The sequence below is a fragment of the Pecten maximus genome, chromosome 3 (genome assembly GCF_902652985.1).
Source record: "Pecten maximus chromosome 3, xPecMax1.1, whole genome shotgun sequence".
Taxonomy (NCBI): Eukaryota; Metazoa; Mollusca; class Bivalvia; order Pectinida; family Pectinidae; genus Pecten; species Pecten maximus.
This window is the reverse complement of record NC_047017.1, coordinates 34,356,375-34,428,463: the sequence shown is the minus strand read 5'-3', so window position 1 is coordinate 34,428,463 and position 72,089 is coordinate 34,356,375. Positions and strand designations below refer to the sequence as shown.

General features: G+C 35.7%; 4 protein-coding genes across 4 annotated transcripts; 3 read left to right on the top strand and 1 right to left on the bottom strand.

The window, feature by feature from the left end:
• Window positions 1-14,665: 14,665 nt before the first annotated feature.
• Window positions 14,666-16,006, bottom strand: LOC117322733 (endochitinase 2-like). Its single transcript, XM_033877672.1, has one exon. The coding sequence runs from the start codon at window positions 16,004-16,006 to the stop codon at window positions 14,666-14,668; it is 1,341 nt and encodes a 446-aa protein (XP_033733563.1).
• A 4,792-nt stretch (window positions 16,007-20,798) lies between these two features.
• On the top strand, window positions 20,799-27,464 carry LOC117323980 (homeobox protein Nkx-2.1-like). Its single transcript, XM_033879554.1, has 2 exons — window positions 20,799-21,449; window positions 25,857-27,464. Exons 1-2 carry the CDS (start codon window positions 21,128-21,130, stop codon window positions 26,654-26,656), a joined length of 1,122 nt encoding a protein of 373 aa, XP_033735445.1. The 5' UTR covers window positions 20,799-21,127; the 3' UTR covers window positions 26,657-27,464.
• Window positions 27,465-35,509: 8,045 nt separating this feature from the next.
• LOC117322732 lies at window positions 35,510-64,807 on the top strand. Its single transcript, XM_033877670.1, has 4 exons — window positions 35,510-35,519; window positions 37,347-37,419; window positions 61,159-61,276; window positions 64,645-64,807. The coding sequence occupies exons 1-4, from the start codon at window positions 35,510-35,512 to the stop codon at window positions 64,759-64,761; spliced, it is 318 nt and encodes a 105-aa protein (XP_033733561.1). The 3' UTR covers window positions 64,762-64,807.
• Window positions 64,808-68,549: 3,742 nt separating this feature from the next.
• Window positions 68,550-69,152, top strand: LOC117322731 (clumping factor B-like). Its single transcript, XM_033877669.1, has one exon. It carries the CDS (start codon window positions 68,550-68,552, stop codon window positions 69,150-69,152), a length of 603 nt encoding a protein of 200 aa, XP_033733560.1.
• Window positions 69,153-72,089: the final 2,937 nt, after the last annotated feature.

Sequence of the window (72,089 nt, the reverse complement as noted above, 5' to 3'; positions counted from 1 at the left end):
GATTACTGGCTGTTTTAATCGTATTTGGCAGAGAGTTTAAAATGAGCGTACAGAAAGCAAAGACACGCGAAAAAGGTAGTAAATGGTAATATTGACATGTCGCGAGTGGCGACATTGGTAAGGCAACATGTTATAGGAGACGGATTAACATCAGTATACATATACTTTTTTCTGAATACTGTTAATATTCCTGTATATAATGTAAAGAAATGTAAAGAAATGTAATAAAATATGGTTTAAACTGAAATGTTATACCGATTTTGGTAAACGTTGATACAAACAAAGAGCAATGATTTTGTTACTTACCACTCAATAAGCATGCTACTTTGCAACATTCATGCTATAATAAAAGTATTTATAGTAGAAATACATCGTACATTGTAATTTCATTTTGTCTGTGGATTTCTAACCATTTCAGACAGAATTAGCCATTGTCTGAGCGATTGATAATAGGACCAAATTACGTGCAGCGTTGTTATAATACTACAAATACGTTATTATATCCTAATTGATTCATAGAAGCTTCTTGGAATGGAGGACTCTTCATTCTTGTGCGTTTGTCATTACAACACTTCGCGAAGACTTAAAACCATGTCAAGTCTTTCTGGAGCTCTCGCAATAACACTTGGGAATGGAGGATAGGGTCAAGGGTCGAGTTATGTCAGACCACGCGCGAGCCTATACGTGGTGGGACGTTCCGCTTTTATTTCCCCACAGAAGAAGTTGGACATTTCTATAAATCAGCTTAGACTTACTTTTGATTTGTCAACAACAGATCGTATATAGGAAAGAGATAGTGTACCTGTAAGTATCGCTGTAGTTCCCTGTGCTTACGTAGCCGATGCTACTTACTCAGGAACTTTTCCTAAAACTACGTTTAGACTTATCATAGGACAGACGGTTATATCTAAAGGAGGGGTACCCACAAAGGTCCACAGACTTAAGCCGACCCGTTGAGACGAAACCTAGCAATAGGCGGTGTCATGTAGGCGGTAAACCAGTAACTATCTAACTTTAAAATGTTTCTTATTGATGTGGAATCACACAATTTTAGTAAAAAACTGATGTCTCGTTTGACATTTTTGTTCTATAAAAACATGGAATTTCAATCAACATGTCCATGTCAAATACTGAAATGGAATCTGGTGTGTGAATGTTTATTAAGTTTATTTTAACAGACGCTTTATAATAAAAAATATAACAAGAGAAGAAAGAAGAAAAAAACACACTTTACATTTACCGTAGAATAGCATCAAGCATCACCGGAAGTAAACAGAAGTCTCTAATAATTATTGAATTATATGAAAATTTATATCCGGAATGAATAAAAGTATGAAGAATGAGAGCCCTCTTGTATGAGGACATTTTTGTATCTGTTTGTGTTCCTCAAAAATAAAATTTATTGGAAACTAAAAAAAAAAATCCAGGAATCTGTTTTACACCAACTGAAGAGGTATGGACGTAAGAGAACCTTTAAGCAATATTACACGTGTTTTTGTAACTGTTGGTATAAAATATTAATGTAAATCACCGGCCCATACCGGCTCAATACCTTAATACTGTGGGTCACTTGTGTTCAATATGAAATATAGAAATACATATCATTGGGCCCTATAATATGTGTCACGTAAGTGACCAACATATCACAACATATCACTCACAACATATCACAAAATATCACTCACAACATATCACAAAATATCACTCACAAAATATCACAACATAACACTTCACAACATATCACTCACAACATATCACAAAATATCACAACATAACACTTCACAACATATCACTCACAAAATATCACAACATAACACTTCACAACATATCACTCACAAAATATCACAACATATCACTCACAACATATCACTCACAACATATCACAACATATCACAACATATCACTCACAACATATCACTCACAACATATCACAACATATCACAACACATCATCTGATGTTAATACTGTATAGGAGAAATAGCTAAAGGAAGTCGATAATTATAAATATCAATGTCTCATGGAACTTGAGAGACAAAACTGGTCTTGGACATTCATTTATTCGTATGATATTATATCAAGTCCATTAGTCAGTAATTCTATGTTTAGTGTTCTGGCTGACTTAGGTTATACCGGCTCATATTACCTTATAACCGGCAAAAAGTTCCAAGAAAAAAGTCGCTACTTAAAGAGCAGGTGTACTACCCCGATAGTGACAGAGCACTACCACCTAGTATTTACAGGTGTACTACCCCGATAGTGACAGAGTACCACCACCTAGTATTTACAGGTGTACTACCCCGATAGTGACAGAGTACTACCACCTAGTATTTTCAGGTGTACTACCCCGATAGTGACAGAGTACCACCACCTAGTATTTACAGGTGTACTATCCCGATAGTGACAGAGTACCACCACCTAGTATTTACAGGTGTACTATCCCGATAGTGACACAGTACCACCACCTAGTATTTACAGGTGTACTATCCCGATAGTGACAGAGTACCACCACCTAGTATTTACAGGTGTACTACCCCGATAGTGACAGAGCACCACCACCTAGTATTTACAGGTGTACTACCCCGATAGTGACAGAGCACCACCACCTAGTATTTACAGGTGTACTACCCCGATAGTGACAGAGTACCACCACCTAGTATTTACAGGTGTACTATCCCGATAGTGACAGAGTACCACCACCTAGTATTTACAGGTGTACTATCCCGATAGTGACAGAGTACCACCACCTAGTATTTACAGGTGTACTACCCCGATAGTGACAGAGTACCACCACCTAGTATTTACAGGTGTACTACCCCGACAGTGACAGAGTACCACCACCTAGTATTTACAGGTGTACTACCCCGATAGTGACAGAGTACCACCACCTAGTATTTACGGGTGTTCTACCCCGATAGTGACAGAGTACTACCACCTAGTATTTACGGGTGTACTACCCCGATAGTGACAGAGTACCACCACCTAGTATTTACGGGTGTACTACCCCGATAGTGACAGAGCACTACCACCTAGTATTTACAGGTGTACTACCCCGATAGTGACAGAGTACCACCACCTAGTATTTACAGGTGTACTACCCCGATAGTGACAGAGTACCACTACCTAGTATTTACGGGTGTACTACCCCGATAGTGACAGAGCACTACCACCTAGTATTTACAGGTGTACTACCCCGATAGTGACAGAGTACCACCACCTAGTATTTACAGGTGTACTACCCCGATAGTGACAGAGTACCACCACCTAGTATTTACAGGTGTACTACCCCGATAGTGACAGAGTACTACCACCTAGTATTTACAGGTTAGTGATGCTTATTTGTATTTCCGACAGATTTATGCTGCCCAGATGTCGACGAAGATACGACAGAAAGTATTAAAACTTGAAATAATAAAGATACAGTCTTCCTGTCAGTTGTTTTCCGGAAGTATTGTCACCATCCGGTAGGAACTCGTCCGGTCTAATCGGTAGTGTTTATAACATGTTATTTTTAAGACAGTAACCTTTATAATCGATCGTATATATCGGCATCCTCTCATCCGCGCATGTTTACTTAAAAAGTCAAGAGAAACACACAAGGACTTAAATGGTATTCACAGATAATAGATTTAATTATATATCAATGACGCTCCTCCTAGGCTAAATCAAAAATAACTGGCAGATTAAAGAGATATTTCACTTTAGAGGAGACAAGTGCACGCTGAACACTGTATGCATGGTCAACTTGAAATATTTATTTTCCTATCATTCAATTAGTTTATACTTTAATATAAACCAATAAATGGAGCAAATACCAATGTAGAGTTTAGATCAGTATTTAGGATAAACACTGTATTCGGAAAATCTGTTTTCTTTCCCTTTTCAGATTTTACGTATCGATGTCAAGCTGATGTAGTAAAGATTATAACGGTTCACCTGCGGTAGATATTTATTTAAGTAATTTAAGACTGTCCGAGGGCTTTTCGTAGCTATTGTTACACCATGACCTTCGTCTTCTCAGGATGGCTTTGAAGAGTATATAATATACTTTTAACAGGAGAAAAAAGAGTGGGAGGGGGTGAAAGTCTTGGGGAGGCACACGATTGGGCATGTAAGGAAGGGTCCTTGAAAAGTATATTCTACCCAACCATAGAAGCCAAAATCCTCAGAAATACATCTATCAAAAGATTGAATTGAATTTTAGGTTTTGAAGTCGTTATATCTGAGTTGAATGCTATTGTGATAACTGTGTGTATTGTGTGTTCCAATCGTCCTACCCTGCCAGGGTGGCGCTCTACCTGATGTCGGGCCCACCAATGACGACGTATTCACTCACCAAACTTGCTCTGATGCCTAATTAGTGTATAAGACGAAGAAACTAATCCCATACGTTTGATTTTTAATTGAAAACAAGAAAGAAAAAAAAAGAAAAACGAAAAGAAACGCTTAAACGATAAAGACAACCAGTCCTCTAGTCATTAAATTCTGATATCCTTTCAGTATCGGGAAAGGTACATAAAAACTTAATGAAGTATTATGTTGATGTTTTATTGAATGATTTCTATGATATGATAGAGTATGTGATAAGGAGTGAGTGGTTAGTTAGTGTACCTTTCCGATCCCTAGGTTCAACCCTGGAGTTCACACATAGAATACAGTATACACTTACTATCCAGTCCCGTCCATTTCCGATCGGAAGTGGATGAAGACAGGATCGGATGTTTTAACTTCACGAGGTCCTAATCGTCGTACCGGAGGGTGCTTTTTCTTGATCAGCCAAGCCCTTTTTTCCCTCAAGAAATTCCTGTTATTTTCCATGAACACACGGTGGTTATCTATACAAACATTAGTTTTTCGTTGAATACATCGTAATTTTCTTTGAATAGTCCTTTCTCTCTCTCTCAGAACCAAACTTTTTCGGTGAATACATGTACGCTCTCTTATCGTGATACTGAACATATCACACTATACATTAAAGGCATAAGGTCTACGATATTCACGTGAAAACATATCCAATTTATAGACGGTTGTTTCCTCCAAACTCATTCATTCCATCTAATATCGTAGCGATAATAATTACCTATTGATTTTCAAAAATCACATTCCTCGCCTGGTATTCAAGGTATTAGAAAGTTTTGTTTGGTTTTTCATTACATTTTTATAGTTATATCAATTAAATGGATGATAATACAACCTTGTTTTTTCTCTGAACAAAACACTTTTTTTCTATAACATCCCTTAATTAACCATGTTAAAACTCGATTAACATCGGTGAAATTTTCTCCCCAAGCTCTGAAGTTTGTTCCGAATGTACTAGCTTTAATAAAAAAAATGATACTGAAAAAAAGTATTCCAGTTCCGGTTTGGTTAGTGTTAGTTGACGGGTCGTCTCGTCCAACCAGTTCCAGTTAGTCTATCGGCCCGTCACGTCCAACCAGTTTCAGTTAGTCTATCGGCCTGTCACGTTCAACAAGTTCTGGTTAGTCTATCGGTCCGTCACGTCAAATAAGTTCTGGTAAGTCTATCGGCCCGTCACGTCCAATAAGTTTTGGTTAGTCTATCGGCAAGTCACGTCCAACCAGTTCTGGTTAGTCTATCGGCCCGTCCCGTCCAACAAGTTCTGGTTAGTCTATCGGCCCATCACGTCCAACAAGTTCTGGTTAGTCTATCGACCCGTCACGTCCAACCAGTTCTGGTTAGTCTATCGGTCCATCACGTCCAACCAGTTCTGGTTAATCTATCGGCCTGTCACGTCCAACCAGTTCTGGTTAGTCTGTCGGCCCGTCACGTGAAACAAGCTCTGGTTAGTCTATCGGCTCGTCACGTCCAACCAGTTCCAGTTAGTCTATTGGCCCGTCACGTCCAACAAGTTCTGGTTAGTCTATCGACCCGTCCTGTCCAACCAGTTCTGGTTAGTCTACCGGCCGGTCACGTCCAACAAGTTCTGGTTAGTCTTTCGGTCCGTCACGTTCAACAAGTTCTGGTTAGTCTATCGGCCCGTCACGTCCAACACGTTCTAGTTAGTCTATCGGCCCGTCACGTCCAACCAGTTCTGGTTAGTCTATCGGTCCGTCACGTCCAACAAGTTCTGGTTAGTCTATCGGTCCGTCACGTCCAACAAGTTCTGGTTAGTCTATCGGCCCGTCACGTCCAACAAGTTCTGGTTAGTCTATCGGCCCGTCCTGTCCAACCAGTTCCAGTCAGTCTATCGGCCCGTCACGTCCAACCAGTACTGGTTAGTCTATCGGTCCGTCACGTTTAACAAGTTCTGGTTAGTCTATTGGCCCGTCACGTCCAAACAGTTCCAGTCAGTCTATCGGCCCGTTACGTCCAACCAGTACTGGTTAGTCTATCGGCCCGTCCTGTCCAACCAGTTCCAGTCAGTCTATCGGCCCGTCACGTCCAACCAGTACTGGTTAGTCTATCGGTCCGTCACGTCCAACAAGTTCTGGTTAGTCTATCGGTCCGTCACGTTTAACAAGTTCTGGTTAGTCTATTGGCCCGTCACGTCCAAACAGTTCCAGTCAGTCTATCGGCCCGTCACGTCCAACCAGTACTGGTTAGTCTATCGGTCCGTCACGTTCAACAAGTTCTGATTAGTCTATTGGCCCGTCCTGTCCAACCAGTTCTGGTTAGTCTATCGGTCCGTCACGTCCAACAAGTTCTGGTAAGTCTATCGGCCCGTCACGTCCAACAAGTTCTAGTTAGTCTATTGGCCCGTCACGTCCAACAAGTACTGGTTAGTCTATCGGCCCGTTACGTCCAACCAGTACTTGTTAGTCTATCGGCCCGTCACGTCCAACAAGTTCTGGTTAGTCTATCGGCCCGTCCTGTCCAACCAGTTCCAGTCAGTCTATTGGCCCGTCACGTCCAACAAGTTCTGGTTAGTCTATCGGCCCGTCCTGTCCAACCAGTACTGGTTAGTCTATCGGCCCGTCACGTTCAACAAGTTCTGGTTAGTCTATCGGCCCGTCACGTCCAACAAGTTCTGGTTAGTCTATCGGCCCGTCACGTCCAACCAGTACTGGTTAGTCTATCGGCCCGTCACGTCCAACCAGTACTGGTTAGTCTATCGGTCCGTCACGTTCAACAAGTTCTGATTAGTCTATTGGCCCGTCCTGTCCAACCAGTTCTGGTTAGTCTATCGGTCCGTCACGTCCAACAAGTTCTGATTAGTCTATCGGCCCGTCACGTCCACTACTCTGTAATCGAGATCACGTGTGTTTCTGTCGCTTACATCTGAGCAGGGACGTATTTGGCAAAATGTAATCGTAAAATTTTGCATCCGATTGATGTCATATTGGGTTATTTGAACATTTTATTTTCTACATTAGTCTATCAGTGGTATTGTATGATAATTAAGTATGAATGTCGTAAACATAGTTCACGTACACCAGACAACATTTCAGCGATAAACTAATGCGCCTTCATTTCAACTTTGACAGTGTATGTGGATTGTAAAAAGAAATTATATATAAAACAGGTAAGTAAAGACACTATTTTTTTGGTATCGGTACCAGATACCAATGTCGTCATGGTGACCAGTACAGGGCGGGTAGGGGTTCTGTAGGACGGGACAAAGTCCGTCTTTACCTAGTAGGAAGGCGAGGTACTCGAGCACAGCAGGGACGTAACGTATACCAGGGGTGTTGATGAATGAGTATTTGATCCAGTTGTGTGTACACCTGTGTTTTCTATACCTAACACCTGTAATGACACTTCTTTCATGATCTTGAGTATGCCTCACATTAAACAGGCTCATAGTGTCGCACAATTGTCGTGGGGAGTTTGTACGGATGTCCTCCCTACCACCAGAAACTCCTCTCCTACCCTTCTATACAGACAGCTCACTGTACTCTCCTACCCTTCTATACAGACAGCTCACTGTACACTCCTACCCTCCTATACAGACAGCTCACTACTCTCCTACACAGACAGCTCACTGTACTATCCTACCCTCCTATACAGACAGCTCATTATCCTCTCCTACCGTTCTGTACAGACAGCTCACTGTACTCTCCTACCCTCCTATACAGACAGCTCACTGTACTATCCTACCCTCCTGTACAGACAGCTCACTGTACTATCCTACCCTCCTATACAGAGAGCTCAATATCCTCTCCTACCCTTCTATACAGACAGCTCACTGTACTCTCCTACCCTCCTATACAGACAGCTCACTGTACTATCCTACCCTCCTGTACAGACAGCTCACTGTACTATCCTACCCTCCTATACAGAGAGCTCAATATCCTCTCCTACCCTTCTATACAGACAGCTCACTGTACTCTCCTACCCTCCTAAACAGACAGCTCACTGTACGCTCCTACCCTCCTATACAGAGAGCTCAATATCCTCTCCTACCCTTCTATACAGACAGATCACTGTACACTCCTACTCTCCTATACAGACAGCTCACTGTACTCTCCTACCCTCCTATACAGACAGCTCACTGTACTCTCCTACCCTTCTATACAGACCGTTCACTGTACTCTCCTACCCTCCTATACAGACCGTTCACTGTACTCTCCTACCCTCCTATACAAACAGCTCACTGTACTCTCCTACCCTCCTATACAAACAGCTCACTGTACTCTCCTACCCTCCTATACAAACAGCTCACTGTACACTCCTACCCTCCTATACAGACCGTTCACTGTACTCTCCTACCCTCCTATACAAACAGCTCACTGTACTCTCCTACCCTCCTATACAAACAGCTCACTGTACACTCCTACCCTCCTATACAGACCGTTCACTGTACTCTCCTACCCTCCTATACAAACAGCTCACTGTACACTCCTACCCTCCTATACAGACCGTTCACTGTACTCTCCTACCCTCCTATACAAACAGCTCACTGTACACTCCTACCCTCCTATACAGACAGCTCACTGTACACTCCTACCCTTCTATACAGACAGCTCACTGTACACTCCTACTCTCCTATACGGACAGCTCACTGTACACTCCTACTCTCCTATACGGACAGCTCAGTATCCTCTCCTACCCTCCTATACAGACAGCTCACTGTCCTCTCCTACCCTCCTATACAGACAGCTCACTGTACTCTCCTATCCTCCTAAACAGACAGCTCACTGTACTCTCCTACCCTCCTGTACAGACAGTTCAGTATCCTCTCCTACCCTCCTATACAGACAGCTCACTGTACACGCCTACCCTCCTATACAGACAGTTCAGTATCCTCTCCTACCCTCTTATACAGACAGCTCACTGTACTCGCCTTCCCTCCTATACAGACAGTTCACTGTACTCTCCTACCCTTCTATACAGACAGCTCACTGTACACTCCTACCCTCCTATACGGACAGCTCACTGTACACTCCTACTCTCCTATACGGACAGCTCAGTATCCTCTCCTACCCTCCTATACAGACAGCTCACTGTCCTCTCCTACCCTCCTATACAGACAGCTCACTGTACTCTCCTATCCTCCTAAACAGACAGCTCACTGTACTCTCCTACCCTCCTGTACAGACAGTTCAGTATCCTCTCCTACCCTCCTATACAGACAGCTCACTGTACACGCCTACCCTCCTATACAGACAGTTCAGTATCCTCTCCTACCCTCTTATACAGACAGCTCACTGTACTCGCCTTCCCTCCTATACAGACAGTTCACTGTACTCTCCTACCCTTCTATACAGACAGCTCACTGTATTCTCCTACCCTCCTATACAGACAGCTCACTGTACTCTCCTACCCTCCTATACAGACAGCTCACTGTACACTCCTACCCTCCTATACAGACAGCTCACTGTACTCTCCTACCCTTCTATACAGACAGCTCGCTGTACTCTCCTACCCTCCTATACAGACAGCTCACTGTACTCTCCTACCCTTCTATACAGACAGCTCACTGTACACTCCTACCCTCCTATACAGACAGCTCACTGTACTATCCTACCCTCCTATACAGACAGCTCACTGTACACTCCTACCCTCCTATACATACCATACAGCTCACTACCCTTTCCTATCCTCCTACACAGACAGCTCATTGTACTCTCCTACCCTCCTATACATACAGTTCAGTATCCTCTCCTACCCTCCTATACAGACAGCTCACTGTACACTCCTACCCTCCTATACAGACAGTTCAGTATCCTCTCCTACCCTTCTATACTGACAGCTCACTGTACTCTCCTACCCTTCTATACAGACAGCTCACTGTACTCTCCTACCCTCCTATACAGACAGCACACTGTACACTCCTACCCTCCTATACAGACAGCTCACTGTACACTCCTACCCTCCTATACAGACAGCTAACTGTACACTCCTACCCTTCTATACAGACAGCTCACTGTACTCTCCTACCCTCCTATACAGACAGCTCACTGTACACTCCTACTCTCCTATACGGACAGCTCACTGTACACTCCTACCCTCCTATACAGACAGCACACTGTACACTCCTACCCTCCTATACAGACAGCTCACTGTACACTCCTACCCTCCTATACAGACAGCTCACTGTACACTCCTACCCTTCTATACAGACAGCTCACTGTACACTCCTACTCTCCTATACGGACAGCTCACTGTACTCTCCTACCCTCCTATACAGACAGCACACTGTACACTCCTACCCTCCTATACAGACAGCTCACTGTACACTCCTACCCTCCTATACAGACAGCACACTGTACACTCCTACCCTCCTATACAGACAGCTCACTGTACACTCCTACCCTCCTATACAGACAGCTCAATGTACTCTCCTACCCTTCTATACAGACAGCTCACTGTACACTCCTACCCTTCTATACAGACAGCACACTGTACACTCTTACCCTCCTATACAGAGAGCTCACTACTCTCCTACCCTCCTATACAGACAGCACACTGTACACTCCTACCCTTCTATACAGACAGCTCACTGTACACTCCTACCCTCCTATACAGACAGCTCACTGTACACTCCTACCCTCCTCTACAGACAGCTCACTCTCACAGGATTACATACACACACATGCAGTCCTTTGCTGTTTGTACTGTTGGGATAATGATATGAAGTGGCATCAACTCGTATACGATTAATAGACGCAACTGTAATTTTCAAATAATACTTTACTGAACATATTAAATTACAGATGAATCCGTAGATTTCAGAATCGTATTTAGTAATCTTATTTGGGAAAGGGAATGGGATTTAAATGAAACGGTGACGACAAATTGCCCAAAATATAGAGCGAGATTTTCTCGGTTTAAAACGTCATTTTTTCTTGTTTCAAATTATTTACCCTGTATGCATGGCAACCTACTAGCCTATACGTGTCATAAAGATTGGTCAACTTGTGGGCAGTAAATCGGGATGTGTTGTAGAAAGTGACCAATCTCGCTGAATGGAACAGAAAACATCACAAATGTTTCCTAGTGTTATAGGCGTATTTTACCAACACATTCACCACCGTCAATGATCACCGTACAGACCAATGCCCTTTTTCACGATTATCCACAAACTTGTTAATAAATGATCGAGTTATTTAATTTTACCACTGTTGTTTGTCTTCTCTGCTGGGTCTAAATGAAAACTTGACAAAATATTTATATCTAATCCGGGGGTATTCAATCATAGCGAACGGACGAGTGACATGGAGAGCTCCTCAAGGTTCGCTCCTCAGGCACGAGTGAGATCAACTCGAGAGAAAGTCAAGTTGTTCATGGGCACCTCTTGGAATCTTAAACCTAAAACGCGTTACATAAGAAATTAAATAAATGACTTATAAGTAAATAAGTGTTGGTTGTCTTGCTGGTGTGGGGATCACTCACACAGCCTGAGGTTTAAGTGGGGTACCCGGGAGAGCCTATCGACTGACACCCGACGGGTCCTGATTTATATTCCGGGTATTCCTTGCACGTCCGTTCCAGATATTAGAACACCTGTACTTCCGGGCCCTATGCAGACTTGATCGAGGTTTGGAAGACCTACATGTATCTAGTGACTGTGTTTCCAGTACTTTGGTGATTCCGTGATACTTTTTACCATTAAAGTAAAGATATATATTCACCAGTCCCTATGTATATACATATATAGACTATACAAGATATATATCCACAAGTCCCTATGTATATACATATATAGGCCTAACAGGATATTTTTGTTTTGTTTTTTGTTTTTCAAAATACAAAGTGTAAATGAAAATTGATTACTCAGCATTTTTAATTCTCTGTCATTATCTAATGTATTCAATGACTTATAAATTCAAAATGATATATTTAGATACTTTTGATCAGCTGTCTATCAGGCTAGACGAGTTCTAACGAAAATGAAATTTCACTACAACTTTACCTAATTTTTCGTTTCCGATGAAGTGTGCGTAGAATGTTCAGGATGATAAACAAGTATCGCGAAATTTCCTTTCTGTGTAGGAGAAAAGGTTACCATATTTAGGCGGATATAAAATATTTCTTTTCTTAAAACAAACTGATTTCCACTTTTTAAAACAAATCTAAATTAACTATACATGTATCAGGATGCACGTTGTTATCACGAATTAAATTATTTCCGTTGAATTTCTTCGAAAATATAACTCACTTCTTGGTGATGTATACGCATACCATGTATTGTTAAATTTCATTATCTCTTCAATGTTAACAAGTCTTCATAAGATTTTTATTAAAAATCTCCGATAAAATGGCAAACAGTTGCTTTGTGTTGATGTTTTAGTGACATAATGAAGTCGTTCAGGTGCGCTACACCTGTGTACTGCCGAGAGCTAAGTACCTCCAGTAGTAAAATAAACACAACAACCAGCCGATACATGGATCCAGTTTTTGTTTTCTTTCTCATTAAATATACTTTTTCGCACCTGATTTGAGTCGGCATATATCAAACACACAGATATTATTGACAAAATTGTTTAATCTGTCTTTAAGAAAATATACGAAATGAACATGTGTCACGCATAAACACAAAATGTCGCTGTGGAATTTCTACTAATCCGGGCCAGATCACTGGGGTTGTACGAACGGGCGTTAATCCACGGAACAGGTGCGAAGGCTTTGCACGTGACGTGTATTGGATCTATACCCCTATACATTTATGACTCTCAATATTGGGACAGGAGCTTAGGGAAGCCTTGTAAAAGCCTTTTTTTATATTGATAGTGTGTTTGGCTAGGAAGACTTTTGCCACTTTTATGGACTGTCAATATACTTACGTTAATGAGGTAGCGCCACCGTGTCAACTCTGTCACCGTAAACATGGATTGTGTCTCTATATCATCAGCAAGTTTCAACTTTCTGTCGCCTGATTTCGTACACTACTACTCAAAACACTTGACGTGGTGTGTATTTTTGTGTTATGTAAGTGGGTAACAGTAAATCGTGCCCACGTGACTATTCCATAACGTTTATAAAGTAATTATGACATAAAAAAAACCCGAACAACAATAAATGGTGACTCCAAGGTACCCTCCTCGCTCCGTAGTTATTTATCACTGATGACCTCGTCGTTTGTTTAATTTGTTAATTTCCTTAGATAGAGTTGACAATAATGTTTCACCAGGTTTTGCACTTGATGATGTGAACCTTCAAACATAATGAATTATGAATGTGAATATTTTGCCATTTTAAGCGATTTTTTGTTATAGTAAAGGCGTTATGTAAGATAATCATATTTCTTATATTGATAACCTATAAAGCATATGTATAAATACATGTACCTATACATATAATCAATTTTAACCTAACAAATCGCATAGGAAATATAAATAGACACAGTATAACTCCAATTAGAAAAACTCCACCGAATCATATGTTTAATTGTAGTATTCTACATTTCCAATTGGTTAATTCATTATAGGGTAATTAACCATGCGCGTGTTTGTGCTATATTTTCTAGCAAACCGTGCATATATAACATTTCCCCTAAATCCTCTCTCTTTCGCCTAATTGTATGAGGGTACAACATACATGTATATGTCTAGTTTTTCCCCATGTTCATACTAACATCAACCACCACAGGTGCCCATAAACGTTTTTAACACTTTAATAAAGTAGTGTACGATTGACAAACTGCATTCTTTACAATATCTTCTTACAACATGGAATATATATAAAGAGGATGGAGCGATGTATAGTAATATCAATACTAATCCTATGTAACGACACATTTACTACCTAAAACTGATAAATAACGTATGCCGTGCGCGCGAGGAGTTGAGGGATGATCACGTGATTTATTACCTAGGCTCTCACCTATTACACGTCCCTACGTACCTGTAAGATACCCTACCTCTAACGCCCGCTGATTGTCACGGCGGGGCAGGAACCTCTACACGGCACACCTACTGCCGGACCACATACGGATTTATGGGGAAATGAGTAGCCCACATCAAAAGCCCCTATATGGGTTTGACACGGGAAGTCTTTAGGACGAAAACCATAAAATTCATATCATATTCCATAACACTGGAGCGCCGAATCCCAATAAAGACCTGTATTGGAGGATAATGTGTTTATTGGGGCCGATCACAAGGGGTTATATTCCCGTCAGCCTCCTGTCAGCTCTCATCAATACCGCGGTCAATACCAAACAGGATATCACTGTCTTTTTAATTTGTATTTGACGTCTATCGATGTCCCGCCGGGAGGGTGCGCTCTGCCTTGGCGATTTTACGTTTAATAAGTCGACAAGCCGTCAGGGTCTGATTGGGGGCTGACTAAGATCAAAAGTAAGAATAGGATCGATCAGCGACTGTATCTGGATTGCCTCAGTCTTCTCTCGGTCACGTGTTCGTGTTGTCACCGTCACAGTCTTCTCTCGGTCACGTGTCCGTGTCGTCACAGTCTCAGTCTCCTCTCGGTAACGTGTTCGTGTCGTCACCGTCACAGTCTTCTCTCGGTGACGTGTCCATGTCGTCACCGTCACAGTCTCCTCTCGGTGACGTGTCCGTGTCGTCACAGTCTCCTCTCGGTGACGTGTCCGTGTCGTCACAGTCTCAGTCTCCTCTCGGTGACGTGTCCGTGTCGTCACCGTCACAGTCTCCTCACGGTGACGTGTCCGTGTCGTCACCGTCACAGTCTCCTCTCGGTGACGTGTCCGTGTCGTCACAGTCTCCTCTCGGTGACGTGTCCGTGTCGTCACAGTCTCCTCACGGTGACGTGTCCGTGTCGTCACCGTCACAGTCTCCTCTCGGTGACGTGTCCGTGTCGTCACAGTCTCCTCTCGGTGACGTGTCCGTGTCGTCACAGTCTCAGACTCCTCTCGGTGACGTGTCCGTGTCGTCACCGTCACAGTCTCCTCACGGTGACGTGTCCGTGTCGTCACCGTCACAGTCTCCTCTCGGTGACGTGTCCGTGTCATCACAGTCTCAGTCTCTTCTCGGTGACGTGTCCGTGTCGTCACCGTCACAGTCTCCTCTCGGTGACGTGTCCGTGTCGTCACTGTCTCCTCTCGGTGACGTGTCCGTGTCGTCACAGTCTCCTCTCGGTGACGTGTCCGTGTCGTCACAGTCTCCTCTCGGTGACGTGTCCGTGTCGTCACCGCCACAATCTCCTCTCGGTGACGTGTCCGTGTCGTCACCGCCACAATCTCAACTCGGTGACGTGTCCGTGTCGTCACCGTCACAGTGTCCTCTCGGTGACGTGTTCGTGTCGTTACCGTCACAGTGTCCTCTCGGTGACGTGTCCGTTTCGTCACAGTCTCATCTCGGTGACGTGTCCTTGTCGTCACCGCCACAATCTCCTCTCGGTGACGTGTCCGTGTAGTCACCGTCACAGTCTCCTCTCGGTGACGTGTCCGTGTCGTCACTGTCTCATCTCGGTGACGAGTCCGTGTCGTCACCGTCACAGTCTCCTCTCGATGACGCGTCTGTGTCGTCACCGTCACAGTCTCCTCTCGGTGACGTGTCCGTGTCGTCACCGTCACAGTCTCCTCTCGGTGACGTGTCCGTGTCGTCACCGTCACAGTCTCCTCTCGGTGACGAGTTCGTGTCGTCACTGTCTCAGTCTCCTCACAGTGACGTGTTTGTGTCGTCATTAACACAGTCTCCTCTAGATGACGCGTTCGTGTCGTCACTGCCACAGATAAACTACAATGGGGATACGTTTTGTTAAAATTGAAGATTTTCGTTGAGAGAGAAGTTTTGGAACGTAATCTAAGGTTATGTTGCGAATGAAAATTAGTTTCATGTGGGATATACAAACTCACTCGTTACTGAATTATATGGCAGCTTTAGGGTAACTACGTGTCAGTTAAATTATCGTTTGATATTAACCTCACGCGCAGAGAAATATACAATCACGCTGGTGGTGAAATGAAAACCTCCTTTATTTCCGTGTCGTCACAGTCTCCTCTCGGTGACGTGTCCGTGTCGTCACAGTCTCAGACTCCTCTCGGTAACGTGTTCGTGTCGTCACCGTCACAGTCTTCTCTCGGTGACGTGTCCATGTCGTCACCGTCACAGTCTCCTCTCGGTGACGTGTCCGTGTCGTCACAGTCTCCTCTCGGTGACGTGTCCGTGTCGTCACAGTCTCAGTCTCCTCTCGGTGACGTGTCCGTGTCGTCACCGTCACAGTCTCCTCACGGTGACGTGTCCGTGTCGTCACCGTCACAGTCTCCTCTCGGTGACGTGTCCGTGTCGTCACAGTCTCCTCTCGGTGACGTGTCCGTGTCGTCACAGTCTCCTCACGGTGACGTGTCCGTGTCGTCACCGTCACAGTCTCCTCTCGGTGACGTGTCCGTGTCGTCACAGTCTATTAACCTCACGCGCAGAGAAATATACAATCACGCTGGTGGTGAAATGAAAACCTCCTTTTTTTCGGTGACTATTGGTATTTATAACCCTTTATATTATGATATTGTCCTACAATGCGTTGATATTTTGTTTTTCGCCGCAGCCAAAGACACTGTTCATCGTCAGTGGTACAGATTTATCGTTAATAAACGGAGAATATTAACCCCTACGAGAAGCGTTCGGGAGTAGGTTTTTTCTGTCAGTTCTCTGATAAATAAAAACAAATCTTGTGGAGTTATATGTTTTCATCACAACATTCTATGACCCTAAACCCTGCATAAAGATAACAACATTCTTATCTGACGGAAGTGCCTATCTTATTCCTTCTTGACAGTGGGAGCTAGTTTACAAAAAAACAAACAAACGTTTGTTGGGGTCGTGCTGGTCAGGACATTATATTTCTTGGGTTTATACTTGTGATACTTTGGTCAAACAATGCTTTTGATTTCTACTTGGACAGCCCATTCACGGAATTTAGACGGCAAAGAGTCGTTATCGCCAACTTGACCGAACATGAGTGACCACAAGTGGTCATTAGCCAATTTTTTATTGATAATAGATTGTACGTTTGTAGATTTTTTTTAAAGCGAGTTTATGTCCGGAGTAAATGTGGCAATAGTTGACAGTGTATTAGTGTCACTGTTACGCGGACGGTCCGGAGTATAATCGGGAGGGTAAACAGGGGCGGAGTGATATTCGTCAAGATTGCACTTAAAATAAAATCACCAGTGACAGGTTTTACCGTATTTGTATGCTGAACATTTATCTCAATATGTTGACGAATTCAATATTTTCACAGGATTTACTCTCTAGCAATAGGTCTGTATATATTAGTGGCGCTGCCGTGGACCATACCAGGGGAAACTGTGTATATATTGACCCAGCAATATCTATAGCCCCATTGGTTCTGTGTTTGACCACGGTGATGCTGTTGACCCTGGCTAAGCAATGACACACAAGTTAACAATATAACGCTACAAGACCAATTTGTTTGTCCACGACTTAAATTTTGCCACGACTAGGTTAGTTTTGTGCTTGTGTCCCTCCCCACCATTTTCCTAAACGACAAACTTAAACAGGATTTAGGATAATTTTGCGCTGTTTCAATAGACTACCATTTACTCAGGCCGAGAGGGGCCCTTCCGTACATACATGGCCGTGACGAGTCGGACCCGTAACGTATCCACCCCGGGTAAACAGCGCCCGTATTAAATGAATTTAATTAACGCTTATATCCGGTTCGAGTTTCAATCCTTTCCTTGCCACTGGTCGAAGTGTAAACACAACTCGGGTAGAGTTACCGATACAAGAGCTTACTGATATTTTGTCCAAATTCAACCTTTTTAATTGACATGAATACATTCTTTAGAAAAGTGTTTGACCGGGTAAAATTACGGAAAGTATATGCAAAGAATTTAATGTTCAAACAATTAAAATCAGAAATCATCAACACGTGTAAATGTTATGTATGCGGTACAAAGAGAATGATGTTATTTTTGTTGTTGCGTGTTGTTATTGTATTTTATTTGGTTGGCTGAATTATCATATTTTCATTCCATGTTTATTTATCATAATATTATACATAAAATATATGTATACCATAAAAAAAAAGTCTGACTGGAGGTATGAAATTGATCAAGGATTATATAGTATCGTAATCATATAATATGCTCAATTTTCTATAACGCAAACAAATTTAAATGAGATATGTTTGTAGAAGTGAGAATTAATTTAAATAATCCCTAATATACTTGGTATGTGTCATTGAAACGATTATACAGCATTATGGATATACATAAAATCATAAAAAATATGTTATGTGGGTAGATTGCACACCTGCGAGCAAACAAAACAGTTGGACAGTATCCAAAGACAATCGGTTTTTATTTGCTGGACATGTGAATTACAACGAGAAGATGTTTACCTAAATATACTGCCGAGTCTTCATCACAGTCTTCGTGGGGAGTGACGGAACCCGTGGGATCTGTGTTAGCATTTACTGGGTGTAGGGACGGGGCTTTATCAGACCGTCCAGGGGTCTGATAACCGGACAGGGGCGGAACAATACATAGCGAGATTTGTGACAGGTTCGCGATAGCATTACGTAACATGGTTTGTTCTAACCTGTCAAAAACTAATACGAGTACTGTGAGAATCGCACCTATTTTATCTACCAAGGCAGAAAAATAAATAAAGATTTAGGATTAAGACTTTCACAGCCCTTCGTTTGTATTTTAGAGTATATCTCACCTGCACTGCGGCCTGTTACTTTCATATATTCATACATATACTCGGTATTTGACAATAGCGCTAAACGAATCAGAGATAAATAGGTGTTGTATGTCCAGATTATCTCCTGGCTAATCGAATCAGTCATTTCAACATACCCGTGTAGTAATCCGTAATTTAGACTTACCCTTCGGAATTCTAGTAATCAAAACCAATAATTACAGGGGACATAATACCCGGATCTTTCAATATTGTGTACATATGACGTGGAAATTGACAAACAAAATTTAAATAATAATTTTTTTTTTAAATTCCCCGTTGTTTTCGCAGCTTGTCATTCGAGAATAAACATGATTTACGGGTATACTAGCGTACTCTATCAACACACTGTCACGTTCTCGGCAGGTCAGAAACAAAATTGATTGATTACACGATAAAGCAATGCTTCCGCGATAAATTATTTAGTTTAGAATTACAACGCTTGAATAATTTATTTCTAAACGAACACGTGGAATGAAATTCAATGTTACAAATTTTTTTAAAGTTCTTTTTTTTTCAAGGCCGTGAAAGGTTGAAAACATCAACAGTAACGCCTTTTCAGGCATTTTTATTTCATTAATGTAAATAAATCTCTCTATTGCATAAGGAATTTTGGACACATGGACATGTTCAATACACCAGTCTCTATATTATTAACCGAGTATCACACGAGGTGATGTGTTAGTTTTTAAAAATAAAACACGCATTTTAAACTAGAAGAGGTGACTTTATTATCTGTATTATACATGTAAGTGGGGTGGTATTAATGATACCACACACACAACACGCACTTGTCTACAAACAGGAAGCTAGATAAAAAGATACATCGTTTACATGCCGACTTGTGATTTCTCGTGTTTTTGTTGTAATCAGTTGATAGTGACAGAGAAAATTAAATAAATATTCGCTTTAAAAATTGATGCTACATTAAAACAACTTCCTGTAATAGAAATTACAGATATTCTAATATTGAACGCAAAAATATCGACAGTCATAAAAACGTGGCTGTAGTTGATAAGTGATATTTCACATACCAATATAACACAAGTTAACCGCCAAAAAGAAGCAATTTTACATTTGTACTATGCCGTGTAAACTCCGGGAAAACAATCGATAAAATATAAACTCCTTTTTCAATCGACTTATTTATTAAAAAAAATTGCATTTCATCAAGTTATATTTTTTTCTATATATTTTTTGCACCTTAAATAGTGTTTGAAATCTAAATTAATAGATACACTGATTTATTGTACTGTGATGTGGGAGGAATTCCTGTTGCCATATTATTACCCTCTTTTAACCAAAGATATTTGCTAGTAATGGAAAAATGAGTATGAGGTTGTTGTTTTGAATAGATGCAGATGTTATCAACTATGCAAGGTTAAGCGACACAAAATAAAATGTACATAAAAATGATAAAAAATTAAAGTCTGTTAAAACAGTTCGCATAATACCTATTCAGCAAATACTAGCTAGCGAATAGTAGGTAAGTAAGCGGTTAGTTTGTAGTCCATTAAGGTAGCTGTATGGGAGTTCACTATACACCTCTGTAATCCTACTAATGTGTCTATTGTGTTAATGCTCTACTTGGTCTGACTCCGCCCCAGTATGGGATTTAAAATCAGAGGTAGCATTTGACACGGTTTATGATAGGCTGTCGGGCCATAAACGCTGGTAATGAGCGAAGACAGTGTACAGGTGGACAAATTTGATTAACATGTCACATAGGTAAATAGTACCCCGACCAGCGTGTGTTCCACCTTACAGGGCAGTGACGGCTGTCAGAGATCCCCGGGGGTGCGGCAGTTGGGAGGTGATACAGTGACAGTAAGAGACAATATCATCGTATTTATTGACGAAACGCTAGACCCCTCCCACTTTAATCGGAAAGGTGGGACTTAACGATTGTATGTCAATAGTGAGTGCCGCCCTGCGCATGCGCAAGCTATCTTTGAATCATAATTTGTTAAGAATGAAAGGTACACAATCGGTATGATGTGTTTGACCGACGAGATTGGTCCTTCACACAATAAAGTAGCTCTGAAGGGCTTGCAAAAACCCAAAGTGGAAGTCAGAATTACGCGCTGACATACGTTATGTCCCTCAGTCCACGGCCGCACACAACACCGTTTTCAGTGACAGACATTCTAAGTCCTATCGAGGAGACTTACAAGAGGACAACTATTGAGGCAAACATCCCTCCGCTTACCCCTTACAGGAACCACACCCAACACCCAACCCATCAGATGGGCAGCATGAGCGCTACCAACCCCTACCACACGGGATATGTGCCTCCTCTCTCCCATCATACACCCAGCTTCCCACCTCAGTACTGCAATGCCCCGGACTTCGGATACGGGGACCCCCGGACAACTACTGCTTCGTGGTACGGCAACAACAGGGATGCCGGCTTCACACGTAAGTACCAATAATTAAGGGTCATTGTTACCGAGTATAGAACATCCACGGAATATCATCACGTGTAATATCGCAACAGCAATGGTACTTAGGATCGGCTAAGAACGGTTAGCCTCACTCGACTACAACCAAGATGAAACGTTTTAAGAAAGTTGGATAGTTGTCGACAAGCTTAACGGGAGATAAAAGTGCTTTGAATAGGGCAATAATAACGAAAAGTACCGAGATTCAATAACACTTGGAAACTTGCTTCACCCTAAATTGTCTTGTTTGAAAGTATGGCATTCTAGGGACAAGTGCTTTTTCGAGTATGTTTTTTCTCCCCAGCCCTGTCCGAAACCAATATAAATATATATTAAAGTGGTTGAATGCTCTAACCGTTTGACAGTTTCGGTTCTGGAAACTCCTCTAGCTTTTATCAGAGACATATTTTATCAGAGTTGTTCAAACAAGGGCGCGATACGTTATCATCCGATAGGGCCGCCTTGTGATTTTATATTTATTATGATCTTATTTTAAACGGATATGGACTTAAGTTGACCACTTAAAGTCCGCTCTAGATTATAAACTACAGGCTCAAAACATTACAACACAGATTTTAAATAGGTGATAATGTAATTTTTATCAGTATTTAACAGTAAATTTTGACTGCTTACTTATACGTAGAAAAACATATACAAGTACAAACAGTTATTATCTACGGAATCCAAGGCAGATTCTAGTCTGGATATATCGAGACAATTTTTTAAATATCTTCCGTTTATTTTTCGTGTTCGCATTAACATACTTGAAATAGGACAGTAACAGGCTTATGGTATTTTGCCTTACCTGTTGTGGTTTTTACCTGGCTAAGCACAGGTGTCCGGTACTCGCTTGACCAGCTAAATCCTTGCCTGGAGTATCGGAAGTGTCGGAAGGACCATAACTTGTTATTTCAATACATAACAAGCCTTAATTCTCACTTCTGTGTTCATTAAAACCGTCCCAATACTTTATCACGCGACTTTTAGATTAATTCATCTTTAAACAACTTATTGTAATAATATTTAAACGACAGAACAAATAGTATTGCTAGGATATGTTGTAATATTTCACTGACCGGAATAGTTTCCCAGATTTCTAATTTTCTTATCATAATAATTTAACTTAACTATTTATTATATAAAATAATGCAAAGTATTATTTCGGCAAGTAGATACTTTATCTTTTTCTTTAAGTCATCCCATTTAGCAATGATGTACACAAATACATTTTGATATATTATTTATAAAGTATACCATACCGCAAATGTTTAAATGAAAAATCTCGGATTAAGTTAATGATAAAGTGTTATAGGGAACATGAAGTGCTTTTAATTGCCACTCTTAAAATATTGTTAGAATGCCATATTTAAGATTATATACATATATTACGAAAACTTTGACATAAGGGAAGGAATAGCTACAAAGATAATTTCGACAATAGTCGGGAACAGTGTACATCCTACGCAAAACACACATATAAATCAAACATACGGTCATTAATTATATACGTGTATAAGTGTTCCGAAAATAAAACAAAAATTTCAAAGTCCCGTCAGTTAATTAAAACTTGCTTTAGATTTTATAAAACTGTGCGCATTTCTATAATATCGCTTCATTCCTGTCAACCGGACGAATTTATTTTTAAAGAAGATTATGTGTTTAGTTAAGATATATAAAATAAAACGGGCCACGGTAAAGACAAGATACGATTATAGTCGGGACAATTAAAGACAACTTAAAAGTTTTCTAAAGATCAACACGAAATACAATACATTACTGTTTTGGTAACACAACTCAGATTTATTTTTATAAAGCGAACCATCTATTTGTTTTTTTAATCATTTATCCCAATCTAGGGTATTATAGTCAGAACAGTATTAAAATTATATACATTTGCAAAACCAAACACAAACCCAATCCTGATTGCTTAACAGTTTATTTTCTTGTTTGCCGTTGATGTAAATTAACGAAGTTATTTACCGGTGAAAACTTTGTAAGCCTAATATTATATTAGAAATAAATGAAAAATTAGAGAAAATATACCCTGGCAGCCTGAGCTGATACGCAACTAAAAACGTCCTGATACCACCTGATACAGGTATACGGCCGTGCTAGACCTTTTCTGAATTTCTTTCTAATCAATATTTTTGTTTTGTAGTTTGTTTCGACTTCTGTAACTCCTCTTGATAAAGCCCGCCACACGATTGGTTTCAGTATCATAGTCTCGTTTAGGTACAAAATCGTTTATAAGTGAAACTCAATAAAACTCTTTATACTGTATATTGACGTGGTTTTATACCCGACTATAAGAGTGCACCGCCCCAGCCCTCATATTTAAACAGGTAGATGTTAGCGGGATCTGTAGACAGGTATAATGTTACAACTGTTTAGTGTCAATAGTGGTGAGTTTACACCCGAAGTTGTTTGAGACGAGTGTACACAGAACAGACTGTATCGACACTCATGTAGTCGGGTGCTGTATGTTGTCATTAAGATGTATTGCACCTTATACAGATATGCTGAAAACTTCTTTATTAACATTGAGATCGTCGACTCAACAATTTCACACACGTACAAAAAATACACAAATTATCGTATTATTGAAAATATCAAAAAATTATAAATACACATGAAGAAAACAATGCACCCGGAGAGTAAGTTCGTCTTACATTAGCTACTTTAGTATGACATTAATTTGATTTATCAATAAAAACAAGAAAAGCAAAACGAACAAACCAAAACTACAAAACTACAAAAACACGGGAGTTAATATTTTGTTTATATGACTGATCTTGCTCAACAACAATAATCAGTACATGCTGTTGAAATCCAAAATTAATTAATTTATAGATACATATATATATTTCAAAAATAAGAATGTCGTCACATGAAATGAAATTCACAGCATTGTATTATCCTTTAGTACATTAGTGTAGGACTTTAATTTAATTAATTTTCTTTTACACTAGATAAACTGATTATTTTGTAAAACGTATTAGGAAGAAAAATGAAGTTATTTTCTCTACTTAATACTGTATGGAAATATAAAATACACCGCGGGCCATTATATACAAAAAGATACAAATAAAAAAGTAAAAATACACTGGTCAACCTATACAAATTAAATAGGAAATAACATCATTTGATGTACAATCCATATTTTACGGCTAGTTATTTTTTTGTAAATCATATTTTACTACATACAGTGTGAATAAATTACTTTATGTAACTATATATTTACCAGTAATATAAAGGTCATCATTTTAACATAAATACATGTATATACATTTTTTTTGCATTAACAATGTAGTTATGCTTTGTATGACACTGAATATTGATGTTGAATAGACCATATTTTACCAGTAATAACACTGTAACGATAGATACCAAATTTGACTAGAAATTAAGTGTCAATTTCACATATATATTTTTTTCTGAAACAAATCTACATCTAAATAACTGGATATTGAACAGACGGATACAGCCAGTAAACAATGGTATATGTGAAGTTTATTGCCAGTTACTGGTTCATATTTACAAATGTAAAATGGTTTCTATCACCAATCACATGTTAACACACAAACTCGACCCTACCAGGCAATACAAACATGCGATGTGTACCATTCTTTGTGGAAAATATTCATCAAAATGGAAAGTACAATAAGTAAGAGGATAAAAACAAAGAGGTCTACAATATTCATCCCAGATAAAAATGGTTGTAGATAGGAAATAACACGCGTATTCCGTATTTAAAACAAACGATTTTATCTGTTGTTCTTTAACACACGGGGTTTACTTTCATGTACCACATTGATCTAATTTTATTTTTTGTTTAGGTGTAGACATAGTTATGGAATTCATTTTATGTTACATATTTTATTGTATAATGAATTATGTATAAAACCCAAAATAACAAAATGTCATTGTTACATTAAAAATACAAATGTACTCCACACCAGAAATAATTACTTCTGTTTAAAGAAGAAAGGAAGAAAACTAATTCCGTATTTTGCAAATGTAAATATATATTTCTGAAAAAAGGGGAGCAAAATCTAAAAAAAAAAACCAAGCGGCTTTTTAATCACTGGATCTTTGCCTTTGGTTCAGGTGAAGATGGTGGATATTATATTGATAACTATAAGCGGGTCGGTTACTTAATCTTATGTCTGAAACTAAAAGATTTTGCTCATAAATGAAATAACAAAGAACTTTTGTGATTCTTGCTTGTTTTTTTTCAATATAATTTCCCATGAATTTAACATGCATGGTTATAGTATAGAATGAAAGCCGTGGCTGTTTAAGGGTCAACACTGTTACAACTACTTTATTTCGTGTGACAATTCTAATGTACATGTATTACAATTCTTTCTTTTGTTCCTTCCAGTATCCAGACTCATCAACGGCCCCAGCTCGTGCGCCATGTCTCCGATGTCAACTGGAATGAACATGAACCATGTCAATATGTCGGCCCTCAGTGGGTTCGAACACTCCAAACCCCAAGGGATTCAGTTTCCCATCACACAGAGACGCAAGAGGCGCGTGCTCTTCTCTCAAGCTCAGGTATATGAACTAGAGAGGAGATTTAAACAACAGAAATACCTATCTGCACCAGAACGTGAACACCTGGCCAGTATGATAAATCTAACTCCTACACAAGTGAAAATTTGGTTCCAGAACCACCGTTACAAGTGCAAACGTCAAATTAAAGACAAAGACAAGCCTGACTCGCAGTCTCCTGCCAGCTCCCCCTCGGCGTCTTCTCAACAATCCTCCCCCGGGCAACAGACCCAGAACTCTCACCCCACCCAGTCCTCACCTAGGCGGGTGGCAGTGCCCGTTTTAATCAAGGACGGTAAGTCATGTTCCACTTCCGGTGACTCACAAACCACAACGCACGCACAGCAATCCTCACAGCAAAGTTCGATGGGAACATCTCGAGTTAGTGCTTCATCTCAGGGATCAACTTCCGGTGGACATCATTCAACATCACATCATAGTTCAAGCTCCAAATCCATGCAGAACTCTCATTCACTAAACACACCGCCTTTATCGGCCCACTGTGGACCAAATTCTCATCCAACTCTCAATGGAGGGATTCATCAAAACCTACACTATCAACCTTCCGGTATGACCGGAAGTAGTTTGGGTTCATCTCCGTACATTCTTAATGGCAGGACATGGTGATGAAGCTCTTCGTGTCATATTGGAAGAACTTCTACATTTTTAATTTAGGAAACTTGACAACAAATAATGATTATTTGTGCTGTTTTACGATTTTTCCTGGATTTTGATGAAATTTTGTAATCTATTTGGTATCCATGGATTTTTTCAAATTAAAATATATTTGTGAGATATTGGAATTGTGTGTCCATGGCAGCTGATGGTGAACGGGAGCTCGTAAACCTGTGTTGTAAACGTGTAAATCCATCGGACCTAGCACAGTCCCTCTAAATAAATTTGCTTTTAGCCTATAAATTCCTGTCGATCTCAATAAACATTTATGACTGTTATAAATATATATGGATGTTTGTTAGCGAGTGTGTAAAACCTGGCCCATTCTCAGGTCTTGTTGCAGCGGTCCGTGTATTGACGATGTGCACCTGTGGTATGGCAATCTCTGCTGGGACTCGGTTAACGACAACTAGAACATATATTTTAACGACTTCAATTTCGAACAGATTTAAATATGTTTACAAAACGGACATGTTTCCATTTAAAACGAGAATCGAACACGAATATTGCCGATCTCACCGAGTCAGTCGCCATTCCGTGTCAAACACCCTCGTTAAAGACACCAGACTCTTGCATCAATCCAGGTGTTCCAGCAAGGTTCATAGAATGACTTTGAATCCTCAATATGTTTACGTAGTGTATTTTTGTCATGATCTTAACTTATGAAACGCATTTTTCTGTTGATGTCTTTGTGTATAATTGAGCGCCATATTCTGTATGTTTCTACAACATGTCTAATTAAATATTGTAGCTAAACAAGTATCTTTGTCATTGTTTCAGTAGTAAGTCACAATTTATCACGACAGCTTGAACCGCAACTGTTGTATGTTCATGCCAATGTACCCAAATTTCTTTAAACAATTATCATATTGTTTACATTAAGGGGAAAATGGCTTTGTCATTTTGTCGCAGGTTATACTGCAGAAACCGTCACCGTAATCCTAACTAAGGAATATACTTTGATCACACAGAATTCTCACCGACCTCATTACTACAGTAGAGTACGTAGTGTGATAGGTCATCACCGACAGAAAACAAAGAGCACAGTAATGTAATTGACTGAATATATATGCGCCAATAAAATGACATTTTACGGAAAACTGTTTTTTTTGCATTACAGGGCATCCCAATGATACCACGATGTGTGAACAAATATATAGACAAGCGAAAACAAAACATTGTAGCGAATATTTAAGATTGGAAATAATGAATAAATGGATAGACAAAAATATCGAAACATTGTAGCAAATATTTAATATAGTAACAAATGAATAAATATATGGTCAAAAAATTCGAAACAATGTAGCGAATATTTAAATTAATATTGCAACAAATGAACAAATATATGGACAAATGGAATCGAAACAATGTAGCGAATATCTCGTATTAGAAGTGATTATTTGACGATAGTCATATCCTACTTACTACTCTGGTAGTCATGTTTTAGAATATCAGTGTATTGATGACGAAATGTTGATGTTATAACTAACACACAACTAGCAGTACTGATAACAACAGACTATCAAACAGAGAACATATGGTATTTATTTCATTAAAATGTACAAAAGTACATAACATTAAATGAAGCCGATTATAACTAATTTTGGAGACGTCGTGATATTTTTAGTACAGTAGGAATTTTAATAAGATTGAGTAATTATAAGATATACAGTGTAAACTCATAAAAAGTCTTAACATGCAAGGTAAAACATGCTCTAGAAACTAAAGTAAACACATAAATAGAGTAATAACTAATAAAAAAATAATGGAATAAATAAGTAAAAATAAAGATAAATAAATAAATAAACAATAAGATAGATAGATAAATAAATGAATGAAAACATCAAAAATATATAAATAAAAAAATACTACCAATGAAAATATAAATGTTATAAATGTTTTGGTCTCATCAATAGATTTCACAATATGTATTCGTTTTGTGAAAGTCAAAAACGGATATAACCCAATCACGGATACTAATAAATATTTAAGACATGACGGATAAAAAACCAAATTCTTTACGGAATAAAGCAAATATCAACATCAACAATGACATAAAGCATACAATTAAGTGACAAGCATGGTACATTGTTTACGATGTGACAGACATTTCACATTGTGTACGTTGTGACAGACATTTTATATTGTTTACGATGTGACAGACATTTTACATTGTTTACGATGCGACAGACATTTTACATTGTGAACGATGTGAAACGTATTTTAAACAAAAGAATAGTTGACGGCTGAATTGAATAATTCAAATACCACGGAATCGTAAAATATACATGATGTAATCCATATCTCCTATTGAAAGCTTATCATACCTTCTAAACGATTTTTGAGTAGTGAAAGTGTTGGGACGAAGTAGTTCTAATCCAGCTGAAAGATATAAGATAGTAAAGGCATTATATTATATTTTCTTCATTCATACCTTAATTGATTCACATGTCAATATGATTTTAAAAACTATATAATTTTCTTTAAAATATATCTTATATATTAGATACGTATATAACATAGGAGATATACACAGAACCACCTACAATACAGACGTGACATACCAGTAGTAGTTTGCCTCTTATCTACTTTATTGTTCTCGTAAGAACCATTGTTACATATTTGCTGAAATGTTTTATTCTCATTTTTGATTTCATCACGCAGTTCTTGTTATTCCATTTTATTTCTTTATAATCAGTGAGCTTGTACTACTTTTTATCGTTGATATCCTGAGCTTTCCCATCCCCGACCACCTAGAAAACTAGGTTTCAATAATCGGTTGCGTTATGATTGAACGGACTCCAAACCACAGTCCAATACATACCATAAACAGGTTTGATATAACGTTCTCCATTTTCTATCTGATTTTTGACCCAAGTACGGTAATAATTAACAATCAACTGATATACTTCAGTCATTCGCTGAACTATTACTCCCACTAGAAAATGTCCTCCTCCACTTTTACACTCGTTGGGAGTGCTACAATATTTTTATCTAAACTGTCATCTGTAAATATATATAGGAACCTTACAAACCAACGCCTACTTATTACTTTTACCTATGTAAAGGAAGAGACATACCAAGATCTGTCTGTAATATGCAGAGGAAGAGACATACTAAGATCTGTCTGTCTGTGATATGTAGAGGAAGAGACATACCAAGATCTGTCTGTAATATGTAGAGGAAGAGACATACCAAGATCTGTCTGTCTGTGATATGTAGAGGAAGAGACATACCAAGATCTGTCTGTCTGTGATATGTAGAGTAAGAGACATACCAAGATCTGTCTGTCTGTAATATGTAGAGGAAGAGACATACCAAGATCTGTCTGTCTGTGATATGTAGAGGAAGAGACATACCAAGATCTGTCTGAAATATGTAGAGGAAGAGACATACCAAGATCTGTCTGTCTGTGATATGTAGAGGAAGAGACATACCAAGATCTGTCTGTAATATGTAGAGGAAGAGACATACCAAGATCTGTCTGTCTGTGATATATAGAGGAAGAGACATACCAAGATCTGTCTGTCTGTGATATATAGAGGAAGAGACATACCAAGATCTGTCTGCGATATGTAGAGGGAAGAGACATACCAAGATCTGTCTGTAATATGTAGAGTAAGAGACATACCAAGATCTGTCTGTCTGTGATATATAGAGGAAGAGACATACCAAGATCTGTCTGTGATATACAAAGGAAGAGACATACCAAGATCTGTCTGTCTGTGATATGTAGAGTAAGTAAGGGACATACCAAGATCTGTCTGTCTGTGATATGTAGAGGAAGAGACATATCAAGATATGTCTGTAATATGTAGAGGAAGAGGCATACCAAGATATGTCTGTCTGTGATATGTAGAGGAAGAGACATACCAAGATCTGTCTATCTGTGATATGTAGAGCAAGAGACATACCAAGATCTGTCTATCTGTGATATGTAGAGCAAGAGACATACCAAGATCTGTCTATCTGTGATATGTAGAGCAAGAGACATACAAAGATCTGTCTGTCTGTGATATGTAGAGGAAGAGACATACCAAGATCTGTCTGTCTGTGATATGTAGAGGAAGAGGCATACCAAGATCTGTCTGTTTGTAATATGTAGAGGAAGAGACATACCAAGATCTGTCTGTCTGTGATATGTAGAGGAAAAGACATACCAAGATCCATCTGTCTGTGATATATAGAGTAAGAGACATACCAAGATCTGTCTGTAATATGTAGAGGAAGAGACATACCAAGATCTGTCTGTGATATGTAGAGTAAGAGACATACAAAGATCTGTCTGTCTGAGGTATGTAGAGGAAAAGACATACCAAGATATGTCTGTCTGTAATATGTAAAGGAAGAGACATACCAAGATCTGTCTGTGATATGTTGAGTAAGAGACATACAAAGATCTGTCTGTCTGTAATATGTAGAGGAAAAGACATACCAAGATCTGTCTGTCTGTAATATGTAGAGTAAGAGACATACCAAGATCTGTCTGTAATATGTAGAGTAAGAGACATACCAAGATCTGTCTGTCTGTGATATATAGAGTAAGAGACATACCAAGATCTGTCTGTCTGTGATATATAGAGTAAGAGACATACCAAGATCTGTCTGTAATATGTAGAGGAAGAGACATACCAAGATCTGTCTGTGATATGTAGAGTAAGAGACATACAAAGATCTGTCTGTCTGTGGTATGTAGAGGAAAAGACATACCAAGATATGTCTGTCTGTAATATGTAAAGGAAGAGACATACCAAGATCTGTCTGTGATATGTAGAGTAAGAGACATACAAAGATCTGTCTGTCTGTAATATGTAGAGGAAAAGACATACCAAGATCTGTCTGTCTGTAACATGTAGAGGAAGAGACATACCAAGATCTGTCTGTGATATGTAGAGTAAGAGACATACCAAGATCTGTCTGTCTGTGGTATGTAGAGGAAGAGACATACCAAGATCTGTCTGTAATATGTAGAGGAAGAGACATACCAAGATCTGTCTGTCTGTGATATGTAGAGGAAGAGACATACCAAGATCTGTCTGTCTGTGATATGTAGAGGAAGAGACATACCAAGATCTGTCTGTAATATGTAGAGGAAGAGACATACCAAGATCTGTCTGTAATATGTAGAGGAAGAGACATACCAAGATCTGTCTGTAATATGTAGAGGAAGAGACATACCAAGATCTGTCTGTAATATGTAGAGGAAGAGACATACCAAGATCTGTCTGTCTGTGATATGTAGAGGAAGAGACATACCAAGATCTGTCTGTCTGTACTATGTGGAGGAAGAGACATACCAAGATCTGTCTGTCTGTGATATGTAGAGAAAGAGACATACCAAGATCTGTCTTTCTGTAATATGTAGAGTAAGAGACATACCAAGATCTGTCTGTCTGTAATATGTAGAGTAAGAGACATAACAAGATATGACTGTCTGTGATATATAGAGGAAGAGACATACCAAGATCTGTCTGTCTGTAATATGTAGAGTAAGAGACAACCCAAGATCTGCCTGTCTGTAATATGTAGAGGAAGAGACATACCAAGATATGTCTGTCTGTAATATGTAGAGGAAGAGACATACCAAGATCTGTCTGTCTGTGATATGTAGAGGAAGAGACATACCAAGATCTGTCTGTAATATGTAGAGGAAGAGACATACCAAGATCTGTCTGTCTGTAATATGTAGAGGAAGAGACATACCAAGATCTGTCTGTACTATGTAGAGAAAGAGACATACCAAGATCTGTCTTTCTGTAATATGTAGAGTAAGAGACATACCAAGATCTGTCTGTCTGTGATATGTAGAGGAAGAGACATACCAAGATCTGTCTGTCTGTAATATGTAGAGTAAGAGACATACCAAGATCTGTCTGTCTGTGATATGTAGAGGAAGAGACATACCAAGATCTGTCTGTCTGTAATATGTGGAGGAAGAGACATACCAAGATCTGTCTGTCTGTGATATGTAGAGTAAGGGACATACCAAGATCTGTCTGTTTGTGATATATAGAGGAATAGACATACCAAGATATGTCTGTCTGTGATATATAGAGGAAGAGACATACCAAGATCTGTCTGTCTGTAATATGTAGAGGAAGAGACATACCAAGATCTGTCTGTAATATGTAGAGGAAGAAACATACAAGAACTGTCTGTCTGTGATATGTAGAGAAAGAGACATACCAAGATCCATCTGTCTGTTTTAAAAAGTGCATTTCACATGACAGACAATGTAAAATATCCCCAATCTTTCTGCACTATTGTTTGTTTACTTTAAGGTTAATGTTTATGCATGAAATTTAATTCTTAAAATATATCCATTGATCAGGACAGCTGACATATTATGAGTGTTAATTTCTAGTTTATGTATCCATACATGTGTGCTGCTTCATCAAAGGAAATGTTTTTTTTCACCGGGTTACATTATAACAAGTTCTGATTTGTTTGTTTCCTCCTTACTTGTAGTTTTATTGTATTTGTTGTATATTTGGATGTGTGCTGTATTTTAATTGTGTTAGTTCCATATTGGATGTGTGTTGTAGTTTTATTTTTGTTGTTCTATATTTGGATGTGTGTTGTAGTTTTATTTTTTGTTGTTCTATATTTGGATGTGTGTTGTATCGTAATTGCATGTGTTCCATATTTGGATGTGAATTGTAGTTCGATTTGTTCCATATTTGAATGTGTGTTGTAATTTAATTCTATTTGTTCCATATTTGAATGTGTGTTGTAATTTAATTCTATTTGTTCCATGTTTGAATGTGTGTTGTAATTTAATTATATTTGTTCCATATTTAAATGTGTGCTATAGTTTAATTCTTTTTGTTCCATGTTTGGATGTGTGTTGTAGTTTAATTGTATTTGTTCTATATTTGGATGTGTGCTGTAGTTTAATTGTATTTGTTCTATATTTGGATGTGTGTTGTAGTTTAATTGTATTTGTTCTATATTTGGATGTGTGTTGTAGTTTAATTGTATTTGTTCTATATTTGGATATGTGTTGTAGTTTATTTTATTTGTTCTATATTTGGATGTGTGTTGTAGTTTAATTGTATTTGTTCTATATTTGGATGTGTGTTGTAGTTTAATTGTATTTGTTCTATATTTGGATGTGTGTTGTAGTTTATTTTATTTGTTCTATATTTGGATGTGTGTTGTAGTTTAATTGTATTTGTTCTATATTTGGATTTATTTTGCAGTTTTAATGTGTTTGTTCTTTATTTGGATGTGTGTTGTATTTTAATTGTACTTGTTCCATATTTGGATTTATTTTGTAGTTTTATCCTATGTGTTCCATATTTGGATGTGTATTGTATTTTAATTGTATTTGTCTCATATGTGGATTTGTGTTGTATCTTAATTGTATTTGTTCCATATTTGGATGTGTGTTGTAGTTTATTTTATTTGTTCTATATTTGGATGTGTGTTGTAGTTTAATTGTATTTGTTCCATATTTGGATGCGTGTTGTAGTTAATTTTATTTGTTCTATATTTGGATGTGTGTTGTAGTTTATTTTATTTGTTCCATATTTGAATGTGAGTTGTATTTTAACTGTATTTGTTCCATATTTGGATTTATTTTGTAGTTTTATTGCGTTTGTTCTATATTTGGATGTGTGTTGTATTTTAATTTTATTTTGTTTTATATTTGGATGTGTGTTGTAATTTGATTGTTTTTGTTCGATATATGAATGTATGTTGTATCATTTCCTATCGACTATATGATCTATTATCTGTGTAAAAGTGTCCCTGAATAACACGGAGATAAATTTCCCTCGATATAGGTATTTCATTTTGTTAACGGCTCAGCCCTGCGAACAATATTATGTCCTCATTGTGTAATACGGTCCATTGTTATATATTCAGTAAAGTTTTCGTATAACATGTGTAACATATTCCATAATAGATTTGATATGTTGTATATGTATATTAATGACTTGAAAAAAAGTGATATTTCATTTGCATTTCTGGAAAGATTTCAGTAAAGTATCTAAAGCAACGTTTTAGCTGCCTTGTCAGAACATCTTATGTCACAAGGACGACGTAACAAGGAAATCGCTTTAGGTGTTGTCGTCTAGAGGAAGATATGGCAATACTATCTTTACGTGTTGGGTATCTGCCAATATATTGGTGATGAGATGTGGATGGTTGGATCGATAGTGTATTTATGGTTTTGTTCTGGATGTACTTCCTAATCCAGAGTTTGACATAACTCAACATTTTAGGCCTTTAGCATCACTGACAACTCCTAGAAGGACGACACTGCTGTAGGGTGTCCCTAATATTACATACGAGTCCTAGAAGGACGACACAGCTGTATGGTGTCCCTAATATTACATACGAGTCCTAGAAGGACGACACAGTTGTATGGGGTCCCTAGCATCACTGAAGAGTCCTAGAAGGAAGACACAGCTGTAGGGTGTCCACAGTATCACTGAGGAGGACGACACAGCTGTATGATGTCCCTAGCATCACTGAGGAGTCCTAGAACGACGACACAGCTGTATGATGTCCCTAGCATCACTGACGAGTCCTAGAAGGACGAAACGGCTGCACGGTGCTGTTAAATTCATTTTGGCACTGCTGAATCTAACTCTCAGTTTGTATTTAAAGGTGTCAATATCTTGTGCGGCTTCCATACAAGTTTAAAAGTCTGATTTCTGCGTGACGCTGACAAGATATGGCATCTTTATGTTCAGTTGATCAGATTCCCGAAGTGGATAAAACAGTTACAGGAAGGATATATCACAAGACTGTGTCTTATCAGAGCTATCTTTACTTAATATCAAACTAAATATAGAAATGGCAGGAGGTGGGTAGGCATGTATTTACCCGGACAGATAAAACAATGGAATAGTATTCACGCAGAGCACATTTAGACGGGATACGGCTTTGGTCGAACGGAATGGAGGGCAAAGTTTATCATAGCAGACGGCAGAGCGTGTAGGACTGTTGAAGTCTGATGATCCGGGCAGCCAACTATTATGGCAGAAGTCAGTACACGAAGGGATCAGGCGGCGGGGTATATAATCCCTACTGTCACTATAATCGTTTTATTTGCACCCAAAATGTCCCCCGGTTTTATCCGGGGATATAGAAATTCATAGACTGTCAATGGTGTAACTCCATTACTGTAATCTAAGTTAAACTTATTTATACAACAACCATATCCAGCGGTACTCGAGGTAGATTCGTGTAAATCTCCCAAAGCCTGCGGAAGATAAGTAATAGCTCTCTCAATATCGGTCGTGAGTTGAGATTGTCCGCCATGTTGCCTGAAGACTGTTACCTAGAGTGGCTGAAGTCGTGATTACGAGATGTTTACAATAATAATGTAAGATCCCTGTTTGTTGTGTCCGGTTGTCTGTGAGTCGAGAGGCAGGGTGGGGACTGTGATATAACTAGACAACACTTTAGTCACCCAAATTGCATTTACACCACAAGTACCGCTATCCTGATGGATGTATCGCCTGGTAACTTTAATGCTGTAGAGATATTAGCAATTCTTACCGAATCCACTTCAACAGAGATTCCTTTCAGACCATTTTAGAGTCTGTCTGTTTCAAATTCTCCACACGATTTAAACATCACGGAATCACGTATGTTACTATGGCAATCGTTCCTAATTTTTCCAGTCGACAAATTCAGGTTTTACTTTCTACCTAGTTATTTAGAAGCATCTTTTTTCAGCTTTCGAGTTCAGTTTAAAAGACATATAGGCCATCGTCATTATTTCTTAAGAACAGAAGTACATGTCAAAAAGCAGTCTTCTAGCATTTAAAGTGGGTAATTGAGACATTCTCAAACCGATTCCAAAAGGGAAGGAGGCCTTGACGAGAAACTTTCACAGTTGATTAATATTACTGTACATAATACTTATATAGAATTATACATACTAGTGTTTATAATCATGACAGACTCTCTATATACCAATTTATATAATTTGGTGAGGCAGGGTCTAAGTAATAGTAGCGGTATGGTCCAGTAATACTGGATCCGGACGGATTGATACGTTGACTATCAATAAAGATAGGGATATGTGGAGTATGTGATAGTGACAGCACGGACAAATAAATTGTCGCATCGTCGAGGCAATCCGCCCATTTATCAAGGCACAAATCATTTAGAAAAGATCACATTACCGACATAAAAAAGAAATAGTTACATAAATATATCTGTGTTTTTGATAACGGGAAATATTCCCTAAATAATCGACAATCCACTTTTCCGTACTGTCGCTATAATTTTACTGACCACATAAATAGTTCAGACTACATATTAGAATATAAAATTATATAAAATTAAATACTAGAATATTAAACTATATCACTATATCCTGGGGTATACTAAAATAGGTATATTTATATATAAATTATATAGGCCTAACCATATCAAATTAAATACTAGATTATTTGATTATTTAAGAGAGTATAAAAATGTATACAGATATATGGGAATACCTAGTTTATATAAGTATAAGATTATCTATATATTACTTTATTCAATACCATTTTAACTTGAAGCAATTTATGTAGTTCTGTTGTATAATAGGTGAATATCCTCACGATGAAATATATTAGGATATTAAAATTAATTTAAATATTTTGTGTGTTTTTCCATGAACCCTATTTTTTGTCAGGAACGGTCATTTGTAGTCGTGACGTCACAAGAACAGGTCCCAGTGACAGCGGGAACTTTACTTTTACGGAATGGTAAGTATCAAACTGTATTCCGAGGAAAGTTATTATCTTATAATTCTCATAAGATTGCTGACAAATAACCATAACGTTCTAACGCGTGTTCTTCAATTTGTCAAGCGAGAATTATAGGACCATCAATCCAAAGAAAGCAGGAGTGCTTTACTATCTTTGTATTGATGTATGAGGTTATATAAGACTGTGTATGTATGAATGTATATAGTTAATTAAGACATTAATACATAGTCTTATATAACTATATACATTGATACATAGTATTATATAACTATACATTAATACATAGTCTTATATAACTATACATTGATACATAGTCTTATATAACTATATACATTGATACATAGTATTATATAACTATACATTAATACATAGTCTTATAAAACTATATACATTGATACATAGTATTATATAACTATATACATTAATACAAAGTCTTATATAACTATATATATTGATACATAGTATTATATAACTATATACATTGATACATAGTATTATATAACTATACATTAATACAAAGTCTTATATAACTATATACATTGATACATAGTCTTATATAACTATATACATTGATACAAAGTCTTATATAACTATATACATTGATACATAGTCTTATATAACTATATACACTGTACATTGATACATAGTATTATATAACTATATACATTGATACATAGTATTATATAACTATATACATTGATACATAGTATTATATAACTATATACATTGATACATCTTATTATATAACTATATACATTGATACATCTTATTATATAACTATATACATTGATACATAGTATTATATAACTATATACATTAATACATAGTATTATATAACTATATACATTGACACATAGTATTATATAACTATATACATTAATACATAGTATTATATAACTATATACATTGATACATAGTATTATATAACTATATACATTGATACATCTTATTATATAACTATATACATTGATACATAGTATTATATAACTATATACATTGATACATAGTATTATATAACTATATACATTGATACATAGTATTATATAACTATATACATTAATACATAGTATTATATAACTATATACATTGATACATAGTATTATATAACTATATACATTGATACATCTTATTATATAACTATATACATTGATACATAGTATTATATAACTATATACATTGATACATAGTATTATATAACTATATACATTGATACATAGTATTATATAACTATATACATTGATACATCTTATTATATAACTATATACATTGATACATAGTATTATATAACTATATACATTAATACATAGTATTATATAACTATATACATTGATACATAGTATTATATAACTATATACATTGATACATCTTATTATATAACTATATACATTGATACATCTTATTATATAACTATATACATTAATATAAAGTCTTATATAACTATATACATTGATACATAGTATTATATAACTATATACATTGATACATCTTATTATATAACTATATACATTAATATAAAGTCTTATATAACTATATATCTTGATACATAGTCTTATATATAGAGAATACATGGTCAGTATCTTAAAATAGAAAGACGAAAATGGCGATAATCGAATGACGTCACATCACCGGGTCCCGGCCGTCACCTGTACACCTTATTTGCATATGCATTGATTCCAGCCGATATTATTGTGTTAGAAACAGGTCACACACCTCCTGAATTTTGGATATGGAATTTATTTCACACTCGTAAGTTATGTTTTCAAAGTTGCAAAACAAAAGCAAGACTCGCTAAAGCTCGTGTCTTTTGTAACTTTTAAAAAATAACTTACTCGTGTGAAATAAATTCCATATCCAACAACCACTCATTGTGTAACCTCTATGTATTGTGGTAAAAAGTAATTTTAGTAATTTTAGCAATTGGTTGTTTCTATATGACCAATTATATAAGACTATATATATATATATTAATGTATATAGTTAGATAAGAATATCTAACGGGTATAAATATATAAGACGTTGTATATACTAGAGTTTAATAGTAATAGGGATGCTGTGTTATGAGTATGTATGTTTTGTATAAAAGGGAGTGTTTTAAAGAACATTTTGATAAAAATTCGCTGACATCTTAATCATTCTTCAATAGCTATAGATGAACGTTTCTCAAAGACTTCCTTTGGATCATTGAGAACGTCTTTCATCGTGTGTGCCCGTGAGCCGCCCCGATCTGGGATATACCACGACGTATTGCTACCTCGCTTTAATTAACACGCTACATATAATACACCCCTAAAATGTTTTGAAATAAATCGACACAGGTAAAAAAAACTCTGCCCGATAATGATGAAGTATTTTCCTACAGTGAAACACCTGTGCTTCAATAACGTCTTTGTCAGTACTCCCATTTATTTACCGATTAAATACTTTCTTTTTCATCTGAAGGAAGCCATCTAATGTTTCCTTGTACGGCGATTGTGTCCAGGCATACAAAGCGTATATGGACCCCTCGCCTGGTGTTTTGTACCCCCCTACTCGGCAATCACGCCCCCTCTTTATGCACACACCACAACCAACATGTATAATACAACACTCACTCAAATACGATATTATCATCCAAATATTTGACTTCAATTGCAGAGCAATTCCCAGCCCCTCCTCACGAATTTAACGAGCCCCTGGTTGTATGTGTGTCATTAGGGATCCCTAATCAAGGGTGTAATTCCCTACAGTTGTACTCTTCGTCATATCAGGGTGGAACGGAGTTATTTGTTATTTCTCAATGTGCTCAAGGTTTCAATTAAAGCTATTCATTATGTTATATACCTCTGTCAGAAGACGATGTTTCTGTAACACACTGACATATGTATAAATCCTAATTATATAGTACATTAATGTTTATATTACAGAATTACATACTGACATATCTATATACATACAGTACATTATTGTCTGTATGACAGAATTACATACTGACATATCTATATACATACAGTACATTAGTGTCTGTATTACAGAATTACATACTGACATATCTATATTACAGAATTACACACTGACATATCTATATACATACAGTACATTAGTGTCTGTATTACAGAATTACACACTGACATATCTATATATATACAGTACATTGGTGTCTGTATTACAGAATTACATACTGACATATATATATACATACAGTACATTAGTGTCTGTATTACATAATTACACACTGACATATCTATATATATACATACAGTACATTAGTGTCTGTATTACAGAATTACATACTGGCATATCTATATACATACAGTACATTAGTGTCTGTATTACAGAATTACATACTGACATATCTATATTACAGAATTACACACTGACATATCTATATACATACAGTACATTAGTGTCTGTATTACAGAATTACACACTGATATATCTATATTACAGAATTAAATACTGACATATCTATATACATACAGTACATTAGTGTCTGTATTACAGAATTACACACTGACATATCTATATTACAGAATTAAATACTGACATATCTATATACATACAGTACATTAGTGTCTGTATTACAGAATTACACACTGACATATCTATATTACAGAATTACATACTGACATATCTATATACATACAGTACATTAGTGTCTGTATTACAGAATTACACACTGACATATCTATATATATACAGTACATTAGTGTCTGTATTACAGAATTACACACTGACATATCTATATATATACAGTACATTAGTGTCTGTATTACATAATTACACACTGACATATCTATATATATACATACAGTACATTAGTGTCTGTATTACATAATTACACACTGACATATCTATATATATACATACAGTACATTAGTGTCTGTATTACATAATTACACACTGACATATCTATATACATACAGTACATTAGTGTCTGTATTACATAATTACACACTGACATATCTATATATATACATACAGTACATTAGTGTCTGTATTACATAATTACACACTGACATATCTATATATATACATACAGTACATTAGTGTCTGTATTACATAATTACACACTGACATATCTATATATATACACAGTACATTAGTGTCTGTATTACATAATTACACACTGACATATCTATATATATACATACAGTACATTAGTGTCTGTATTACATAATTACACACTGACATATCTATATATATACATACAGTACATTAGTGTCTGTATTACATAATTACACACTGACATATCTATATATATACAGTACATTAGTGTCTGTATTACATAATTACACACTGACATATCTATATACATACAGTACATTAGTGTCTGTATTACAGAATTACACACTGACATATCTATATACATACAGTACATTAGTGTCTGTATTACAGAATTACACACTGACATATCTATATATATACAGTACATAAGTGTCTATATTACAGAATTACACACTGACATATCTATATATATACAGTACATGTGTGTCTATATTACAGAATTACACACTGACATATCTATATATATACAGTACATAAGTGTCTATATTACAGAATTACACACTGACATATCTATATATATATACAGTACATAAGTGTCTATATTACAGAATTACACACTGACATATCTATATATATACAGTACATAAGTGTCTGTATTACAGAATTACACACTGACATATCTATATTACAGAATTAAATACTGACATATCTATATACATACAGTACATTAGTGTCTGTATTACAGAATTACACACTGACATATCTATATTACAGAATTACATACTGACATATCTATATACATACAGTACATTAGTGTCTGTATTACAGAATTACACACTGACATATCTATATATATACAGTACATTAGTGTCTGTATTACAGAATTACACACTGACATATCTATATATATACAGTACATTAGTGTCTGTATTACATAATTACACACTGACATATCTATATATATACATACAGTACATTAGTGTCTGTATTACATAATTACACACTGACATATCTATATATATACATACAGTACATTAGTGTCTGTATTACATAATTACACACTGACATATCTATATACATACAGTACATTAGTGTCTGTATTACATAATTACACACTGACATATCTATATATATACATACAGTACATTAGTGTCTGTATTACATAATTACACACTGACATATCTATATATATACATACAGTACATTAGTGTCTGTATTACATAATTACACACTGACATATCTATATATATACACAGTACATTAGTGTCTGTATTACATAATTACACACTGACATATCTATATATACATACAGTACATTAGTGTCTGTATTACAGAATTACACACTGACATATCTATATATACATACAGTACATTAGTGTCTGTATGACAGAATTACACACTGACATATCTATATATATACAGTACATTAGTGTCTGTATGACAGAATTACACACTGACATATCTATATACATACAGTACATTAGTGTCTGTATTACAGAATTACACACTGACATATCTATATACATACAGTACATTAGTGTCTGTATTACAGAATTACACACTGACATATCTATATATATACAGTACATAAGTGTCTATATTACAGAATTACACACTGACATATCTATATATATACAGTACATTTGTGTCTATATTACAGAATTACACACTGACATATCTATATATATACAGTACATAAGTGTCTATATTACAGAATTACACACTGACATATCTATATATATACAGTACATTTGTGTCTATATTACAGAATTACACACTGACATATCTATATATATACATACAGTACATTAGTGTCTGTATGACAGAATTACATACTGACATATCTATATTACAGAATTACACACTGACATATCTATATATATACATACAGTACATTAGTGTCTGTATGACAGAATTACATACTGACATATCTATATATATACATACAGTACATTAGTGTCTGTATTACAGAATTACATACTGACATATCTATATAATACAGTAATAGGTCTGTATACAGAATACACATGACATATCTATATACATACAGTACATTATTGTCTGTATTACAGAATTACACACGACATACTATATATACGTATAGTGTTGTATTACAGAATTACACACTGACATATCTATATATATACAGTACATTAGTGTCTATATTACAGAATTACACACTGACATATCTATATATATACAGTAAATTAGTGTCTGTATTACAGAATTACACACTGACATATCTATATTACAGAATTACACACTGACATATATATATACATATAGTACATTAATGTTTATATTACAGAATTACATACTGACATATCTATATATATATATATAGTACATTTGTGTCTATATTACAGAATTACATACTGACATATCTATATACATATAGTACATTAATGTTTATATTACAGAATTACATACTGACATATCTATATATATACAGTACATTTGTGTCTATATTACAGAATTACATACTGACACATCTATATACATACAGTACATTATTGTCTATATTACAGAATTACATACAGACATATCTATATATATACAGTACATTAGTGTCTATATTACAGAATTACATACTGACATATCTATATACATACAGTACATTATTGTCTGTATTACATAATTACACACTGACATATCTATATTACAGAATGACACACTGACATATCTATATTACAGAATTACACACTGACATATCTATATACATACAGTACATAAGTGTCTATATTACAGAATTACACACTGACATATCTATATACATACAGTTCCTTAGTGTCTGTATTACAGAATTACACACTGACATACCATATACATACAGTACATAAGTGTTTTTATTACAGAATTTTGAAATAAGGATACAGGAATAATTGGGTTCCCTTTCTCAAGAAAGCAGAAAACGTTAATTAGGTTTACAAAGTAAAATTGTATTAACACCTCAAACTGTAATGACAATCGTTACATATTTCTGAATTGATGTACGGTTCATTTTTTTCAGGATCCATCAGGCAAGCAAGCGTCAATGCTATATTTTTGGGGCTAATAATAAAATCCTGAAGATAGCATTAAAATGTGCTGACCAGGAAATATAAATATTGTAACTAAAACAAGACATTGTTCTGGAACGTATCTATATCATTAACGGATGACCTCGATAATAGGGCATGGGGAATTCTAAGAATTAATTCTTCGGACTGAGGTAAGCTTACGCTGTCTAATTTTTCTTCATTTCTTTTTTATTCCGAAAGATTTTAAGTTTCTCTTTAATCACAAATAGTTGACGATATTGATATTTTTTCATCCTACATTGACGCACGCTTCATATTTTTGTTGTTTTACAGCTGGTTCTGTTTATTTTAAGATAAACATACTCGGAGTATTTAAGGTGGATGACATGACACTCAAATGATTAATTTATTATCAGAATACCATTCACACATACAATATTCACTTCAATAATGATTTATTAGCAGAATACCATCCACACATACAATATTCACTTCAATAATGATTTATTAGCAGAATACCATCCACACATACAATATTCTCTTCAATAATGATTAATTTATTATCAGAATACCATTCAAACATACAATATTCACTTAAATAATGATTAATTCATTATCAGAATACCATTCAAACATACAATATTCACCTCAATAATGATTAATTCATTATCAGAATACCATTCAAACATACAATATTCACTTTAATAATGATTAATTCATTATCAGAATACCATTCAAACATACAATATTCACTTCAATAATGATTAATTCATTATCAGAATACCATCCAAACATACAATATTCACTTCAATAATGATTAATTCATTATCAGAATACCATTCAAACATACAATATTCACTTTAATAATGATTAATTTATTATCAGAATACCATTCAAACATACAATATTCACTTCAATAATGATTAATTCATTATCAGAATACCATTCAAACATACAACATTCACTTCAATAATGATTAATTTATTATCAGAATACCATTCAAACATACAATATTCACTTTAATAATGATTAATTTATTATCAGAATACCATTCAAACATACAATATTCACTTTAATAATGATTAATTCATTATCAGAATACCATTCAAACATACAATATTCACTTTAATAATGATTAATTCATTATCAGAATACCATTCAAACATACATTATTCACTTTAATAATGATAACCAATGTAGGGTTTTGAAATGTTTTATAGTTATTCAAGAGCTGAATGCATACAGAAGTATTGTTATAATGAGAGAGAATACCGTAAAGTATAACCCAAAATCGATAAATGAGGGAAAGATATAGATGAAAATATAGGTTGTCATGGAGACCATTGGGAAAACACAAGGAAAAACATACTTATCGACTCGTACTGCTAGTCTACATCTGTTGATGTTTCGCGATTTTCGAGGTAAAGCGAATTCGTCGTGTTTTGTACCTTTTTCATCGCTATGTTGTTTTGATATTTGGACACAATAAACATTTATACTGGTACACACGCGGTGAAGCCTTAAGTCTATGAAAACATCATGATTACAAAAAGATTTATGAAAATATAAAAGATGGTTCGATTGATGAATTTTACGATTGGAAGCTTTAGATCAAAGTATGTTTCCATGCTGTTAATTTCGTCTCTAATTTTTTTTTGTCGATCGAGAACGAGGAAGCAATCAAAATTATGAGACAGCAATGCGGTATCTTCTTGTAAGTCTTCGCTGGCATGCTTGAGGCTTCTACTTCCTGTAACTCTTCTCAAAAGAGGTAGCATTTATACGTCAAATAAATATCCGGGGATGTGAGGCAAAGCCAGGCGCTGATATGTACTGTAATGGCGCATTACGGGTTGGCGATAGATCAAACACAAGGAGATAAAGTAAATTCGCGATTCTTTACGTACAATAGACCCGATTTAGATGCATTGAAATTTAGGATTATTACTTTGAAAAAGTACAAATTGATACACGGTTAAAATTAAATATTTATCCTCATATAATTTATGTTTGCTTAAAGAAAAAAACACTTTAATATTTGCAGACGCAAATTAAACACCGTATCTTGTTTAACCAAGCCACAGTTCTGGCCGATATTACACTGTTTATCGTCTATAGAAAGGAACATTACACTGCGGAGTTCATTGATTACAATACATCACCGCTGACTATGTAGTATTACTTCATTATACATTTTTCTTTTTTTTTCTTATTAGACATTAACTGAGAAAGATACATAACAATATTCAATACAGTCAATAGAAGAAAGTGTTTATAATGAACATTTCGGATCAATTACCAGTTTGTCAGCATGTCGGTTTTACCAAATGTCAATTCTCCTCGCACCTGTTCCGGATTAAATAGCTTACACAGCTTGTGGCGAATTGGACGAAATTCTTCCACCGTCTTACAGTAAAACAGCCTCGCTCTGCATTGTTTGTCATTCAATATATATATATGTTCAGCTTTTCTCTTCAAGTTTAATTGAAGGCTAAATACTCTCATTTGTTGGGAGATATCAACAAACAAAGCGCCCCGTCGATAACCCTTCACGCAGGCAGTTTAGCTAAGTCGAGCGTTTTCAAGTTGTCGGCGATAGGCACGAAGAGAAATGCAGTTTGAATCGACACAGGGCAAAAGAACAAGGACTCGAAGCTAAGGTAAACCCTCAGAGTAAGAGATCTCCGTCTGAATTGGTACTTAATAAACGATCCTACACGCTTGATTTTTCCTGATTAGGTGTGTATATGTATCTTTTTGATCTGGCTCAAGCTTTCCAGGCGCTATTGACTTTCCATATAAGTATATGTAGATTTTATTAAATGCCCGATTCGTTTAACACTTTGATGTTCGAAATAGGAAGAACTTCTGATAATCAAACAAAAAATTGTGTTTGAAGAACAGGATTATTAAATACAAACTGTGAATAGAAGAAATTGAAAATAAGAACTACCGAACTTAATGTCCTTTACATGATTTCTAATTACTGCTATTTACACTGGGATTCCTAGGGAGGATACGAACATCGTTATAGTTAATGTAAATAGGTGCTTCGATACAGAGAGGATACGTATAGTTATACAATGTATTTAATGTAAATAGGTACTTTGATACAGAGAGGCTAGTATAGTTATCTTTAATGTAAATAGGTACTTTGATACAGAGAGGCTAGTATAATTATATTTAATGTAAATAGCTACTTTGATACAGAGAGGCTACGTGTAGTAATGATCAATACGTACTGTGTTATAGGGAGAAAACACACGTCATTATAGTTGGTGTAAATATATATTATAATACAGAGATCTTATCTTATGTTAATATACAGGAAGGGACACATATTAAAATTTAGGATGGACAATTTTGTTTCAATATACCATCATACAGAAAGAAAAACGTTATTATATTTTTAATATATCTTTATAACATAGGAAAGAGACACATATTTCTTTTTTATTTATTTTTATTTTTTTAATATAGATTATCATAAAGGAAGGAAGACACGCACAGACATATTATCTGTAAATATATGTAAAGCTAAAACGTGTATATTATTTTATCGGAAGGGTATAATCGACATGTTTTATTTAATGTAGTGTATTATAATGCAAATTGCTTGTTATGAAGTAAGATATATTTTCCAAGAAAAACTTGAGAAATAAATAGGAAAATTGAAAATATAATGCTACAAAGCATGTAACACTTTTTACTCGCATGGCTTATACATAATACATTCATTATCTTTATACAGTACTGTTCATTGTAAGATATATTTTGAAAAAACCTTATTGATGGAACTATGACATTCTGGTATTTATCGTAAATGTCAAAGTGTTTAACAATTAATCATCAATATACGTAGGTATTAAAATTTCCTTCAGTTGAATCTAAAAATAGTTGGTATTTTTTATTGCTTTAGTTAAACTTTAATTTACATATTTACAACAGTTATTTGTTGTTTCAAGTCCAAAATAGTGAAATCTAACTTATATTGACGTATCGGATTCACACCAAACACCAATCATATAACCAGTGATATGTTGAGAAACATAAGAAATAATATATATATATATATCGTAACTTATGATATACTGTGCGTTTTTGTTCCATGTCCTTGTCTACATTGATAGATGTACTTAAGTTCACTTGCTGGGTAATATATATACAATGAAGTCGTACTCCGAGGAATGTCAAGGAAGATGTTTCGTTAATGATCGGATATCTATCCATTGTAAAATCGTTCAGCAGCAGTTAAATAAAAAGTGTAATTTCTTTTTACGAGGCCAACTATCTATAAATATTTCCGAACTAGTATAAAAACACACACTTCGTCTTTTCTGGACGCTATGTAATTTACCACAATGAATATGCCTTTTGTCAATAATAGTAACTATTATACATTAAGGTAAACATCCAGTTTTCTGATACCAGATGAAGGAACATTTGATTATTTTCATCCAGGCAAATAATGTACATTATTCTTAGATTTTATAAAACTATCACATCATCTTACTATAACAGTACTTCTATAAATAGTACAAATATCCATATAATATTATAGTGTAAACTGCTTATTATCATAAAACAAAAAATATTTGTAGATGAACAAAAACCCTATATCAACTTATATCGAAATCGTTATCGTTAAAATTATTTTAGTTTACCTATAAGCAGTCATTTATTAACTTGGAACTTGTCATCAGCGATGAGAGTTTGTTAGTCCAAAAACACTAATAATACTGCTTGCAGGTTGATGCATATTTTCAAAATTAATTTGACGCTTCTTACAATTGTTTAAGATATTTTATAAGTTCGCGTTTCGCCATGAGATACTTTTAAATAAAATTATTTATTTATATTGATGTCATTGTCATGACAGAAACAATAGTTTTTTTGGCAGAAAAAATAAGTACACGTGTTTTAAATATCAGACAAACAATCATAAGTGATCATATATGGAATACATAATGCCTCCATGCCTAATCGCAAGCAGCAATATATACGTTCATCAAACACTTACTTATAATTATTTCCGTTTGGTCTTGAACGTTATTTCTATACTAATATACTTACGGGTTATCGATACATAAAGATAACGATATTTTCATAATGATAACTATTCCGAGGAGTACTAACGCCAAATATTAGACAGACAAGCCAAAACTGTGATATAATCAATTTTGAATAGAACTGTCGCGTTTACCGAATGACCAGTGCTAACAAAAATAGTATTTCCTAGGAATATTGAGCCGGACAACAAACAAGAACCACACATCACCATGGATGTTCCTGATGGACGGCTAGTAGTGTAAACACTAACACACAAGTCTGAACAAACTGACCAGTGGTCAGAGTGTCACCTGACAGTATGGGACAAATCGCCTAATGCTATTTACTACAAAAGTTTGACATCCTGAGTGGGTGTGTAACGGATATTTGTTCGGAAACCTAAAACCACAAATCAAATTTATTACATTTATTGTGGACTTACTTATTGACCTTCAGCTGACGTCACAAATCAAGATGTCCTAAGTTAAGTTTTATTTTTAGATATCCACATGTTTATTTACCGTCTATACCCCAAAATATTTTTGTGTATTTTGTTTTCTTTTTTTAAAAAGAAATGATGATATACGTGAAGATTAATGAATGATTATTTCTATATAGATATTCTCCCTTACTTAAATGTACGGTTTGATGTTTTTCTTTGAAAACGAAACAGCTTAAATTCATTACACACAGTTGTAATAATCTTTAAAAATTGAGCTATTTAATCAATACTGTGATAAATGTAATAAATGTTCAAGTTCGCAGACACTCCTACGTCATATATAGGTCGATTGATCGAATTAAGAATTTATTTCGTTTTCGGAAATATGAAAAAAATATTTATTTATTTGTAAACTAAATATCGAGGTTTACTTTGAAGATTAAACATGTATATTTGGCGATGACAAAATGTCTCTATACAATGTATTTGTAGAACTAACATCATTACATTCTTCGACAATTACACACATTTTTCATATTGCGTATGATTAAATACACTAAGTAGCAAAAAGGAATAAAGAATGAAAACATGTTTAAATTATTTAGTTCAAATGAAAGTTTCAACAGGAACAACGCTTATTGACAAAATTTGGTAAAATCTTCTTACATTTTCGTCATGCCTTAACGCAAACAATTTCAAATTTGCCAGAAGCCAAATTAGCTGTAATAATGGCGATATTTATACATACTCCGGGGAGTATTTCCAATGACTGTGTTCCAGTTCTTTAGCTTTGTTTTCCGCTATGGAGTGTGGAGTTATTAGAGAATATCTCGAGGTTCACGTCCGATCATCTAAGTCTCCCCAGGCTATCCGAGTCAATATCATCAATAACTCAATCAATATCCTTCCCCCGACGTTGATGGGAAAGTTTTCTTTTGTTGACATAGACTATTTTGATTCAATCCTTCTCCCAATCGTTCACATTGTCAATTGAATTGCAGCAAAATATGCCATTGTCCCATTTTCCAAAGCGTGAAAAGTAAATAGCGAGGCTCAGTATCTGCTACCTCTTGAAAATCCTGGTAATCTACGCAGCGCACACAACCTCACAATGGCTACTGGCGTTCGCTTAGCTCGGCAGGGACTTCCCCCAATAACGAACGTGTTGATTTAAATTTCTCCCATAAAAGATGTAAAGAAAATGATATTTTATTTGGTGATCATATAAACACAATTGAGTCCAATAAATGTCTTTGTGCGATGACAAGGCGTTTTTACCCCTAGATGTATAGTATAGTTTTATTGACGAAATCCTCAAGCTGTTTCAAAAAGACGGAACAGGATTATATGAGTTCATTATACAGATTATGGATGCAGTCAATTATGTGTGGTTCTCGATTACAAGGGTTTGGGTATAATGTACGGTAATGGGTAGGTTAGAACTACAATATCCAGTATTGGTGCGGATCATTCGATACAGCCATTAAGTGTGTACACATACAATGATTGAGGCCTTTTGATGGCGTTAAGTGTGAAAAGTTACCTCATAGTACTATGTGATGATACAGTAGAATGTGGCGTTAAGGAGGTTTAGAGGACTAGGGGTCCTATCGGTGTTATACCTCACTGTACGCACGAGCGGCTGTCGGAGTTATAATTACCGGGAAGTTTATCTATCTATATGATAGAGTTAATCATGTACTTAAATATCAACTTAAATAATATTTAATTCATCTGGATGTATACATTCCAAACGCATTAAATGTTTGACATAATCACACAACATCGATTGACACACACAAGTATGTTTAACGGGAGTAAAATTTAACATGTTAATATTGAGACAGTCGAAGATAACGAATATATTCACCCAACACTGACAGGCCCTCACTGTAGATTTATTTACACATACTTAAATATTTTATATAAACATGTATTAAAAACAACTTGACACAGTGGAAGCATTTGATGTTAACAAATTGTAAGGTGTTTAAAGTCAAACCTGTCATCTCATCATCATCATCATCATCATCATCATCATCATCATCATCATCATCAGCTCTGTTACCTTTATAATGTCAATCCATGTCAAATCGTTATTAATGAATGTAACATAACCGCAATAAACACAGAATATCGAGATAAGGCGATTCTATGATAACTACCGAATATCGAGATAAGGTGGTTCTACAATATCTACCGAATATCGAGATAAGGTGGTTCTACAATATCTACCGACTATCGAGATAAGGCGATTCTACAATATCTACCGAATATCGAGATAAGGCGTGGTTAATAGTCTGGTTATTAGAGACAAATTCAACATAAAAGAAGAATTATAGAAAGATGCTTACATGCATGATTGCGATATCGTCAAGGATATTAAATCATAAGATCACATATATGATTTTATCTTACTAGGTCGTAAAAATAAACAGCAATACAATCAATTTCACCAAAAGTAAGTTTCTTTTCATCTCAAATACAGAAATGTGGGACTCGTAGATTATAAACAACACCTTTCTTATTAAAATATATTTTGCATCGCATAGAATTTGCTTTTTCATCACAAATGTTTACATACACCGGTATTGAAATGTCTTTATAGAGAAACAAAAAAACGCCTCTTTAGAAATTTTGTAACAAAAAAACCCCTATTATTTCAAAGCATTCCTTAGTTATCGTTAAAATGTATTCATTTTACGGTACATATCAAAACTATACCAATTAACTATAATTAACTGGAAGGGGAATGCAGCTAAATTAATATAGAACTGCACTAACATTAAATATCACTAAATCACATGATTAATGTGATGTATACAATTATTCTAAACAATTCTAATGTGTTTTATTTCTAAACCAGATAGTTTTGATGTTCAAAAACAACGTATATTAACTTCAGGTTTATACCACGGACACTCAAGTGAATAGAACCTTTAAAAACCTTTCAATTTGAAACAAATATAAATATTACATATAAATAAAAGTGACAGTACAGACAAGTCAATAATCGAATCTTTGACTCAATTCCCCCATTTATCAAGACACAAGTAAACTGAAAACTATCATGTACAGACAAAGAACATGAAACACTTACATAAGTTTAAGAGATAAACAACGAACGATATTGCTGTAGTTGTGTATATGATCCATTCGTCGATCATTAAATCGCCGAAGGTTCTTTGTTATAAATACGAAAACAGCTATGGTGGTACTCAGACAGATGTAAATAAATAGCCTAATATATAAAATAAGTATATATAAATATCAAATACCACAAACCCATTAAAGTAAATAGATATGTGGTGTTAAAGTGTATGAGTATGTGTTCAAGATTATCTTGTTCTTACATAATTCTTTTTTCTCTCTCTCGTTTAGTTCATTTACTTTTTAATTTTCCAACTCATTTTAAGACATAGCTACTTCAGATAAATCCTAGTACATTTCTTTTTATCAGAATATATACATGGATCAATCAGCTAAGTCATGCTGCTGTAGCCAAATTTTAGTGGCTTAAGGTCAAGACGTGTATCAATATATTTGATTTGATTTGGTATACCAAAAAACACCCATAATGGTATATCTAATTTGGTTGATATACTAGAAATACCAATATAATGGTATGTTTAATTTGATTTGGTATACCAGAAATACCTATATTGATATATTTAACTTGATTTTGTATACCAGGAATACCCATAATCGAATATCTTATTTGATATTATACACTAGGAATATTTTACAACAATATCAAGTATCAGTATTTAAGAGTTTTGTATTTATCTATTTTTTTATCTTAAGTCCATATATTACATGAAAAATGTAATTTTGTCGGAACATGAAAATATGAATCAAGTCTAACTATTTGATTTATCTCGCAATAATATACACAAGTGTCATGCGATGAGTTAAAAGTATTGTAATAATGTATTCAATGTCTTCAACGGAGTGAGCTGGAAGCCATTGAGACATCTTATATAGACAAAGCCTGTTGCTCGGTCCTTTTGTTGTGTCAATAGCAGATATTGGAAACGCAAATAAATACCTATAACTAAATAATACAGCTGCTTCGTCATTCTAGAACTCCTCTATGACGTTAGGGACAACATACATCTGTTTCGTCATTCTAGAACTCCTCTATGACGCTAGGGACAACATACAGCTGTTTCGTCATTCTAGAACTCCTCTGTGACGCTAGGGACAACATACAGCTGTTTCGTCATTCTAGAACTCCTGTGTGAAGCTACATGGGGACAGTCATGCAGAAATCTAGAAAGATTGAAGGATGTCGGGAACACTAAAATTAGCCGGAATAAATGCTAAATATAACAGGGGTGGTCGATTAAGCCCATAATCAAGTTTATCGTAACCTGCTTGTCATGTTTGATTCAATCAAAAATTGATAAGATGTCCTTTTGAAATGTTATATTTCTATGTTTGAAAATTAAGAAGGACGAGACAGCTAAATGACACAGTTTAATTAATTTTGCTCTACTGTATCTAACTCTTTATTTGTTTTGAAATATCTGGTGTGGGTTTTGTATGGTCCTTTAGAAAGAACATGAAAAACACGTGCTACATTCATGAGCGTGACATGCAGGGTATTGGTTGTATTGTGATATATACCACAGAGATAAACGACTGTTGTGCATACATTTACATATGTATCTCCATTTAACGAAATGGTTGCTTAACTTTGCAGTGAGTCTTAAAGTTTTGAAAAATATCAATTATCAAAAAAATAAACAATATTTTTGAATTTATTGAATCAACGGGTTAAAGTCATGTAATGCTGTATTGTAACATGTGTTAAGGCACGTTTTGATTTTGCCGACATTCCCTTCCAATCTGTATGATTGCCGTGAGTCTTATATTAAAATACACTAATCTGTATGGTTGCTGAAAGTCGTATATGAAAATCAACTAACTTACCTGGTTGCAGTGAGCCTTATATTAAAAACAACTAACCTACATGGTTGCAGTGAGTCTGATATTAAAATCAGCTAACCTACATGGCTACAGTGAGTCTTATATTAAAATCCATTAACATGTTTGGTTGCAGTGAGTCTGATATTAAATTCCACTAACCTACATGGTTGCAGTGAGTCTTATATTAAAATCAACTAACCTACATGGTTACAGTGAGTCTTATATCAAAATCCACTAACCTGTATGATTGCTTTGAGTCTTATATTAAAATCAACTAACCTGCATGGTTGCTGTGAGTCTCATATGAAAATCAACTAACTTGTATGATTGTTGAAAGTATTATATGAAAATCCATTAACCTGTATGATTGCTGTGTGTCTCGTATGAAAATCCACTAACATGTAAGATTGCTGTGAGTCTTATATTAAAATCCACTAACATGTATGATTGCTGTGAGTCTTATATTAAAATCCACTAACATGTTTGATTGCAATATCATGTAAATGAGAGGGCGGATAACTTACTTGCATAATACACAGGATTATGAACCAATACTCGCTAAAACAATTAATGCCATTAGTTATTTCACAAAAAACAGAAACAGTAAAATCTATCTTGACTGTTTTATCTTAGTCCAGGAATAGGAAACAGCAACTATCTTGACTGTTTTATCTTAGTCCAGGAATAGGAAACAGCAACTATCTTGACTGTTTTATCTTAGTCCAGGAATAGGAAACAGCAACTAGATATCAGTGGGATCAACAAAACAAAATCAATATTGGGACCAGTAAACTATTTCAATTAGTCTAATAAACTTTGTTAGGTATTAAACTGTTATATTAAATTTCTATGAATTATCTGTAAGACTTTCGGAACACAACACATATTTGTATGTTTTGATAAATCTTTCCAAGAAAGAACTCAAATACTGCGAAGTGAGAGATTGTTTCTATGGTAACGTACTATCGTGTTGTATGACAGTATTCCTCTGACTTAATCACATACGATGTACTTGACGTTACTATTTAAAGGCTGGACTTGATCTACTAACGAAGAAGACTAGGATTAGTGAATGTCGTTTAGATCAAAATCTTAGCTTACGAGTTAAAACTGTCAGGTTTACTACGAAAATCAGAAAAAAAATAAACAAGGCGTTATCACGGTACTCTTTGATTAAATCACAACAAAAAACAACATCAACTAAAAATGAAAGAATAGTCTTATATACATAATACTGACGTAGCATCCGGACAAACATCTCACATGTCCATATACATGCAAAACATATCACATCGTCAATACACAAAGAAAATATAAACATCTCAATAAACATGTAAAATATATCACATCGTCAATACACAGAAAATATATCACATCGTCAATACACAGAAAATATATCACATCGTCAATACAAAGAAAATATATCACATCGTCAATACACAGAAAATATATCACATCGTCAATACACAGAAAATATATCACATCGTCAATACACAGAAAATATATCACATCGTCAATACACAGAAAATATATCACATCGTCAATACACATAGAAAATATATCACATCGTCAATACATATAGAAAATATATCACATCGTCAATACACAGAAAATATATCACATCGTCAATACATATAGAAAATATATCACATCTCCAATACATATAGAAAATATATCACATCATCAATACACAGAAAATATATCACATCGTCAATACATATAGAAAATATATCACATCGTCAATACATATAGAAAATATATCACATCGTCAATACACAGAAAATATATCACATCGTCAATACATATAGAAAATATATCACATCGTCAATACATATAGAAAATATATCACATCGTCAATACACAGAAAATATATCACATCCTCAATACATATAGAAAATATATCACATCGTCAATACATATAGAAAATATATCACATCGTCAATACACAGAAAATATATCACATCGTCAATACATATAGAAAATATATCACATCGTCAATACATATAGAAAATATATCACATCGTCAATACACAGAAAATATATCACATCCTCAATACATATAGAAAATATATCACATCGTCAATACACAGAAAATATATCACATCGTCATTACATATAGAAAATATATCACATCGTCAATACATATAGAAAATATATCACATCGTCAATACATATAGAAAACATATCACATCGTCAATACATATAGAAAATATATCACATCGTCATTATACATTTATGTAAATATACTTAATAAGATATACATGTATAATAGATGATATGTCTTATATACTATATGATATCTTCATAGAAAAAATATAAATATCTTTCAAATCTGACAATTAGTTACGAGATTTCATTCATATTCGATATCTTACATACTTTGATAAAATCAGATAAAATTTGAGTACATAACGATGAAATTATACACGGAAAGTTTCAATTTCCCTATTGATTATATTCTCAGTAAAAAAGCGTCCCTATAGTACATACTTCATTATAGTCTTAGTTTTAATTTATCAATACCAGCCCGAGATATCCGAGTCCTGGTGATTAGACCTAACGGAAACATCCTCATCGCGCTCTTTGGGTAGGAGAGTAAACACAACGCAGAAACAATACATGTGTACATAACAATGAATACAAGGAATCTTTGAATATGAGGACCACTTGTGTTTCAATGTATCTTCAAGTCTTAAAGTAATGTTCATGTCATCATTTTGCTCTATAGCATTACTCGACACCCTTATACTAAGATTAATGATTTATTTAGACGAGACACTATTCTCTAAACATTCAGTGTTTTCCAAAAAATATATAAATTAGGATGATCTAGAAATTTAATAGATTTTATGAATCTAAGACTGCTAAAAGATATCCTACTTACCTGCGCGACATGAGGTCAGACATGGTGACCGGAGACATTATAGCGGCCGCCGTATGTATTTTGGTTGATGAGGCTGTTACTCTTTATTTTGATATCTTATCAGTTGCAGACAGGTGTTCTCTCGACTCTAGTTTCGGAAATATGATTATAAAACAATTATAAAACAAAACGTTTTATTTTTATCTCTTGTTTATTTATTTATCTATTTATTCATTTTTAGCTTTAGTTACAATATATATTAATTGATACATAGCGATATTACTAATTATTTAGAATTATTTTCATACGACTGACTGGATTTCAGATCGACAACATTTTGTTTTGAGTTTGGTGAGCAGATCTTCCAGCAGAATACTTGCATCCCCATGGAAGCAAACTGTGCCCCCTCTGTTTGCCAAATGTTTTAAATGTTAGTATAAAGTGTTAACTCCAACACAAAAATCTATACTTATCAAATTAAGTTGTACGAAGAGAGGTAACTCTTGTTTTGATGTTGTAAAAGTTGTTGGGAGAGGTAACTCTTGTTCTGATGTAGTAAAAAGCTGTTGGGAGACAGGTAACTCTTGTTCTGATGTAGAAAAAGCTGTTGGGAGATAGGTAACTCTTGTTCTGATGTAGAAAAAGCTGTTGGGAGACAGGTAACTCTTGTTCTGATGTAGTAAAAAACTGTTGGGAGAGGTAACTCTTGTTCTGATGAAGTAAAAAGCTGTTGGGAGACAGGTAACTCTTGTTTTGATGTTGTAAAAAGCTGTTGGGAGATGTAATTCTTGTTCTGATGTAGTAAAAAAACTGTTGGGAAAGAGGTAACTCTTGTTCTGATGTAGTAAAAGTTGTTGGGAGAGAGGTAACTCTTGTTCTGATGTTGTAAAAAGCTGTTGGGAGATAGGTAACTCTTGTTCTGATGTAGAAAAAGCTGTTGGGAGACAGGTAACTCTTGTTCTGATGTAGTAAAAAACTGTTGGGAGAGGTAACTCTTGTTCTGATGTAGTAAAAAACTGTTGGGAGACAGGTAACTCTTGTTCTGATGTAGTAAAAAACTGTTGGGAGAGGTAACTTTTTTTTGATGTAGTAAAATGTTGTTGGGAGAGGTAACTCTTGTTCTGATGTAGAAAAAGCTGTTGGGAGACAGGGAACTCTGGTTTTGATGTGTTGGGAGAGAGGTAACGCTTGATAAACAAAATAATCCTTACTTGCTGTGAGACGGGAGGTAACTCTTGTCAACTTGACTAACAGAAATAACCCAATTTCCAAGCGTAACTAAACGTGACTTTCTGAATGTTACATAAATTGTATCGGTTTTGTAACGAGACCAGGTGTCAAAATACTAGTAGTCATATTATCAAAATACTAGTAGTCATATTAGTAGTCATATCATCAAAATACTAGTAGTTATATTATAAAAATACTAGTACTTATGTTATCATAATACTAGTAGTCATATGGTGCATTATCAAAATAATCTTGAATATAGAAAGTTGAATACAAACGTTCGTTTGTCCTGTATGGTCTATACTTTCGTTTTGAACATCAAATGGGCAAATCATATCTCTTTATTGTTATTTTTGACCTCTTCACATTAAAAACCCGTCACATTAAAATCCAAGATTTTCAAATAGCATTTTATTGTCTGGATACGCCGGAGACTAATTTCTACAAAATCAGTTTGGAAAAGAGACACGTTTTAGAATATACACATATGCAAAACGTTCTTTTTAAAATTTAATATATGTATAATCATGAAATCGATTAACATTTTTGGTATTTGCATCTCTCCATCTAGATTTTGTCATTTGTTTTTTCCCATTTATATTTTTGATCACTTCCTATGACCACGTTAGGTACCTAGCATCACAGACGAGTCATATAAGGTCGAAATAGCTGTATGTTGTCCCTAACACTACTGACGAGTCACTGAAGGACAAATAGCTGTATGATGTCCCTAACATCACTGACAAGTCCTAGAAGTACGAAAAAGCTGTGTGATGTCCCTAACATCACCGTCCCCGAAAGACGAAACAGCTGTATGGTGCTAATGTATCTAACATATGATTTGTTTTTTTATTAAATATAGTTTTAATATAATGTAATGAGTGTTGAAAGCAACATTTGTTTGGGCCCAGACTTATATAATGGTTGTCCTCATTTTGCTGTCAGACTTGAAAACAAACAAACTAGAGCGCCATTTAATGTGCGTGTGGGTATATTGAACTGTTAATCGAAGATGTTGCAAGAAGATTTGGACACTTGGACACAGGCGTCTATGTATCCGTAAAATGTACGTGTTCTATATACGTGTTCTTGTCTTCTATGTACGTGGTCTATGTACGTGTTTATGTACGTGACCTATGTTTGTGTTCTATGTCTGTGTTCTATGTATGTGGACACCATTGTAGAGAAGACAGAAGATGGATCAGCTTTAGTGTGATTTGGCTGGGCTCGAACCTATCTCCTCCAATATTAAGTCGGTGAAGATGGAGCAGATGAGGATGAGGAGGATGACGCCTGCGCCGCTTTGGTTTTGAACGATTCCCTTCTAATAGGAATTCTGCTGGGGTTCTTTTTGGGTTCTTTCTGAGTTGCTGAATCTGTGGAACATGTAGATACAGTATTACTAGGGGTAATGTTTATCACTGCTCTTTTTTTCTGTTTTTGTTGTATGGGCTTCTTCTAGAAACTTGGCTGCACTTCTTTTAAAGTTCTTTAAAGTTCTCTCTGTACGCTCACGCTGCTGTCTCATAACTACTTTACCTTCGTCTTTTCTAGAAGCTTGGAAATCCCTGAATTCCTGCTGTTCCTTTGGCCCATATTGGAGCGTTTCATGGGGAGGATAGGGGCATTGCAACTGTGCTTTATTGCAGGTCGATAATTAACCTTTTACAATCCTGGCACATGAATGCGAAATTTCAATGTTGCCCCGTCATATGGCGTTCCATGTGACTGTGCTAGGGGTGACTCAACGTTTTCACATACGCCACAGAAGTACCTTTTGACCTGAAAAGACCAATTAAGAACCCAGAGTAATTATAAGTGGTAAATTTTAACAAGACAAAACCATAAACTCTCTATCATTTTATGACCATTGGGGCTTATTATGTCACTTGTATGAGGAAGTCATGATGAACCACCTTAACTTTACATTTTGGGCCTTTCTTTATTCTGTTTAACACATCATTTATTCTTTGTGTTATCAGGTACGGTTCTTGCCAAGGGCAGGTAATTTTTCCCCAGCCCTTTAAATTTGGGATTATATAACCAGACAGCGTCATTTGGCTCATACAGGTGTTTGTGTATCTTTTTACTGTATTCTTTGACCATGTTTGAAGCTGAGAGGTTTAATTTATTTCGTGCCTAATTGTGTATTGTTTCAATCGATTTTGCAAGTGTATAAGCATACTCTGATGCTAATTCTTGTGTTTGATTTACAGGTTTAACACGTACCAGTATGAGATCAACTGGCAAATTGACTTGGCACCCGAAGACCATTTCAAAAGGGAAGAGACCTGTAGATTCATGGATTGCAGATCTATACGCCATCATCAGAGGGTATTTGTGTTCGTCCGAATCCTTTTTATTTTCATCTACAAATGCTGAGAGCATGTTTTTAATTTATACGTTCTATCATTCCATCAGATTGAGGTCTGTATGGTGTAGTTCGTGTTTTCTCGATGCAGAGAATATGGCACATTTATTTGAAACCTTCGCTCTCAAAAGCTGGACCTTGATCAGAATGTAATTCCATAGGAATTCCAAATATGGTGATTGCTCTTTCAGCTAATTTTTGCGCAATTGTACACGCTTTTTGACTCCTCATAGGAATAGCTTCAACCCACTTGGTGAAGTAATCACCTACAACCAAGAGATATGAATTACCCTTTTTACTTATGGGTAATGGTACAAGTACATACACGGCAAATCCTTCAATAGGTGCTCCCACATTATGTTTTTGCAGAGGTGCTTTTGCTTTCTTGTTGGGAGTTGTAAATTTTCTCTCGAAAGTAGCGGGGGCATTACATAAACCAAATGGCATTGTAATGAAAAGTCCTTACCCTGGAATACTGAACTCTGGACGATTTCTATGCTCAGGTTTAACTTTCCTCTACCAGTAGCAACTTTTGAGGTCTAAGGTTGAAAAACCATGTAAAACCACCTAGGGCATCTAGAGTCGCATCTATTCTGGGAAAAGGGTGACTGTCCTTGACAGTAACTTCATTGAGTTTTCTGTAATCAATACAGAAACATATAGTATTGTCTTACTTTTTAACTAAGACAATAGGTGAACTCCAGCTACTTTAAGGTTTTTCTACAACATTTTTCTTGACCATAGACTCTATTTCCTTCTCACCTTGTTCTACATGAGATATAGGTACTCGTCTTGGTGGTTGTTTGATGGGAGGGTGCGTCCCTATGTTGATTTTATGTTCACCCAAATCAGCTAGACCAATGTCATCGGTGAATTGGAAAATGAATCTTGAAATTCATGTAAGAGAGATTCCAATGCTTCCTTCCCATTATGCTTGAGATTGGTGGAAGACTCTTGAAATAAATGGGTAAGGTGTTCAGGTAGTTCAATATCATGAGGGTTATTTTTCCCTACATTGACTTCATTCACACAAGCTGATACTGGGGGTATATCAGTAATTTGGCTTGCCACATCTAGTGTAGCCACAACTGAATTTCTGTATAATTTACAGTTTTCATCTTTCATATTTAGAATCCTCAATGGCACTGTGCCCAAACTAGGGTCTACAACAGCTTTAGCTAACAACACCTGGTGTTTCATATCACCATGCCGGATGTTGGTTCCTCTATTGCCATTTCCTGTCTAAATATGGGATCAGTAATCCAGCAATGAGAAACTCATGTCTCAACTTTTGATCATTTAGATAATTTCTAAACAACGTTTTCCAATAAATGGTTTCCTTTCCCCTGTTGCAGTTATCATGTTTAATGATATTGGTTGTACTGCTATGTTATTAACAGGGTCTAACTTTTTTCATATACTCTTTACATAAAATGGTGACCGAGGCACCAGTATCTACAAACAAAGGTAATCTGAGTGTTCCAGTTCTTTTTTCTTTTTTTTTCAGTTTCAAATATTTTATTCCCTCAGCATTATTAATATATAGTGTTCCAGTTTTAATGGGAACACACAATCCATCTTTATTATTAGTCAAACTGCCTATTGTAATATTATTGGGTCCTACCTGGGATGACACTAACGTCTGACCCTCGAACTCAGCCTTTAAAAGTTTCCCTGACCATTTTGATCAGTGGATTGATTTGTGCTTGAGTACATAGGTACTGGTCGTACGTTATATGATTCTGTGTTACTGAATCATTGGAAAGTTGTCCCCCTTGTCTCTGGTTAGTATATCCATTAGGGCTTGCCGTTTGTGCCGTTTGCCGGTTTTGAGCTTGCCGACGGCACGTACATTCAAGCAAAGCGGCTCAGTTGCAATATGGCCTACATAGACCAAAACATATTAATTTTTTTATTTATTTGATATATTTATATATGAATAAACAAATTTCAAAAGCATTGTAAACATCGAACGCTGCAGAACATACAAATGTATATATGACTAAAGTAGCCTGACTGGATCAAAACAAGTTGAAATTCTTTAATTTCTCACTTAATCTAATCTTTCGGTTGAACACGTCGCCATCTTGTTTGCCGGTGTGCCGGTGCTTTCAAACCGGCAGGAATTTACGCCGATCGGCAAGTGCCGAAATTGCGCGCGCATTTTCGGGACACAATCAAGTAATTTTACCGCCTTCCCGCCTTCCCACCGGCACACCGGCACGTCAGAATCAAGTTCGCCCATAGACTATCTAGGCTGACTAAAAGATTGGTCTCTGATTTTGATTCAGACCACCTTATTGGTTTTGATAATGTGGCCTTTGGGGTTTACCCTGCTATCGATTATCTCCCCTTGATTGATTTTTCTAGTTCCCGGTTTGAGTTTTGTGGGATTGGTTTTGGTTCATTTGTTGACTATTTCCATTCCAGACATTTCTTTGTCTATTTTGACTTTGTTGAGGTCTATCATTGTGACCCAAGGTAGTCATTTATTGTTTAGTAATTCTTTCCAGTGAAAGAATACTTCTAGTTAGTGCACCAACACTTACTTGTTCACCATCAGTTTCAATATACTGTGGTGGAGACTGAGCTTTGAGTTTGGTAAACAGACCTTTGGTTAACATGAACATATTTCCCCCCTTTGCTTATCGGCCAATATATGTGTTTCGAGTCTAACAGCATAGGTTTTTGCTTCATTGATGTTTTAGGTCTAAGTTCCCTTATTCTCAGTCTTATATCAGACTCGGCGATAGAATTAATAAATTGATCTAATGCCAGAATGTTTGTAAGTGAAGAATCAGCAGTAGGGTAAGCTTGTTTAGTCAGTTTGCAGATGGATTGAGCTAATTCTGACAGAGTTTCATCTTTACCTCTTGTTCTGGTGTGGAGTCTTGCCCGAAACATTTCTGAGCGTTCAATAGACCAGAGAATCAAAATCTTGTCTATCAAGAGGACTTAACTCTGTAAGGATAGCCCTAGCATTTCCACCAAGTGAGCCTGCTAGATATAAAGACTTTTCCCTATAATCCCCAATGACTGATATCAGCAATGATCTCAAATTGGGAAAGATATTCTTCAAAATCTTCATTCCCATCATAATTTTGAGGTTTTAGTTTTGCAAAAGATCTGTTTACGTTTCGGTGTTCATGCATGGGTTCATGTCTTTGTATAAGCCTTGATGCCGTGTGGTTTTTATTTCTATTTGAACCATTAACAGGTGATTGGTGGCTCAAATAACTTACCAAAGTAGATCTGTTTGAACATTGATTATCAAGTCTACTACCTATTTGATTTATAGCTCTTGATAGTCCAGTATTATTTATATTTTCAGATGGAGGACTCATATCTGATGTTTGGTTATCTGAGGCTTGGTATCTTTGAGGAGAATCAATTTGATCTATTACACCAAAATTGGGAGAGCAAGACCTTTGTCTATTTTGGATTATAATTTCACCTGAGTCATCCATTATTTGATTAAAAATGACCAAACAATATTTTCAGTGTTTGTTTTTGATATTCTTTTCTTTTCCAACTAGATACAGGAGATACTAATAAATGAAAGTTTATCCTGCCGACGACGCCAATGTTCGCTCCTGTCCAGTATCTTGGAATGATAAGAATTTAACAAACACATTTGAAACAAATTCTGGTACATTTATTAATACTAAATAGATGAATATATGATTACGATACCTATACTGTTTTATATCCAAACAGATCGCTTCTTTTACCAGACGAAAGTGAAATTGTAATTGGGAACAATCACTGTGTTTATGTTTGGAGAACAGCCCGTGTGTATGTGTCATCCGCGTCAACGTCAGATAGAGGTTATGTATATGTTAGGATGAAGAGAGAATTCGGCCGGGAGTGACGAAGTACTTCGAGTTAAGCGAAGTATTCGAGTTTTCCGAGTTCGAGTTAACGAAGTTCATATTAATGTGCCTGGTTTTGGATGTGGAGGAAAGCCGGAGTACCCGGAGAAAACCCACCGGCCTACGGTCAGTACCAGGCAACTGCCCCACGTGGGTTTCGAATTCGCAACCCGGAGGTGAAAGACTAGTGATAAATTGTCGGAACACCTTAACCACTAGTTCACCTCGGCCCCTAAAAGTTGTCTCCATATACTTCAGTAGCTGCTATACAATTACATTTATGTATTCTTAACATCGTTCAATGGACGCACGCTGAATTTCCAATGGATTCCATTTACGGAATTAGTATTGTATATTGTGGCGAGCAATTACTTAGTTTGTGTTCTATTATAACATCAATGACATAACAGTCCGTGTCCTGTAACATTTTGGACACACATTTCGTCGTGGAGAAATTATCATTATCAAAGGCAACATTGCTGAGATTGCTGGTAACATTTCAAATGTCGGAACAAACTGTCTAGTCGTATTGGTCGCTGCGTTGATTATATCTCGACGATTTTTATACCGCCGCGAAGGCGGGGGCGTATATTGGCGTCACCCTGTCCATCCGTCCGTTCGTCCGTTCGTCCGTCAACATTTACATTGTCCGGAGATTTCCCGTCAAAGTTCTGAATTAATTTCAATGAAACTTCATACAAGTGTTCCTTGCAACAAGTTCTGGAGACGAGTCGAATTTCAAGGTCGTGGTTTGTGAATCTAGGTCACTGTTACTATTTTTAGAAATCTTGTATAACTTTCTTTGTTCGGAGGTTTCCCGTCAAAGTACTGAATTGATTTCGATGAAACTGCATACAGTTGTTCCTTGCAAGTTCTGGAGACAAGTCAAATTTCAAGGTCGTGGTTTGCGAATCATTCTTGAAGTTTACTACTTCCCCACACAAAGCCATTTGGATATATCTCGGTAAATAAAGGTAACCACACTGTATCCAACAACAATTGATTTTATTCCATTTCAGCTTGTACAAACAATCATTTCATTGCACATCTGCATGTATACTCTTATACCTGCATGTTATAATCACGTACTAACGTTGCGCCACTAATATTCCTTTTTCACACTCAATTGTGCATGCTTATAGTTGATTCTTTCCTTCAAATAAACTGTGGGTCGATTTTCATGGCGGGCGTATTATGTACCGTTCGCGGTACTCTTGTTCAGAATCCCTGTCGTAACTATCATACCAGTCTGTTATGTTAGTGCCAATCGATGTTTTTTATTCTATGTTATTACCGAAACCACTGTCATTTGTTTCCATGTTACAGGCGCGAGGCTGGAGGGTTATTGATCACCTGTTACAATAATACATATATACATGTATACATATATTTAACGCTCATAGTTTTTCGTTGTAATCAAATATGATAATTTTCAAAACCTTCACGGAAACGTAATTATCATTCTTAAACAGATGAGTGTAAATAGCAGGCTATGTAAATTACGTCATGATGAAGTAGAAACTGAGTATCATTGTTTAATGGAATGTACATTTTATGATCATCCTCGATCTCAAATTTTAACCAACAATTCAATTCAGTTTATTTCCGAATGTAACACATATTATTCACATGATACAATAAACGTACATTACAATTCATTTTAACAAGAAGGCGGAGAACCCAACCGATATAATTATAATTCAAACCATCACACACATGTATATAACACGCTCTCTAAAGCAAACAAAACAACGACACTTGACAAATGTTGGCCTACCCAATTCAGTTATTGAGAAGATATTCTTTTGGACGAAGTATCAATTAGGTATTTACTGTATCTTAAAGTTTTGACATTTTTACCTGCAAATATTTCAATTAACTTTAATACAGATGGGCGCCGATAAAAATACGGCTTGATGTACAAACTTCTCAACTCTGAATAAACTGGACATAATGATAAAAATGGGTTTCATATTCAACTTCTCTTCTATTACATAACACAGCTGTAAACACAGTGGGCTCGGGGAATACCTTGGTATCTACCAGATTCAACACTTAGATCGTGTGCTTGTATCCTAAATTTAGTAAGGATATTTTTAAATTGAACAGTTAAAGACTTCGTGAGATACAACTGTAATTCAAATCGATCTACAATATGCTGATATAAAACACATTAAGAGGAATTTTCGAAATGTTAACCAAATCAAATGATGTGCACAAAATGTTTAATGATATGAACAAAAACCTGTACAGTTTAGATATGTGATGCATTAAATGAACCAGTCAGCATTATCACTGGCTACCCAACTTTTTCTGTTTGGAGAAGAACTGTTTCGTGGGGCATGGATTTTTATCAGGGTCAATTTTTTTCCAAACTCAGCGCAGTGGTAAATAGTTTTTTTCTTCATAGAATGAAAGGTAAACCTTTTTTTTGTCAAAACATTTCTGCAACAATTTTTTTTTTCATATCCGTTATTCAAAGTTTAATAACTCTGATATTTTGTTTCCATTTTGAACCTTTCCATTTTTTTTTTCTAATTTTCAAATGACATTGTGAATATTTCATTCGTTTGGAAAATAAGTGTTCGTTAATATTAGTGATTTCATCATCCGTTGCTATCTATATAAGTTTATCAAATTTGATCATTCATCCTATACAGCAGTCCATCTTTTAATTCATAAGAAGGATACAGATCTAATGTATGTCAAATATCAGCAAAATATCTTGATTGTACACTTAGTAAAGGGAGATAATTAAGTGTTTTTGGTGTGATCAATAAGTAAAATAAAATAAAGCAATATTAGCTGTTGTATATGCAGATTGAAACAAAACAACAATTGAATACATCACAATCACTTTTATTATGCTATTGTAAGAATATATTTCACACAATAGTTTTGAATATATAATTATGTATTAGATATTAAAACAATGATGACCCCAAAGTTAAATGGTCGGTGCCTATAACTCCGGAACGGTTGTTATTCGACTTTACGCGAGCTTCTCATAGCGGCAATGGTATCAGCCGAGGGGCTCCGCAAGAGGTGAAGGTCGTGTGTCCCACAGGCCCTATTGGATGCTGTAAGTTTTGTAGCCATGTCCCCGATTAGAGTTGGATTTCAACTACTCCGATTAATGTTACATATATAAAATACATATGAACCGATAGATTGAAGTCTTCTGAAGAGATCAGTAGTAGGATTATGTAGGTAGGTTGAGATTTTGTACCGAAAAAATAAGTTTGAAAAAAATAGGTCAGAATTTCAATGGCGATGAGATGCTTCCCTTGTCTTATATATAGGTATTTCAGGCTATTTTTTTTTAATATAAGACTATACATGCCCCTACGATTTAGACGACCTAATGCCGTCACATGTATGTGAGAACATTGAGAATGAACTAAATGTGTTTGATGGGTTGCATTCTCTATCTGTTTCTCGGACTGTAAAAACGTACGAAATGGGTGAAATGATGAATACGGATGTTGAGACGGATGAAATGATGAATACAGATGTTGAGACAGATAAAATGATGAATACAGGTGTTGAGACGGATGAAATGATGAATACAGATGTTGAGACGGATGAAATTATGAATACAGATGTTGAGACGGATGAAATGATGAATACAGATGTTGAGACGGATGAAATTATGAATACAGATGTTGAGACGGATGAAATGATGAATACAGATGTTGAGACAGATGAAATGATGAATACAGATGTTGAGACAGATGAAATGATGAATACAGATGTTGAGACAGATGAAATGATGAATACAGATGTTGAGACGGATGAAATGATGAATACAGATGTTGAGACAGATGAAATGATGAATACAGATGTTGAGATGGGTGATTTTTTTGTTGGAGTTACCGCCGTATTACAAGAGAAAACGGATATTGAGACGCCAAGACAGAGGACGGGAAGATGCGGTTTGCGCCGCCAGTATTTGATGGAGATTTAACGGTCCAATAAAGGGCCAAGAGAATGCCCATACCAATAAATTCGAAATATTGCGAAAAGAGAGAGGTGTGTGCACAGGGGCAAGTTACAATACATGAAATGATTAAAAATGTATTTGGGTCAGTTTTGACCTAACATGGTAGCAATAATACACTGTAGATAGGACTAGAGTCCAGCATTTATGCAATGTATGTTCTTGTTAAAATCAGCATATGGAGGACAAAGTAATACAAAATGAACTTCGTCCTCAACTTCATATTTATCACAAACTGTACATATTGTCTGATCCCTGGGAATGTTATTAGAGTCTATTTTTTTATGCAGAATTAACTAAATAATTTTAACAAAAAGAAAAAAAATATGGTTAGTCAAACACGACTGTGACGCATGCGCCAATCGGACAATTGGTATTGTGTTTTGTCGGGTGTTGGGTAATATGCGTAGCTGTAACCGTGTAAGGCCTATTGTGACTCAGCTACTATGGAGGCCTCCGAGATATGTTCGGACTGTAAGCAGACCAAGGACGTTGCCATTGTGCACGTGGTGCTGCCGACTAAAACGGAAGACTAAACGAAGCCTGAACACTGACAAACAGTGGAATTAGGTAGGTAAATAATAACAAGACGGGTATCCCCTTACTCTGACTCGATGGTGTTTCATTGTACTCCGTACTGTGTCCTGTAAAACACATTGTGTATTATAAACATACTACTCCGTACTGTGTCCTGTAAAACACATTGTGTATTATAAACATACCCTATAACATTCTTCAGATGCATGGGCCATGATGGGGTGTGTCATACATGTCGTGTATAATATCAAACAATATTACATTCGGCGCCAAATGACAACCGTTTCACATTGGATGTGTAAGGGTTAATTCCATTCCACTGGTAACGTTTGGGGTGTGCCAGTCATATCATTCGGCGTCAATAATGTACTGGCTGAATGATGTAAGGGTTAATTCCCTTTAACTGATAACAAGTCACCTTGGCAGCCAAGACCTTGTTCTGTTACTTGATATACATGTCTAAATTAAATTCATATCAAGGTGACACAGCTTTTTTTAACTCCATGGAACAGCTTTTATTTGCCCTTGCGCCGTCAAAAATGTAATTTTTCAAAGAAAGGCATCAAAACTTATTCCGGGACTCAAAAACCTTACATAATGAGGAACGCCTAGAGACTAAATCTTCCAACTTTACAACATCGGAGAACTAGAGGGGACATTATCAATGTTTTTAAAATAGTTAAAAAAACTTTATGATTATAGAGTAACTGAGAACTTTTTCCAAATGGACAGTTCTAGTAGGACGAGAGGTCACCATGAGAAAACTTTTAAGAAACGTTGTAATCTAGAATTAAGAAAGAATTTCTTCAGTAACAGAATAATAGATGTATGGAATAATTTGCCGCAACATATTATAGATGCAGATACTGTATACAACTTTGAAGTAATGCTAGATAAACACTGGAAAAATATTCATTTTAAAGTTTAACATTTTATATATATTGAGGAAACATAGCCATTGATATACTGGAAATCAATCATTTATTTATTTTATGTACATATATTGATGATATGGATATAGAGGCTTCCAGCCTGCATCCATTAATTATCCTAATAAATCCTAATAAATTGATTCCCTTAGGGAACAGGTATAGCTTAATATAATTTTTATATATGGCATTACAGAAATAAAGTATTAATTTTCTCTAGTCCACCACTTGATTACAATGTTGTTTATTCCCCCATTGTTCAGATTTGTTTTTACAAATCATGTTTCTGATTTTTCTTATCAGACAAAATGATTGAAATGAAACTGTGCATTTACTTTATTCTGGCGGGAGAGAGTATAAGTAAACAAGAAATATCTTTAAAAAAGATAAACGGCATAGTTTTAATGCTGGTGGTTATAATGTAAAATGATAGTTGAAATAGATTATCGAACTAATGCGTTTCAGCACGGATAACAAAATTATATCAGTTTGAATCATTTTTGGTAATAACAAGACTGCATTTAAATCAGGAATATAATTTTATTAATGTGTTATTTAAAAAGATAATCTACTTATTCAGCTTGCATTCAATCTTAACTTTGTTTCGTTTTTAACTGCATATCCGCATTTTGCATTTACCGCTACATTGACCAATCACATACTTCATCTTGACCAATAACGCCACCTTTCGCGTCATATCCGGGACCAAAAGAAAATTATACGGCTATGCCGAAAAATCAGTATCGGTTACTGGCTGATCAAATTAATATATATCGAAATCAGTATCAGTAATGGCTGATCAGCTTAAAATATATTCCAAGAACAATTGTCGATCATCCTGTGTTTCAGAAATATCTAGGTCATCCAGATTGCATTTATATTAACAAAATGTAGAATCTAACAATCGTTTAATTGTTAGCTCGTCTCTTCGAAGAAGAGTGAGAGCTTATGTCGTCACTCCGGCGTCGGCGTCGGCGTTGGCGTTGGTTTTCCAAATGTTAAGTTTTTGGTGCAAGTGTTGAAAGGCATAGTAATTTATGGTAATATGGTCCCTGTGGGGGTTAAACTATCCCCTGCCAGAGTTAAACTAAAAAAAAATTTGGAAAAAAAACAACAGATTTTTGAAAATGTTTTGACTTAGAAAATGTTTGCGTTAAGTTTTTGGTGTAAGTGTTGAACGGTATTAATACATCACTTGTAATTGTAATTGTACTAGGGTGCTGGTATTTTGCAGTAAAGTCCCTCTAGAGTTAAACTATCCCCTGCCAGAGTTAAACTAAAAGAATTTTTTTGGAAAAAAACAGAATTTTGAATTTTTTGAACTTAGAATATTTCTGTGTTAAGTTTTTGGTGAAAGTGTTAAGAGGTTTTAATACATCACTTTATAATTGTACTAGGGTGCTGATATTTGGCAATAGAGTCCCTATGGATTAAGACA

What these genes read in the sequence shown, in the direction of transcription:
- LOC117322733 (XM_033877672.1), bottom strand. Translation starts at nt 16,006, where the DNA reads ATGACGACACAAACACGTCACTGTGAGGAGACTGAGACAGTGACGACA.
- LOC117323980 (XM_033879554.1), top strand. Translation starts at nt 21,128, where the DNA reads ATGTCCCTCAGTCCACGGCCGCACACAACACCGTTTTCAGTGACAGAC. An exon ending in CAGGGATGCCGGCTTCACAC is followed by an intron (nt 21,450 to 25,856) that starts GTAAGTACCAAT and finishes TGTTCCTTCCAG; the next exon opens with TATCCAGACTCATCAACGGC.
- LOC117322732 (XM_033877670.1), top strand. An exon ending in AACTTTACTTTTACGGAATG is followed by an intron (nt 37,420 to 61,158) that starts GTAAGTATCAAA and finishes TTTGATTTACAG; the next exon opens with GTTTAACACGTACCAGTATG. An exon ending in CTATACGCCATCATCAGAGG is followed by an intron (nt 61,277 to 64,644) that starts GTATTTGTGTTC and finishes TTATATTTTCAG; the next exon opens with ATGGAGGACTCATATCTGAT.
- LOC117322731 (XM_033877669.1), top strand. Translation starts at nt 68,550, where the DNA reads ATGCCGTCACATGTATGTGAGAACATTGAGAATGAACTAAATGTGTTT.